At 36.7% G+C, this 63,884-nt stretch overlaps 3 protein-coding genes across 7 annotated transcripts; 1 reads left to right on the top strand and 2 right to left on the bottom strand.

Annotated features, from left to right (window-relative positions):
• Positions 1-5,602: 5,602 nt before the first annotated feature.
• mob1ba (MOB kinase activator 1Ba) lies at positions 5,603-19,635 on the bottom strand. The gene is made up of 6 exons (XM_084413510.1): positions 19,452-19,635; positions 12,845-13,011; positions 9,683-9,776; positions 9,122-9,255; positions 7,191-7,354; positions 5,603-7,049 (listed from the first exon to the last, which is right to left on the bottom strand). Exons 1-6 carry the CDS (start codon positions 19,463-19,465, stop codon positions 6,972-6,974), a joined length of 651 nt encoding a protein of 216 aa, XP_084269636.1. The 5' UTR covers positions 19,466-19,635; the 3' UTR covers positions 5,603-6,971.
• Positions 19,636-20,335: 700 nt separating this feature from the next.
• Positions 20,336-25,886, top strand: grsf1 (G-rich RNA sequence binding factor 1). The gene is made up of 9 exons (XM_084413516.1): positions 20,336-20,685; positions 20,775-20,916; positions 21,617-21,772; positions 21,877-22,011; positions 22,096-22,234; positions 22,946-23,064; positions 25,065-25,150; positions 25,333-25,468; positions 25,585-25,886. The coding sequence occupies exons 1-9, from the start codon at positions 20,476-20,478 to the stop codon at positions 25,638-25,640; spliced, it is 1,179 nt and encodes a 392-aa protein (XP_084269642.1). The 5' UTR covers positions 20,336-20,475; the 3' UTR covers positions 25,641-25,886.
• Positions 25,887-26,040: 154 nt separating this feature from the next.
• rufy3 (RUN and FYVE domain containing 3) lies at positions 26,041-44,366 on the bottom strand. Of its 5 annotated transcripts, XM_084413515.1 has the most exons (20): positions 40,453-42,098; positions 38,052-38,111; positions 36,418-36,591; positions 35,958-36,075; positions 35,781-35,882; positions 35,559-35,682; positions 35,355-35,419; positions 35,191-35,256; positions 35,012-35,081; positions 33,635-33,727; positions 33,322-33,405; positions 33,020-33,187; positions 32,425-32,522; positions 29,349-29,468; positions 28,640-28,763; positions 28,467-28,543; positions 28,349-28,373; positions 28,167-28,244; positions 27,176-27,547; positions 26,042-26,490 (listed from the first exon to the last, which is right to left on the bottom strand). In XM_084413515.1, the coding sequence occupies exons 1-19, from the start codon at positions 40,628-40,630 to the stop codon at positions 27,404-27,406; spliced, it is 1,968 nt and encodes a 655-aa protein (XP_084269641.1). In that variant the 5' UTR covers positions 40,631-42,098; the 3' UTR covers positions 26,042-26,490; positions 27,176-27,403. The 5 variants fall into 5 exon arrangements, with proteins under 5 accessions (XP_084269637.1, XP_084269641.1, XP_084269638.1 ...); XM_084413511.1 differs by lacking the exons at positions 38,052-38,111; positions 40,453-42,098 and adding an exon at positions 43,904-44,366 and having other exon boundaries at positions 26,041-26,490; XM_084413512.1 differs by lacking the exons at positions 26,042-26,490; positions 27,176-27,547; positions 28,167-28,244; ... (3 more) ...; positions 38,052-38,111; positions 40,453-42,098 and adding an exon at positions 43,904-44,314 and having other exon boundaries at positions 29,205-29,468.
• Positions 44,367-63,884: the final 19,518 nt, after the last annotated feature.

Consider the following 63,884-nt stretch of genomic DNA (forward strand, 5'->3'; position numbering starts at 1 on the left):
ATGAGCTATTTGCCTGGTGTATCTCCTTTTGACAGAAAAGTTTGAAAGATTATATGTTCAGATTTAACCAATTTCCATATAATCTAACAGAAACCAGTGCTTAAAGGTGCTTTATGTAACTTTTTCACTCTACTAAAGCATACAAATACCATAATATGTTTGCAGATATTTAGGAAACATGCTAAGTTCACATAGGCCTACTCGTTTCTCTCAAAAAAACCTCTACAGCCAGTTATTTTACTTTGAAATGTGCGTTCCGTGCTGGAATTTCTGGTTTTTGTTTTGGTCTGTGTGATCTCGCCCACTGCCAGTTCACCCAATAGTATTTCGACACCTCGGGATGCCAGTTGGCAGGAAACACAGTGTATTACAGCCATGCAGCAAACAAACTGGGTCAGAGATGGCAGATTCTACACAACCTAAAAATCCTTGATATCCATATAAAAATCTCTATGAACGAGAGCATATTAAAATGCGGATAAATCAACTCATCAACTTACTCCTCAGCTGTCATTGTCAATTGCGCTTGTTCCTGTTGCGTGCCCTCAAACTGGCAACATTTTGTTCAACAGTTTATTACCACTTTCAATGCCCAGAAAGGTGGTAAAGACATCATTAAAATAGTCCATGTGACTACAATGGTTCAACCTTAATGTTATGTAGCGATTAGAATACTTTTTGTGCGAAAAAAATAAATATAAATAAAAATAAATAATATATAGCCTATCTTCCCTGTCAGTCTCTGACGCTGTTCACGTTGTAAACACAGTGCAGCGCTTCCAGGTTCTACGTCAGAACGCCGGCTCAGTATCGGCCGGATCCTGCGTCAGCATCACACGCATGTGTCGTGGTGCTCACGTTAACAGTGTCGGAGACTGACATGGAAGAGAAGAAAGGGTTAAATAAAGTCGTTTTTATTGCGATTAAGCGATGAAGAGTATCACATAACAAAAGTTGAACCACTGTAGTCACATGGACTTTTTTGACGATGCATTTACTACCTTTCTGGGCCTTGAAAGTTGCAATGACATTGCAGTCTATGGCTGGTCAGAAAGCTCTCGGATTTCATCAAAAATATCTTCATTTGTGTTCCGAAGATGAACTTTCTTACGAGTTTGGAACGACATGAGGGTGAGTAATTAATGACAGAATTTCAAGACATTACAGATTATGACACTGTGTGAGACAGAATGTTTAAAGGACAAGTTCGGTATTTTACACTTAAAGCCCTGTTTTCAGATCGTTTCTGATGAAATAGAACGGTTAAGATTGAAATTTGGACACATGCTGCTGGCCCGAGAATTTTCGGTTTCTGTGGCAGCACCCCCCCACCTCCACAATGGCTGCATAGGTGCACTGGAACAATCCTTCCTAAAACGCATTAAACTTTCGTTTACAAAGACGTGAAACTCACCGAGTGGTCAGTGGTGTTCACTGATATGCTCACACAAAAATCGCTGCAAAAGATGCTTTCCAACAGGTTTTATTGTAGTTTTTGTCCAACTCCATTGACTTGTATTGGATGTGCTGTGAGGTACGGTATTACTCCGCCGCCGGAAACGGAAATGGGGTTGTTTGTATTCTTTCTGTAGTCTTATGCAGTCGCGGTATCGTAGGCTACGCTATCCAAACATTTTTAAGACAGCGATCTTCTGCTTCTTCTGTGTATTCAATGAAATGCCAGTGGTTTGCTTGCAATTGGTAAAGGTGCATTATCGCCACCAACTGGGCTGGAGTGTCTATTATTCAAGCTCTCAACGGAAGAATGTACGGGTGTGAGGCGTTTGGAAAAATAGGTCCACAGTTTTACAACGAATGGTAAAACACCTGTATGTAATCATTTCAGAGTGACGACACTGGTTTTACATGCTTAATGTCACTCACTGTGACAATGAATTGCCAGGCATGTTAAGACAAAGGGTTTGACCCTTAGTTCTCAGAAACTAAATGTATGTACTTAATCATGAAGTCAAATCTCAACAGACATTTCTAACCGCAATGACTAGGCCTACATACATTCAGAATGATTGCCACACATAAACAGTCAACTCCGGAAATTCTTATGTTAAACTGATTTATGTGTCCACTTTAGTTGACAGAAGCATTTAAAGCTTTACGTGATATAGTCATGGTCTAGTCGTTTGAATGTGTCTAGTCATTCAGATGCATTGTCAATCTGTTGTCACACCGCTGCATATCACCTCATAGTGTTTGTTGATTACTTTCCAGCTTTTGGTTGCTGAAAGTTTACTTTAAATATGAATTATTAATGTTTAGAATATATCAGATGAATTATAAATGAGAATATTTTTTAAAAGAGGAGGGCAAAAAATAATTAGTATGAGTGTATTTACAAATAACTCCAATCTTTTGGTAGAAATAGCCTTATTTGCCACTCAAAGAACATCACTTCAGCTTTCTTCCATCCCATAATAACCCCTATCATGCTTTCATTATCACAGAGAGAACAAAAATGGGCCGTCTTTGCTCAGCAGAGAGGATGACACATTTTTATCATGATTTGCACTTGAACAGATCCGTTCCAGTCAAGCGTGACTCCTGAGAAAACACCAGAGGTATTAAGTTCTGTCTGTGTGAAAGTCAGCAATCCCAGCTCAAGTACTTACAGTGGGTGGAAGACCTAGCTGTCACATTCAAGGATGTGGCAATAGTGGTATCATTTCTCATCACTCACTGAGAACAAGAAAATGCTAACCAGTACTTCTCAGAGCGAGGCCTAATAGGGACTAATGAACTTCTTTACTCATGACAGCCATTGTGCTGCTGGCAAAAAGGAGGATCCATGTCTTGTTTTGTGCATTTATTTTCAAACAGTATGACTGATCCAAATCTAAGTGTTTTATGTCTTGTGTGTGCTAAACTAAAACAACTATCGACACACTTTGACTAAGAAAGAATATACACTACCACTCAAAAGCGAGGATGCATTACATTTATCAAACGTGACAATAAAGACATTTATAATGTTACAAAATATTTCCATTTTAAATAAATTGTTATTTTGAAAGTTCTATCCAAAGAATCCTGATTTTTTTTTAAGTATCATAGTGTCTACATCGCTTAAAGCATATCAGAATTATTATGAGTATCATGTGACACTGACGACTGGAGTAATGATGCTGAAAATTCAGCTTTAACATCACATGAATAAATTACACAAATTGCATTTTTAAATTATTTTAAGTAATATTTTACTTTTGAAAAAGTACTTTTGATCAAATCAACGCAACCTTCTTTCAAAAAACATAACCAACTGCAAAATGACTGTAGTAATCATTCCCAGATAAAATAAATGTAGGTTTGTTGTTGTATTCACTTGTTCTTGATAACTGGTTAGAGACAGACATACAGGAGTCATGTGATATTCAATGAAGATATGTAGAACAACCAAAATATTTTAGTTGTCATTATAGTAAACTGAATGCATTAAACTGCTGCGAACACACTGTAAAAAATGTCTAACCTCCCTAACTCAAAATTTTCGCAAAAAGTGAAATTCTGTAAATTTAATTTTATAATTAAAGGTTAGAGGTTAGATTTTTTTTACAGTGCAATGGGAGCCCTGGGGATTAAATAATGGCATCCTTACGCAAGCTGCACATCAGTTTGGCATAAAAAAGATTACAAATTATTATTATTATTATTATTATAAGGCTCTGCAATATCCCTTTTTAAATAAGGCAGCAAGTTGGCATGGAATTAAACCTTCAGGGAATAAATGAAAGGAACTGAATATAAGAACGCTGAGAAGATGAAGTCGCTCAGAGGTGAATAATAAATCAAAAAGCTCAGCAGACAAGTGTAAGCTATTTTAATCAACGCAGAGCATATGAGATATGGATGACAAACACCTACTTCCAGTAATACTGCAGACATATGACATTTGAGAAGTCACAGTATTTAGCAATGGGGACATTTGCACAATACAATTACCAAGCGAGGAGGGCTAAATGAAAATGGAAATCCAGTCTTGATTTTCAACTGCAAACAAGACAAGCTCTGGGCTAGGCCTATAATTGGTTCCACCTAATACAACTCACATGTCAGAACACCAGATGATTGCAGTAATTCTTGATGATATTACAGAGCTTGTCATATAGATCAGGTGATACTAAGACTAACCCATTCTTTTCGAACAAAACTTTAAGAAAGTGAAAGAATCAGATTATTCTTATTAATAAATCCAACCTTTAACAATCAGGTCCATTGAAATCTCTGACCTTTATAAACAAAAGCAACTCTGGGAAAGATATTAGATCGTTTTTTTGTTCTCGTAGCTACTTCTGTCTTTTTACTGAACCTTGCGTGAATTCATCGTCAGCGTGAGGCCAGTCAGGAGATGCAGTTCAACGATTCAGCTTTCAGTCACAGATGTTTTGTCTCCCTCTTCTGTGAGCTTTTATGTCTGCAGCTGTAGGTTTGCGTCCAAAATCTAGAATACAATGCTTTACTTTCATGGATGATCAAAAATTGTCTGGTGTTATGGCTTTCTGAGATGATACCCATGGTGTGCGTTTGCTGTCGCTGATCGTTCAAAAGGTCATGTGCTCAAGCTACAGTCGTTCCGTTTTAAAACAGAAGGCTGGATAACATAAAGTGCCCATAGAGAGTGAGGCTCAAGAGGATTTAAATGGAGGAAGAACATGATCAGGAGATCCCTAATACTCATTTCAAATGCCAAGAACTACTGTCTGGACATCTTTAAAGCAGGTTCCGCTTTAAAACAACCTTGACTTTCCTGAATCTGAGTGCCGATGCCCCCTCGTTTTAGAAATGAAGTAGGCCTACTGACACAATCTTAAAAATAAAGTTTCAAAAGAGGGTTTTCACAGCGATGCCACAGAATAACTATTTTGTGTTCCTCAAAGAACCTTTCAGTGTACAGTTCTTGCAGTTCTTTTTACCCAGTTAAATGTTTTTCATTGAACTATAGATGGATGCAATGTAGAACCTCTACTTTTGAGTGCAGGGAGCTCACAGTCCTCTCAAAAAGTGCTCAAAAGCTGAAAGGACTCAATAGAAACTGAGGAAAAATGTCTTTAAATCCTCAGATACACACCTGAAGTAACTCTCTAATTGTAATTGGTTGATATTGGCTCATAGGGTTTGTGATTTATGATTGTGTTTGTCTCATTTCAACAAACACCATTCAGGACAAGAAAATTAATACCAACACCACAGACCTGAGGCATGAACCAAATCATGATCACATATGACTAAGTCGACTGACAAGTTAAAATTGATATCTCTAGACAGCAGATTATGTCACACCCAAACACATTGTGCAATGTGCTCCTTCCTTTTTAAAATATTTATTTGATTAAAGGAGGGGTTATGGGAAAGGCCAGAATTAAGTAACGAGTACACTTTATGTGAAGAATTTTGATTTGAGTCCCTGTATATATGTATGAAGAAAAAAAAAAAAAAAAGTGTATTATGTATATGCATAGCCTATATTGTTGTAAAGGTAATTCTAAATAACTTGATGTGTTTAGTAATAGTAATAGCAAGTATAATTCATTAATGAAAAAACAAATACATACTGATGCTCAAACTATTAACAAAACCAAAAACACAAATCCAAATTTTGTTCAAACAGGTTTATTTTCCTATAAACAGTATTCAGCATTGTACCACAAAAGTTCAGCAAGTGACATCTCATGTTATCCCAATTGCATACCTTTTCTGTTTACAGTATATTTACAACTTGCCATCAAAATGTTTCTCACATTTGTCTATAATCAATCTCATACTGTTCTAAAATGAAGTGATGTGAAAATCTCTGAGAAACATTTTAGCTGTGTGTTATTCAGAGCAACACATTTTCTGTAACATTCAGAAAAATAAACATTCATGGGGTGAAACTTCATTAAGACCAAACGTATGCACTGCTTAAATTATAGTAAGGACCACCAACTATCTTGTCAGCACTATTATTGTTGTGCGTTATGAAACTAGCATCGAGTTTGAATCAATCTTTCATAGATTTTATTCAAATTTTGCAAACCACCTCATAATTTATCTTGTTTTAATTCTTTGAAACACTAATACAGACTGGGAGGAGTTAAAATTAAGATTGAAAAATGTATCCTTCACATTAAAAAGATACTTTTTTTTTTTTAAAGGTGTCCATAGTGTCCACATCTGTGAACAGAATCTGTAAAAGAATGTAAAAGGTGTATTTCATAGGGTATGAGAAAATTATATTAAATAGTACATACTGATCTTGCATAGTCAGCTCATTCATCCCAGCTTCCAACAGACAAACCCCTGACCTCTGGGAGTGAATCTGTAAAACTGGCTCAACAACAAGTACTTGTAGTGGTATAAAAGCATTGGCAGGCCAACTGAGGGCCCAGTGTTCTTCGTTAATGAGTGAAATGTGTAACATTAAGGAAAGATTCATTGAGGGCTGGATTAAAATCTCAATTCAACTACTACGGAAACTGCTAACGGAAATCCCAAATACGTCATGAGACACGGGGAGCAGTTAAAATGAGCACTTAAGAGAAGCTAAGACTTAAATATTTATCTTCATCTCCGTGAAAAATCTATGAATGCTTCATTCAGTATTTTTAAATCTATGAACTTCTAAATAAATCCATTAAGAGGAAAAAAACAACAACTAACAAACCTAATTATGATGTACTCCTAAAATAAAGTCGAAAGCAAGTTTTATAGCAATGGTAGTGCTTTTTATACAAACAATTTTGAAAGTGGACGTATCAGGCACTTAGATCGTGTTTGAGACAACGTCAAAAGGACTGCAGTATAATTCCACTATAACCTTGACCTATAGTTGAGCTGTGGCTTATCAAGGGCTTTTTTGGAGTCCGCCTTTTCCTAACTCTCAAAGGAAAACATTCCCACACACCTGTCAAACACAGAGAGAACAAAGCCAGGCTGCCTGTACACAGAAACTAGAGAAGATGCTGATAGGAAGAGCAGATTTATCTGTCCTTGGATGTGAGCTTCTCGATCAGCTCCTGAAGGGGTGCTAGTTCTTTACGATCAATCAAATTAAACTCCTGAAAAAAAAAAAAAGTAGTAGAGAGAGAGAGAGATGTTTTCATTAAGTTGGCCCAGTAAAACATCATATTCATCTGCTTATGGTAAGCCAAACCCCCCCGACAAACACTAACTCGCACACCTCATGGACAAGTACACACCTGAACAAAGAAGATAAAGTGCTTGAAAGAGGTGTTGAGGTGCGCCTCCTCCTGCAGCTGGATAACAGAGTCAAAGTGCTGGTGGTAGATGTGAGCGTAAACACGGAAGAGTCTCTTCAAAATGGTCTTGGCCACCGACATGAAGTTCTTTGGGAAGGGGACCCCTATAAATGTAAAACAACTTTAAAATGACACTATTATGCATTTTTTTCTGATATTACCTTACATGTAGTGTGTAAAATAGTTGTTACTTGGTAGTAATAGTTGGTAGTAATGTTGGTAAATACTTGGTAGTAATAGTTGGTAAAAGTCCTTACTTTCTGCACAAACCTACGTAGGTTTGTAACAAATTTGCATAATGCCAGCGGCAGCCTATGGTCTTCATTGGCTGCCTGCGAACAACGTTTACTTTGACCTGCCCTGTAGTTGTAGCTGAGGCATGGAAAAGTTTGGTTTGTGTTGTCACTTGTCAAGAAGACGCCATTTTCTGTGCTGCGAAAGCAAGACCATCTTGCACGCACTTCCAAAGGATGAGGACTCGGGCTCGAATTAATACGGTAAAACTGACGCCATCATTACTGTTCGTATCACTACAAGCCTCCAGAGCTGAAATTCAAATATGGAAGTGGTCGTTTCATTTTATCTAACTGTCTCAGACACTGTGAGAAAAGAGGTGATGCTGTAATGTACAGTACCAGTCAAAAGTTTGGAAACATTACTATTTTTAATGTTTTTGAAAGAAGTCTCTTATGCTCATCAAGCCTGCAGTTAAAAAAAAAACAAAAAAAAAACAGTAATATTATGAAATATTATTACAATTTAAAATAATGGTTCTCTTTTTTAATATATTTTAAAATGTAATTTATTTTTGTGATACAAAGGTGAATTTTCATCAGCAAGTACTCCAGTCTTTGGTGTCTTATGATCCTTCAGAAATCATTCTAATATGATGATTTGATACTCAGTTGTGCTGTTTAATATATTTTTTTGGAATACTTTTTTCAGGATTCATTGATGAGTAAAACGTTAACAGCATTTATTCATAAAAACAGCATTTATTCAAAATAAAAACATTTCTAACAATATAAATCGTTACCATCACCTTTTATCAATTTAACGCATCCTTGTTGAATTAAAGTACTAATTTCTTTAAAAAAAAAATAGTTATTGTTCCCAAACTTTTGAACGGTAGTGTATATTGTTACAAAAGATTTCTATTCTAAATAAATACAGTTCTTTTAAACTTTTTATTCATCAAATAATCCTGAAAAAAGTATCTCAGGTTATAAAAAAAATATTAAGCAGCACAACTGTTTCCAACATTGATCATAAATCAGCATATTAGAATGATTTCTGAAGGATCATAAGACACCAAAGACTGGAGTACTTGCTGATCAAAATTCAGCTTTGCATCACAAAAATAAATTACATTTTAAAGTATATTAAAAAAAGAGAACCATTATTTTAAATTGTAATAATATTTCATAATATTACTGTTTTTTTTTTTTTTTTAACTGCAGGCTTGATGAGAATAAGAGACTTCTTTCAAAAACATTAAAAATAGTAATGTTTCCAAACTTTTGACTGGTACTGTATATTACGAGAGAATTAAAGCGCTTTTTGACCTTCGATGCAAGTAAACCTATTGTAGGAGACCTTACAATAAAAACTAAATTAGGAACCTTTAAAAGAGCATAATGGGGCAATTTAGAATCCAAGCAAAAGGAAATGGTCGAAAAACGACCAGCAGAATATAATTATGTTGTGGATGTGGTAACTAGGTTCCTTGAGAAGACTGAATTGTTTTGATGATGTTTTAAAAGCGCCACCGTGTGGACAGTTCCCTCCATGATCATGAGGAGCTATACAAAGAAAAAAAAAAGCATGCTAAATTTCTATATCATGCACAATAAATTAAAGGAGTAGCAAACCTATTTTTGAAGGGAAAAGTGTCTCATCATCAAGTTGATCTTGGACCCAAGTCATCAGGTAATCAATGTACTTTGGAGCTGAACATTTTATTGGTTTTTTTATGTTGGTTCCATCAGCCCAGTGATATTCATACCTGCAGACAACACACACAAAAAATAAATAAATCAATCAATCAATATGGATACACTTTATTTTAAGGTGACGTAGTTACATTGTAATTACTCCAATAAGTACTGAGTGATTTTAGTTAACTACATGTACTTATTATAGAGTTATGATTAGGGTTTGGTTTAGGGTTAGTTACTGTTATTACTATAGTAAGTACATGTAGTAACGTGTAAATACGTTACCAAAAACATATCTTTTTTTAATGCAACACTTCTGTACTTTAATCTGTAATTACCATTCAAAAGTGAATTATCTTATGCTCACAACCTTGGTGAGCACAAGAGACTTCGTTCAAAAACGTAAACACAAAAATAAAGATAAAAAACAACAACTTTTGAACAGTAGTGTAATGCTCAAAATATTTCACATGATAAATCCCTGTTAATACTTACTTAGGCCCAGCAGACATTAGTGGGCAGCTTTCCTCAGTGCAGAAGTCTGTGATGGTCCCATACAACATGTTGATCTGGTTAAAGAAGTCCACAGCTACAAGCACATGAAACAGCATTATAGTACAAACTCATGCCAGCATCTTAAAACATTAAAAAACCTACGGTCTGAGATGAATCATATTTTGTTCTAAACAATAACAAAATAAATATCTACCCTATACAGTTCCATCACAAACCTCTAGTGGTTTTGGAAACCCTGCTGTAATTATATAACAGAAGTTCAGTACACCCAATATTTCATGAGCTGCAGTAATTAGATGAAACCTTAAACCAGGCAACATCAGCGCTGCCAGAGTCTGTATTCAGCCCTCTGTCCCTGAGGCTGACAAGAAAACTCCACTGCCTTTATTGCTAAAAATAGAAGAAGGCCAGAGGCTATGAACGAATCCAAGAAACTGCCTCTGAAATGTTGCAAAACTGACCTACAAACAGGCCTTATAAAATTGATGATAACTGGGAAGATCCATTTAAACAAACGAGTGTCAGCATGAATATACAGCACTGATTTTGACTGTACCTATTTTAAAGGGTTTTGAAATTGAGATTTTAGCATATGTACACATAGAATATTTGTGAAAACATCAATATTAAGGCGAGACACTACAGGTGAATAGGGTAACATTTTTAACTAGCAGATATCACCATGAAACTTTCCCAGTTGATTACCTACATTAAGATGAGAAAAAAATGTATTACAAGTTTAATACAAAAATTAGAGGGATTTATGGATATCTACTTTTGTTATCCTGTAAATCAGAATATACTGTCAATAGCCTTAAAAAAAATGATTTTCGCCATGTTTTTTAGAATAAAATGTTATATAAATCAGGCAAGGAATAATATATTTACAAATCCCTCAGTAAATGTCTTCATAATATAACTATGTACGAGACTGGAAAGTTTGGTGTATACAGGTGCTACTAAAGTGGAGATTTCGGACTTGGAGTATGAGAGAAAAGTCATTTTAGAGAAAACAGGCTTTAAAGATTTATCATCAGCCAATGAGATTGCGCATTCAGCCCTTTTACATTCATGATTGGTTGCTGATAAAAAGGAAATGACCATATTTGGATCCGACAGGATTGTACAGGAGAGAGAGAGCTTTCCAGCTGTGCATGTGATGACAGGGAGCAGACAGCGATCGCGGAGCAGCACGTTGATAAAGAACGCAAACTTTTGTTGTATTTATGAGAAATCTACAGACGCAAACAGACAAAGTGTAGTCAAATAAAGCCCTAAATGTGTATTTCTGACTTTTTTTTCACCACAAGTCTGAAAGAAGACATGTTATTGAAGACAAATATCCAAAAATCTCAAAATTGACCAGTAAAAAAAAACCCAGATGTTTTTGCCTGCCGTGTCTCGCCTTAAACAACATTTTTAATATTAGAGGATTAGAAATGAAAATGATCCCATATTTACTCAACTTCAAGCCATCCTAGGTGTATATGACTTTCTTCTTTCAGCCAAACACAATCGGAATTATATATATATATATATATATCCTGGCTCTTCCAAGCTTTGTAATAGGAGTGAATGGGAGCCCAAACAGAGCATCCATCCATCATAAATGTAATCCATATGGCTCCAGAGGGTTAATAAAGGCCTTCTGAAGTAAAGCGACGCGTTTTTGTAAAAAAGAAAATCCATATTTATAACTTTATAAACTATAATCACTGGCTTCCGGTAACGAGTTCTGGCCGAAGAGTGAACTCTGACCCGACGCATGACGTATTGACAAACAGCAGAGTAACAATTTATAAAGTTACAATTATGGGATCATTTTCATTTTTGGGTGAACTAAAAAAAAAAAAAATAATAATAATAATAATATATATATATATATATTATATATATATATATATATATATATTTATATTTAGGAGCCACTTCTTTGAAGCCACAATACTGAATGTGACAGACACATTAGTCTGAGATGCTATTAGAAGGAATGATGCAAGATGACATGTCTACATCACTAGGCTATTCACATTATTCATTACAGAGAAGAACAATAATAATGACATATATACATACAATTAGGGGTGTCGCAATATACCGGTATTGACGATAATCGTGATATTCAAAGCATGAAATATCGACATCGTGTTAATTTAGAGCAATACAACATACCGGTATTGGCGATATTGGCGTTTTCCAGACGCAGCGCTCGTCCGCGCCCGCGCAGCTAGAGTGAAACACTATGTCCACACCCGAAAAAAGTAAGCTGAGCTCGCCAGTATCAGAGCCCGTCTACATCTCTGCCAGTATTAACAACAGAGTTCTTCGGCTTCAAAGAAAACAGCACCTTAGAGGTGGTCGCACACCGGACGAGAAGCGCAGCGCCACGTCTTAAAATTCGAACACATTCTGTATGAGTGTACACACACCGGACGAGAAGCGCAGCGCCACGTCTTAAAATTCGAACACATTCTGTATGAGTGTACACACACCGGACGAGAAGCACAGCGCGTGTCCGGTGTGCAATACGTCGAGTTGTCATAGTCGCGACGCGGCTATTATTTTACTAGTCATCATGGAATGGGAAACGTGACATTAACTGTTAACAGGGGGTTTCTGTGTTCATATATTTAATAAAGGGTGATTATTAAAATTAAGAACCCCGTTTTCTTTACTCATCTTATTTTTGTATTTGTATTTGCACTTGATTTTTTTATTCAAATCTGCTATCTGCATGACTTTATTGGCGCCAGTGCAACAACAGGTTTAAGAGCTTTTCAGTTCTTCAGGAAACCTTCAGACAGTGTTTGGCTTCAGTTTGAAACCAGATAAACTTCACATGCTTGTCTTCCTTCACAAAAATGCCCCCCCCCCCCCCCCCCATCCCATAGATTCTATAGATATCGCGATATATCGATATCGTGAATTCTTTTGGTCACAATAACCGTGGTGTGAAAAATCTAACATCGTGACAGCCCTACATACAATACTTTTATAGTTATGTAGTTCTACAGACCTACTTACAATTAAGAACTACATGGGACAAACATAAAAAACTTTTATAATTACAGCAGTTTTTTTTACACACACTGAGGATCCAAAAAAAAGGGAGAAATCCCTAGATTAAAGTCACATGCTTACTGTTGACTGCCACCCATTCATTGAGATCTTCTCCATCAGGCAGCATGACGGCCATGCGCAGGTTCCCGCTGCCCAGAGTGGCCTCTGCATGCTTCAGGAGCTCGTACTGGTGCGAGCCCTCGGGAATGTTCTTCTTCGGTTTAAACGTCTTTGACGAGCGGCTTCCACTGTGGAATAACAGAAGAGTAAGAATGCAGGATGTGTTTACACTTTAATGATTTGCTGCACACTTGCACTGAATCAAAAAATACTTCGTCAAGCAAAATTATATCACTGAACATGACATACTGGTTTTTATTTTTAGTTACGAAACCTGTTTGTGTGGGATTAAACAGTAAAGTAATGAGGTAAGAAAGAACAGAAGCAGGTGTTGGTTAGGAAAAGTCACATTTATATAGCCTAGTAGAGTACCATAATAGTCTGGCAGCACCATTATAAGCAAAGATGAGGGGTAATATTCTTCAAAACGTTTCCTAGCTGCTGGGATAAATTAATCCCGGTATACTGCCATGAATAATATTCTTTAAAGTAGAGCTGCACGATTATTTGTTAAAATGCCCCTATTATGCTATTTTAAAGTTTCCTAATGTTGTTTTAGAGTCTCCTACAACAGGTTTACATGCATCAAAGGTAAAAAAACTGTTTAATTTTATCATAATATACATTTGAACATCACCACATTTTTATTTACTCTCAAACGACTCGTCAGATGAATCAGTCTCTCTAAATCCCTCCTTTCCGCGAGCTACTCTGCTCTGATTGGCCAGACAGCTCAGTCTGTTGTAAATTGGTCTACCGTGTACAGCGCTCGTGTCGAAAACAAAAACCCCCATTGCCATAACAACGTCAGCTCTGCGTGTCATGAGGCTTCCTACACCGTGAACTAAACACAGTAACGAACAATGACGGCGATTTTCCCATATCAATCCGAGCACGAGTCCGATGATGAAACACTGGAAGAACTAGTTATTCAACCCGAACCTCCATCGCAAGGACGACTCGAGCAGGACGTTTCTCAGTGATACGCTACTCAGTTTGAGGTACATTATGAGATGTTGCAACTGTAATTCCTCACCATCAGCATTAACAAGTGCATGTCCATCAACAAACCGATTATTTTACTTGTACTAATATATTTACAGAGTATTTTTCTAATTTATTGCGGTGAACACGTGGAAACTGTATCAATAACAGTGCGTACATTTGCCGAGCTCTAGCGTAAATGACTGATGTAACATAAACGTTAGTAAAACAAATCTTGCTCCATGCTTAATCTTTACTCAAAGTAGTGAGAACGACAGACAATCTGCATTAATAGACAAGGTTTTAGGTAATAGTGGCCCACAACTGATCAGCAGAAGTATTTCAGTAAGACACAATGTACACTTTATACCCATGATGCTTTTGTGTCACGTTTTTTTTTTCGTAACTTCACGAAATATTAGTAAACCATACTATGGACTTCCAGGATCCGATCGCATCGCGATCATGACGCAATGTTTTCTAACGTAATTTTAAAGTTCAACCAATCAGTCTCGGGTGTGGTGGGCTGGGTCTGGTTTAGTGGCTAGGGACGATAAATAGAGACCAAATGGACACTGTTTTACAGCTGAGGTGTGCATAGATTGGTTTGATCGCTCAGATTGACAAGTCTCGATTTACCATGCACCCTATAATAGGAGCACACAGCTGAAACAGCACTGGAAGATCATCACTCATCAATCAGGATCTTATATTACTTGTTTATTCTATGTACTTTTATTGTGGTGATTACACAAGTATGTAGTTCTTATGTTCTGTAAAATCCCTTGTTTGGAGGGTTTTTCAGTCCCTTGGTAAATTATGTTTTTTTTTTTTTTACGGTTATCCTACCTAATCCATTGCATAGCTCGAAGACATGAATACACTTAGAATACCGTAAGCACGGCGCGCTCGCTTCATTTTTCCTCATGTGTCTGCTGCACGTATTTTGCACATGAGCCGCACACACCTCAAAACTACAAACTCTAATGATGACCTTGCTTAATAAACCATCGATTGATTTTTAAGAGAAGTTTTATCGTTTAACTTATCAACAATTAATCATTTATTGATTGATTAATCGCTTGCATCTCTAATTACAGTTATTCAAATTATCAAAGAAGTACTGGGATAAAAGTTTAAAGTTTGGATATAAACACTGCTGTCTACAGTAGCATTATCAAAATAGAGCAAATCACCACGCTTCAAATAAAGATTGTATCAATTGCATTGTTACACCAGTAGGTGGCTACAAGTGACTGTCAAACAATGTATTTGTCATTGAATCATTCATTCAAGAGATTTGTTCAAAAACCCGTGTAGAGAGAGTAGGGGTGTAATGGTTCAAATTACTCACGGTTCGTTTTTTTATCATGGTTTTAGGGTCACGGTTTCTGTATGGTTCGGTATGTGCTATGTTCAGGGAAACGAGAGTTCTCCTGAATGTTTAAATTGGCAAGGCTTAAAGGATAATTCCGGTATTTAGCACTTTGAGTCTCTTTTCTGGTTTGTTTTGGATGAACTAGAGTGGTGGACACAGAAATTTTTACGATGGGTCCTGTCTCGACTTTTTGACTCGTTTAGAATCGCCTTTGACCGCTTCAGAGTGGCTGGCTACGGGCATGCACAAACATGTCCTTAAAACAACCCTTAACGTTCGTTATCAAAACTGTGCAACTCACCGAGTGGTCAGTGATGTTCGTTGATGATTAAAAACATATATCGGTGCAATGTATGATTTCAATCCGTGTTATTTGCTATAGTGGAACTATTTTTTCAGATACCTCACAACCGCGTATAAACTTCCGCTTGATATTTGAGTCTGAAGCGCAGTAATATCAACGAGCAATGAGTCCTCCAACAGAAATCAATGGGATTTTACAAAATGCCAAATAAAACATGACAGAAACTGTATTTCGCTACGCTGCTTGTTTTGGAACATCAACGAACACCACTAACCACTCGGTGAGTTGCACAGTTTTGAAAACGAACGTTAAGGGTTGTTTTAAGGACATGTTTGTGCATGCCCGTAGCCAGCCACTCTGAAGCGGTCAAAGGCGATTCTAAACGAGTCAAAAAGTCGAGACAGGACCCATCGTCAAAATTTCTGTGTCCACCACTCTAGTTCATCCAAAACTAACCAGAAAAGAGACTCAAAGTGCTAAATACCAGAATTATCCTTTAAATGAGTAAAGTTTAAACACAGATAGTAACGCGCACTGTTTAGGCTAGGTCTCACCTGCGCTCACACGCTATTCAACACCCAGGTGATGACGGCATATTGAACAAAGTTTATGCAAAGCCAGAAAGCGCATCCATCGACAAAGAGATACATTAGCCTAACTGTCTGTTTTACGAGTTATTTTCAAAAAACCGCATTATAGATGCGTATGGGTCATCGGATTTGAGATGAACCGCGATGCGAGTGCATGCTGAACTGTGAGTGGAGAACAGCACGGTTAGATTTTTTATTTTACAGAGAACCGTTACACCCCTAGCAGAGAGCTATATGGAGATGATCAACACATCCTAAAGACTTCATATACAGGTAAAACTGCCCAAGCCTGACATCTAAGCTGGGCCACTCCTCCTCTGAGTTAAACATTCATGCATACAGTATGTGCCTTTACTGGTCCATGATCCATCAACACCTCAAAGCCAGCCTGTCTTCACCAATTCAACAGTTGCTCTGTTTAGACACAAACAGGACAGGGTTTGACTTTGCACAGAAAAGAACAAAAGGAAACTGGAAGTGATCAACAAATACAGACAAACCTTCTGAAAAACTCACTTGAATGACCAGCATGTGTCAAGCCAACAATAAAGAGGATCAGAACAGACCTGCGACCCATTTTCAGGCCGTGGCACTCCCAAATGACATTATCTTTTACCCCTAATGACATTTCCCCGAGTCAGGCGACAGCATCAGAGCATCAAGCAGAAGTCAGATGGGAAATTCCTGTCTTCACAAAGCAAAAAACATGTGGCCAAGAGCACAAACTGTTTGAGGGCATAATTATGCTGTTTTAGCAACAAAACAATGGTGAAAGACACTCTTTGCAGATCAGTTTAAAGTCATGTGAGAGACAGGTTGTTTTAACAGGAAGACAGGAAGTTCGCTTATTTTGATTAAGATAATGAGGGCAGTGGACACATGAATTTTCATCTCTCATATTAATTTAATTTCTAGTCGTAAGTTGGTGGAAGGTTTAATGCAAGGCTTTTCTTTTCTTCATACTCAACTGAATCGTACAGCCTAAGTTGCAGCACAAGTACTTCCCATTTTCAAAGGAAAGCAGAAGAAGAGAGAAATACACTACTCTACATTGTTGACGCATTATATTTGTTCTTCTAGAGATACTCAAGCAAAACATAATACTTGTTTCTATGATTTAGCTCTTACAACACAATTAAATCCATTGTAAGGTAGTGTCTCCAAGGAAAGAGATCTCCCACATCTAGGGAGAAACTAGGGCTGGGCACGGGCAGTATATCGAGTTTGTAGTACAATATCTTTTTTTATATCAATATCTTTTTAGAAATTATATATGATGATCATGCAATACAGTTTATATCGACATACAGTAGTTTGGTATTATGATATTATTTTAGCACATCTGAAAAATAGCAAGGGAAAGTGCATAATCCAATTTGTCCTAAACATGAGAAATTATTTATATTAAGGGTTTTCAAAATAACTCGTAAGATATCGTTAACACGTATAGTGTTAGCAGGGTTCCTCAAACTCGGTCCTGGAGGGCCACTGTCCTGCACAGTTTAGCTCCAACCCTGATCAAACACACCTAGCTGTGAGTTTCTAGTGATCCTGAAGACATTGATTAGCTTGCTCAGGTGTGTTTGATCAGGGTTGGAGCTAAACTGTGCAGGACAGGACCGAGTTTGAGGAACCCTGGTTTAAAGGAAAACACCACATTTCACTGTTATATTCTCCATCAGTAAATGTTAGAAGGTCATGCAAATATTTCCATTTTGCTGTCAGGTAGATCTGCACGATTCTGGATAAAACTGAGAATCACGATTTATAACACAGATTTTTTTCAGTGTTATATCCAAACTATAAGCTTTAATCCCAGTTTTTCTGTGATAATATAAATATTTGTAACACAGAAATAACTATATTGTGTGGCTGAAAGACTGTCTGTGAAGCTGTTTCTTACATCACATCTGCTCTCTCTGGCTCAGCTGCAGCGCAAACACAGATTTGAATGTTCCAGTGTGATTCTGTCAGATGTATAATAGACAGGCGAATAGTGAGGGTGTTTGAATCGAGATCATGATCTTTTAACGATTAATAGTGCAGCTCTACTGTCTGTAGTGCACAAGCCTTATGCAATCGAGTCTATGCTAAACTTCACAGACTTCAGTGAACGAGTGCTGCCAGGCACATAAGCGCCAAACTGTTAACATTTAGTCTGTGCTTTTGTTTGTTTACTTTTAGTTTTAGTTTAGTGAAATTAACTTCTACTTCTCTATTATTTTAGTTTTTAGACTGTAATGTTGTTGCTACAATGGTAGAGTGTAATGTCATTTTTAACCCCCTTTTTGCAAATAATATATACTGTAGCATAGCCTACGTTGGTTACATTCCCTATTTTTGCTTTCACAGCCAATTTTGCCAGTTTTATAAAGCTATTTATGAACATTGTTTGTAAGACAACATTGGGCAGGATGTGAAATAAAATTATAAAATAAAATTATAAAACAAATGCAGAATTTTTTTTTTAATCCAAATAGAAAAAAGTAGAAAATAGTGAGATGTATGCATATCGCGATTCAGCAACAAAAAAAACAAAAAACAAAAAAAAATATATATATATTTTTTTTAATGATCGCCCAGCCCTAGGAGAAACTGAAAAATAAAATTAAAAAACATAAATGTGAAAATCAACACAGCTTGCACATGAGCACAAATAAACATTTAAAAACAAAATGAACTGCACTGGGACTTACTACACTGAGTTACTGTACAGTATACAGTATACTGGGATTATAGTGGGATAATCCAGACTGATCATGTCTGGATTTCAGGTTGTACTCTGATGTCAAATCATTAAGGTACGTATCGTGAAAGCGACAGAACACTTATTAGGTAACGTTAACAATTATTGGTGACTTTTTGCGTTTTCCTGGAGGGACACATTTGAGGAAAAATCTACTTGTGTCAATCCACAAAACACGACTATATCCCTTTTACATAAATTACATTATGTTGGAAAATAAGGCTCTGTTCACGATTACTGTAGTATAAACCCAAGTATAGTAATAAAGGACGAGTATTCAAATCCAATGTAATGCTGATGACCTCATGTACTGGCTAAGTATTCTTCATTAGCCAGACTAACAGTTACAGTTTTGTGTTATGATGGTCGCGCACTAAACTGCTGAGATACGATCAAACTGCGCTTCTATCAGCTTTTTTATGTCATAACTGTTCACTTCTAATAAGTGTCGGGTCGGCTGTGAGTCAGGATTGCTCATGTACAGGCAGCTTCGGGACAAAAGCAGTATTTCTACGCTTGCTAACTAGCCATCAGTGTTCCCATTTAAAGAACCCACGCATACTTACAATAAAAAGCTCATCGCTCCTTGAGGAAAATGCGCTGTAGATGAGAAAAAGACACTACTCCGTTATTTTGACTGTTGAAGGGTGGATAAGCAAGTTATTTGAGCCTTAATGTCCTTAACACTCCACCAACACTGATCCTGCCCGTGCAAAAGTTCTCCTTCCCATCCAAAGTCTCTCCAGAGCCGAAAAATCCCGCGAGATCACGACAGTATATTCACTACGCCTCCTTTCTTCTCCAATAAGAGTCACGTTAGCTATTATATTATATTATATTATATTATATTATATTATATTATATTATATTATATTATATTATATTATATTATAGTAACGTTAGCATATGCACACGTTAGACAGAACTTCATGGACAACATCATCACTGACTCCTAAGAGAGAGAAAGATAAGTGAATTAAATAAGGAACATATGCCATTATATATTCTCAACAAACTCAACATATGGATAACTGTAATTGATAAATTCTACATAAAATTTGGGAGAAAAAAAAATGTGGGTTTAAATTGTGGTTGTTTGGAAAATGAATGCAATTAATGAATTAACATAATTAGAAATTATAACTTTTTACAATTGTTTCATTGTTCGGTCTATGTATTCGTTATTCATGATTATTTATTGTGAAAAGGTCTGTACAAATAATTTCGAGTTTTGAATGAAAACTCTTCTGTTCAGGTTAGGCCACAGACTTTTCTGTTTAGACAAAGATAAACTGCATCTTAATAAAAAGTATATAATTTCCATAAAATGTTGTAATAATTTGTTTTAGCTTTATCACAATAATAATTAAATCTAAATCCAACCCGTATTTTGCGGTTTTGAACTACAATCACAGAGAACTATTATTTTGAAAGGACTATCAAGTACAGTGGCGCGTGTTAATTGCGTCATGTTGTCCTCTGACGCAGTAGGTCAACGTGATTTGTGGGGCAAATGAGCTGTGTGTTTAACCGAGTCTGTTTACTTTAGGTTTCATGCATGCTTTAAGTTGAAGTTTTGTACAGTACAAGATGTCTGCATTCAGTAGGAGCGCACTGTTGTTCTCTCTTGTTCGCTCTATCAGGAGACAGCCGCAGTTTCCATGCCTGGAGACTCGTATCAAAACTGCGCAGTCTACAGCAGCACGAGGTCGGTATGTTCATTCATGTTCAGCGAGACATTTAGCTGACCGCGAATTCAAGCATCCATGGACACTATATCAAAGAAGCCTGTCCATTGAGGTACCTGATTGATTTATGTACAAATATTTCAATACTGTCCCAGACACAATTTACTGTTTTCTCGTGACACTATTCCTTTAATGTTTTAGGCACCATCTAAAGACGATGAGTACCCACCTCTACCCGAATACACCCCTAAGCCAGAGATCCAAACAAAGGAAGTGTTCATCGTCCAGGTCAGGGGGCTTCCCTGGTCATGTACTGCAGAGGACTTAATAAACTTCTTTTCTGGTAACTTACTTGTTTTGATATTTTACAGTCTCAGAAATTATTTTGGAGACATGCTGTTTTTCCTCTAGGCTAGGCTATTTGATTTGGTCAATTGAAGGTGTGTTAACCTTGAAAAGCCTTACATGAAATAAGTCAGAAATATAATTTTAAATGAAACCGTTTATTGAACATTTAGACAAAATATATAAACGAAATCTTTTAAAAATGTTGCATGATATGTGTTTTATGTTTTGGCCCATGATACAGTGCGAGGTGTACAAAGAAACTTTACTCAGAAATCTGTTATAACATATTTCAAACTTTTATTTTTCACATTATTTGTATGTATGGACCATAGTATGGACAATCACATTGCTTCAGTCCAGTAAATGTTCTACTTGAAATATTAATAGCAATATAAAAGTTTTTCTTAGGTTTAATTGATAAAAATCATTAGATTTCACAGGAAAAAGCAAAAAGACATGAATGCAAGCTGAATGTGGACGTCGTCAAAATTATGCTAAAAGGCCTTTTACCTGCTTAAAAAGTATGAACTATCATTATTATAATTCAGAGGCCTTAGAAATTCAAGTAATTCAGAAATGAAGTCAACATATACCCTCACTGTATGGATGTCGCTGTCCTGAAGATGTTCTGATATAATCTGCTCATGATGTAAAGTACACTTTCCACTTGATTTATTTATTGTTTGATTTTTCAGATTGTAGGATTCGAGCTGGAGTTCAGGGAATCCATATAATTCACAACAGGAACGGCAAGCCGACAGGACAGGCGTTCATTGAGCTGGAGCACGAAGAGGACGTTTGCAAAGCATTGGATCAGCACAAGCATTACCTGGGACAGCGCTATGTTGAGGGTAAGCTGATTTTGAATAAATACCCTATGCTATGTTTTTTTTGTGTGTGTGCGTTTATTATGTTTTTAATTGTACATAGTGAACACTGGTGTCATGTGTTTCAGTGTATGAGATAACAAACAAAGATGCTGAAGCCATATTAAAGGCTACTCAGCCCATCACGGAGTCAGATGGAGTGGTGCGACTCAGAGGGCTTCCCTTCAGCTGTACCGAGAAAGACATCGTTCAGTTTTTCTCTGGTGAGAGATAATGTGACATTTGCACATCATTGCACTGATAAAAGCCTTATGCTTCATTTGTCTGTTTTGATGTTCTCAAAACAGGGTTGGATATTGTCGAAGATGGAGTTACAATAGTCCTGAACAGGAAAGGAAGAAACTCAGGCGATGCTTTTGTGCAGTTTGTCACAAAGGAAATGGCTGAACAGGCATTAAAGAGAGACAGAGATGTCATTGGAAACAGGTTGGTATATCAAGTAATACTTGATGCAAAAGAATGCAAATTGTTTTTCAGGAATATGTATGTGTTTTTCCTTTGAAACTGTTAAATATGTTTGCACAGCTGTCTTTGAATGAGTCTTTTAAGGGTACGTTTACACGACAACGATCCTACTTAAAAGTGAAAAGTTTTCGTGTACACCATAGTCAAAACGATCCCCGTTCACACCGATCCGTGGAAACGACTAAAAATGCTGTATTTTGCATGCCATGTTGATGTCACTTTGTAAAGAGAAACTACACACCCATAGACTGAACATGTAATACGCATGTACATGATGTCACAGTTTTCACAAATTTGTGTTTTTTTAGTCTACACAGAAGACAATGGTATCGGTTAAAAAAAAGTGTACTTTGAAACCCGTTTTCAAAAGTTTATGTGTTAAGTGTAAATGGCCAAAACGCATAAAAAGTTTTCCGTTTTTAGTTAAAAAACGGTGTCGTGTAAACAGCCCCTAAGTCCTTTATGACCCTGAGTAAAGACATTTTCCCACTCAAGGCTATATGTATAATTTCACAGTGAAGTATGATGTTTTTTTGAGTATGTTATCATCTTCAGGTGACACTTTTGGTAATAAACAACCAATTTTTAGCTATTTGATGCCAAAAATATTTAAGATGTACTAAAATGTTTCGGATCTGCGTTTATAAAGTTTATTTTTTTCCTCGTATGCAGGTATGTTGAGATTTTTCCCAGCAGGAAAACTGAGATCCAAGTCCAGTATGGAAGTAGGCGAAATGAGACTTCAGCTTCCACACCAGGAGCTGAGGACACGCCCCGCAGAATAAAAACAGGTAAGATGTTATTACAGAGTCCCTTAACATCCAGACTTTAAAAATGATTACATATCTTGTATACTGTGTGCACTCCCATGCATCTTTCAGGGACCCTGTGTGTCCTTAAAAAGTCTTAAATTCAGTTTTATCAAAAAGTTTGAATACATTTTATTAATCAATTTGCATTATCATTCAGCCCGTCCGCTGTTTTAATTTAGTCTGGACCAGTGGTATTCAAATGGCGGACCATGGCTTGGTTTTGCTTGCAGACTGCGGGACATAATTTATTACTTCTACAGTTTAAAGTCAGCAGCGTGTCAAAACAACGAAGTGGTTCACACCACAAGTGCTCAGGGTTATAGTAATGATCTTTCAGCGCTACATCCTCTAATATTTGTATCTAGAGCCAAATGCACTTCATTCAAGCCCTTTGCCACATTAAGAGCTGCAGATGATGCGGTTATTTTAACCACAGTAGCAGAAACACGGTAAGCAGCAAAATAGATACTTTTGCTAAAACGCTGCAGAAAACGAGAATGCAGCCAGCAAATACAATTATTTGTATCTGTCATACAGATGACCATGACCGTTCGACTAAACCAGGTTTTTGACACGTTAACTTGTGGCAACTTTAAACGTTTTGTTGTTTTCCCCATACAATTTACCATTATTAATCAGCATATTAAAGGTTGTATCAGTGATTGCAGGCCCAAAAAAAAAAAAGATCACATTCATCTAATCTTTCCTAACGATCCGCTAGCTGCCCGCCCCATAAGCATGCCGTCAAAAAACGCGTCTCTGTAGGCAGCCTAGGCTCTGAGATCTGCAAACAAAAACAATTGGTTTCACCAACCACTCAAAACCAAAACAAATAGTGTTCCAACCAATCACCGACAGGGGGTGGGTGTTGTGAGGTTTTGTGCTCGTGTACGGCTGCACGCGAAGTCGGAGCTGAGGAAGAAGCTGGCTCAAAACCTCACAACACCCTCCCCCTGTCGGTGATTGGTTGGAACACTATTTATTTTGTTTTGACGGCATCCTTATGTGGCGGGCAGCTAGCGGATCGTTAGGAAAGATCAGATGAATGTGATAAAAAAAATTTGGGCCTGAAATCACTGATACAACCTTTAAAAGTATTTAATAATAAACAATGCTTTAATTTAGGAAATTATTTAGAGATGGCAAGGAAATACAAAACGATTAGTAGTTAACTTTGTTTTTGTTCATGAGAGTTTTGATGATTATGTTATGCAAGTTGTTTGTTTTTAGTAGTTCATTACTTTGAGCAAAATATAAAAATGGTCCATACTGTTCTTGAGAGGTAAACCCTACACCAGTATGTTTTATAAGTCCCATGACCTTCTATGTGCCATAATACACATAAGTGTCTAAATGTAAAACAACAATAAAAATAGTCTGATAAAACATCTGATCTAACCTTTTTATATATTCATATCCAGTTGGGATATGACTTCTTTTTGGTAAATATTAGTAAAATACATCGGTGCTTTAGCTCTCAGGGCACAAGATTCTCATCTTTGATGACTATTTTGAGTGTTTTGGATTTTTTCTTTTACATAGTACTACGGCTGCCCCGATGGAAATGTATAACTGTGCCAAAATAGTATTGTCCGGACCTCCGTGAACTTTAATTGAATAACCCTGGTCTAGACCAATACGAAAATCAAAATTTTACTCAGCAGACAGTGTCCTAAATGCTAAAAGGAAGCTAATGTGGATTCTAAAAATATAAACAATTACGAATATATTATATATTAAAAATGTAATGACCTATTCTTAAAAAATGGTTTAAAAGTGAGGTTTATCATTTTATAAAACATCATAAAAGTGTGTTTGAGTTGTAAAGTTGTTTAAATCATGGTTTTTACAGTCATTTTCCGGTTTAGTATGTTACCATAGACATTGCCCTACCCTGCACATACAGTATCAATTTTATCTTAAGTTTAAATTTGATTGTAAAAACCCAGCAGATACCCTGACTTTATTTTTGTTCACAGCAAATAGTAGCCCTACATCAGCAACAGTGAACCTTGTTCAAATGAGAGGTCTGCCATATGAAGCCACAGCAGAGGACATTGTAAAGGTAAAGTGTTATATTGAATATATTACCATGAATTTTTATTTTTTTTGGCTTTTCATATGCTTAGTCAGTAAGGTGGTCAAGAGGAGTGTAATATTAATTACAGATTTTAATAGTTTTTGTAATTATTAACACCTTGTGCAGTATCTCAGTACTGAAGGACTGAGGTGTAATTTGTGTTCCAGTTTTTCGCTCCCATCAGACTGGTGAAGGTTCTTGTAGAGTACAGTCCTAACGGACGACCCACCGGTGAGGCAGAAGCCCACTTCAAAACACATCAGGATGCTGTGTCAGCCATGTCCAAAGACAGAGAGTATATAAGTAAGCAATGAATATGTGTGATCTTCTGAAATAACCCAAATATGGCCCAAAATGTTTAATATAAACATGAAGTGATTAACATGTTTTTTGTTTGTGTATGTTTTTCTGTCATCCAGATGAGCGATATATTGAGTTGTTCCTCAATTCATCAGCATCAAGGGAGGAACAATAGGACGAAAGTAAACTGTATTTAAATGCATCCCAATGTATTTAAGTTATTCAATGTACGAGTATATTACAAGAATACATAGAACCAACATTAAAAGAGAACTTTACAGGTATTTCCTGTTCTGTTATTTCTTTTCAGACATTCATTTCCAATTCAGATCGAAACAATGTTAACAGAATAATCATGTGTAGTGGAAGTGTCCAATGTTTAAAAATAAAAAAATAAACTGTTCCGTTGTTGTACTTGTAACTTTGTGAAATCTTTCATGCACTTCAAATATAGATATAAATATGTTGTTTATCCCAGGCTTACCAAGCCAGTCCACCAACATTTAATTCTCTAATAAATGTTTGTTCATGCATTTATATATTGGTCATGTATAAAATTGGCTTAGACTGAAGAATCCACATTATAATAACATTTTATTGCATAGCTAGTAAGAATAAAATACATTACATGTCAGGCATAAAACTACCTTTTATCTCATTTCATAACATTTTAATGTAGTGTTCCATAATATGCTGTTTTGTCTGAACTGTATCTTTTCTCACAATTTATGAACGTTGGACTCGAAGAGTTTAAAATGTTAATGTATGTGCCTTCTTCAGTGCATAGTTTTCAAAAAGCTGAAAATACTATCCTGTCTACAATCGATCATCTTAATTCATGTTTTTTTTTATTAAGACATCCAAATTATGTTATTGTATCATCTTACTTGCAATATTAATTGATGGAAACAATTCAAGTACAAGAACTGCATAAATCCACTTGGTGGACAGCTTCACTCATCCGCAAGAATTATACGTTCTTAAAGGGTTAGTTCACCCAAAAATGAAAATGATGTCATTAATGACTCACCCTCATGTCGTTCCAAGCCCGTAAGACCTCGGTTCATCTTCGGAACACAGTTTAAGATATTTTAGATTTAGTCCGAGAGCTTTCTGTCCCTCCATTGAAAATGTATGTACGGTATACTGTCCATGTCCAGAAAGGTAATAAAGACATCATCAAAGTAGTCCATGTGACATCAGTGGGTTAGTTAGAATTTTTTGAAGCATCGAAAATACATTTTGGTCCAAAACTAACAAAAACTAAGACTTTATTCAGCATTGTATTCTCTTCCGGGTCTGTTGTCAATCCGCGTTCACGACTCCGCAGTGACGCTGCTGACGTGTTATCTGGTGCGCCCGAGCTTCGTTTACAGTCTGAGGGAGACGCACGCTGTATTCAAGCTATTCTACGTTGTTTATATGTTGGTATTGCTATATTTTTTTAAATGGTGTGCATGTCGTGGATGTCCTAATCGCCAAAAACAACCACAGCGTCTTACGTCAGCAGCGTCACTGCGGAGTCGTGAACGCGGATTGACAACAGACCCGGACCTTTACCTTTCTGGACATGGACAGTATACCGTACATACATTTTCAATGGAGGGACAGAAAGCTCTCGGACTAAATCTAAAATATCTTAAACTGTGATCCGAAGATGAACGGAGGTCTTACGGGCTTGGAACGACATGAGGGTGAGTCATTAATGACATAATTTTCATTTTTGGGTGAACTAACCAAAGCATTTCCAACAAAGAGCTGGTAAAAAATCATCCCTTTTTGGCAAATGTGTGCAAAAAAAAAAAATTTACTGATATGTTGTATAGTTGACATGCCCGAAACTGATAGATGATCCAGAATGTGATGTGCAATTTATGTACAGCACCATTTACGTTGATAAACCGTTAAAGCTACTGACAGGACAGTCTGTGCTCGACCTCAGGATGGGGAGGACCCGTACTGCTGCAATAGCTGCGAGTAGCAGACGTCACACACGTGCTCAGGGTTGATGGAGGAGGGCAGGGGGAGTTCATTAGCCATGCAGTTCTCACAGAACACACCACTGCAGTTCTTGCATTGCCTCTGAAATAGTTCAAAAGATACACCACTTGTAAAACAGTTCAATTCCATAGTTTTAATACTGACGATAACAGTCCTGTAATCGCAAAATCAGTGCTCAACATGTATTATGTTGTGCTTTAGTCATTGAGGGGGAAAAAAACGGGAATATGGATAGATAGAACAAAAGTATGTGTAATTTAATTTATGAGTATTTATTTGAATAAAAATACAGTTAAAAATAATACTGTGAATTACTATTAAAACAACTTTTCTATTTTAAAATGTGATTTATTCATGTGATGGTAAAGCTGAATTTTTTGAAGCCATTACTACAATCTTCAGTGTCACATGATCCTTCAGAAATCATTCTAATAATCTATATTAAAAACAGTTGTGCGTCTTAATATTTTTGTGAAAACTGATAATTTTTTCAGGAGTCTTTGATTAATTAGTTCAAAAGAACAGCATTTATTTTAAACACAACGTCTTTTCTGTCACTTTTGATCAATTTAATGTGTCCTTGCTGAATAAAAGTATTAATTTCTTTAAAACAAAATGTACTGACCCCAAACATTTGAATGGAAGTGTAGTTCAATAATGACGTGCTATTAAAATTTAGTGTTGGATTGCTTTGGTTTACCTTGGGTGTAGTCAGAGAGTCTTGATTTTCACATATCGGGCAGATGGAAGGGTCATCATCTTTATAAAGAGACTGGTCCTATCAAATAAGAGAAATTCGTGAATATTAAAATAAGAAATTATTGCAGGGAACTTAAAAAAAAAAAAAAAGATAATAATAGAAGAATTACTGATCAAATGTACCTGTTCATCTTCATGTGACAGTGTCCTGAGAGAAAGACGGTTTTAGTTTAACTTTGATAACATTGAAGTAAATAATTTCAGTTTTATGCAACTGGTTCTGCATTTAAGATAGACTTACAAACTGGAACTTAGACTTGACTTGTCCTCAAGTGCAGTACGCAATGTATAATTTTCTTTTTTGACAGACTCTAACTCCTATACAAAAACAAAAAGACTCTGAATTTCAGGGAACAGCACACAACGTATAGTGAAAGCAACTGAATGGCGTGATAGGTGGAAAGCAGGTCTCGCCTTTCTGATGTCATCCACGTGCTGCCTCATGTCTCTCTGCGGAGGCGTTTTTCCTAACAGAGCTTCAGAAGTTTGGCCTCCAGGAAGCTCTCTGCATTTCTTGAGCTCTTGTTCCAAAATCCATCTATCACCCCAAGAAAGACAAGGTAATGTTAACATAACGCTTTCGTGAGACGATTATAATTTCCACAACATTAGCCGTATCTGATACAATCATAACGACAACTAACTTATGTACTTAAGTCAGTATATAACAATAATGATAATAAAATGTATATTTATAATTACATTTATATTTGGTTTAACAATAAATTCAAAATACAGTAAAAAGTGTAATATTGTAAAAGATTATTACATACTTTTCTATTTGAATATATTGTAAAATGTAATGTATTCCTGTGATGGCAAAGCTGAATATTCAGCATGATTACTCCAGTCTTCAGTGTCACATGATCCTTCAGAAATCATACTTATATGCTGATTTGCTGCTCAAGAAACATTTATTATTATTATCATCAATGTTGAAAACAGTTGTGCTGCTTAATATTTTTGAATCTGACTAACACAAAGCTCTTGAGCAGTACTGTAAATGTAGAAATTACCATTCTTATTCAATATTAGTTCATGATGCGTAATGAATCAATTAACAATGAACCAGATCTTTTGCTTTCTAGATATCAGCCACTGAAACAAAACATATTCTCAGTACCTCTGCCGTCGTAACTGCTCAACCTCTTGCTGCAGACTCGCAATCTTGTCCCCAAACTCCTGCTTGAACAGTCGATTGGCCTCATCCGCCAGGTCCCGCTCTCTTTCTGCCTTCTTACATCTGAAGTTGGGCCACATTAACTTAATGAGGTGAAATGAAAACTTAACTAAAACTAAAAAAGCCATGGAAAAACGAAGATGATAAAAGCATAAAAAAAGAACCGAGGGAGGAACTTAAAAGACAGCTAGAGAGGAAACATGTGACTAGAGCAGAAACTGTAAATACTCAAGAAGACAAAGCAGTCTGACAAGTGTCTGATTTTTTTTTATTAAGCTATATTTGTACTACAGTTCACATCTATATTATGTCTACATACACTTCAGTCCGTTCACAAATTAGTGGATTTCATCATCCAGACCTTTTGCAGAATGTGTAAAGCTTGGTGTCACAAATATCTTTCCAAAGCTTCGACATTTGGCATCAACTACCACTGCATCAAATTCAGATTTCAATTAAGTTTACAATAAGCTGTAAAATAATTCAGGCACGCAATCTTGCACTCAACATCATTTCTTGCAAAAAAAAGCTAACGTAACCTCCTGAATATGCCTGAAAGAAACATTCAGTTCATTTGTTTAGCTTGGGCATCCAAAGCACTCACCATCATCAAACTTAAGCAAGTAGGGTCAAATATTCAAGATTTTTGAGAGATCAACCAAAATGAACCGAATAATATGGTGTTGCATACTATCACATAGACTAGAGTATAAAACAATTGTACGTTTTTGTTAGGAATGTTTCCCCCGTGCTGGACTGAAGTGTTTTATGGTTTTTATAATGCACCAACTTTGAGAAGTGTCCTGCTATCCTCTTTTTTTTTCAGTATTGAGAAGTAGAGATATAAGAGAGATGCATTTCCATTGCTTAAACTTAACGTCTGCCATCTTTGTTCTAAGATTGGCCAAAACAGCTGCATTTTACTTCGGTTAAAACATACAGAGGGAGACTAAAGACAGGAGCACTGGATCAGGCATACAATATTGAAAAATGAGGGTTGACGCAGAAGCAAGATCTGTAGTTTTCAGTCCGGTTCCAAGACAAAATAACGGCAATGGATCTGACACCCAGTAATAAAATAAATACCCTAGTCATCTATGTTATGCGAAATCAAACTGAAGATCAGATGTATTTTTTTATTTTTTTAAATTTAGGCTTTTTTGGAAACTATCCGGTGTTTGCGATCGTTTTATTGCTGCCTCTGAAGGAGTTTTCCAGCAGCTGTGTTCAAGCTTCGTGCCTGTTTAGCCATGTCGTTCTCACTGCTCAGGAAAAATGAGTAGAAACACAAGAGAATGAGCATGCGACAAATGTCAAATGAACAGGTAAAAGCGAAGAAGGGATTAAGAGAAGACAGAGACAGAGAGCAGAAAATATTTTAGAAACAGACTGTTGACGACCTGTGGGAGGCAGCAATGTTTCTCTAAAAATTGAAACAATTCTTGATCACCGATCTGAAATCTGCCCACCCTGAACAATCCCTGCTTGGAAAATTGTTATAATAAACAGTGGGATTCAAAAATCCACATTGAAAAGATTCAAAATCTAATTTCTCATTTGCTATAAAAAACTGTAACACTTTACAATAAGGTTCAATGTGTTAACTTTAGATTCATATTGTCACCCTGTAGTGAAAATCAAGATTTTAAATGTTGTTTATATGTCTATGAAGTGTTTTTAATATGCTTTAAGACAAACCAAGTGCAAATTCATAAGTCATTGTCAACACCATTGCTGAGTATTTTCTCCTTAAAACTGCAGCGAACCAAAGACGGTCTCATAAACGCAGTTTGAAATCTCTGGTGTTTCTTACGTCACAAACTACCTTGCAACCAATCACGTCAACGAGTGGATCTCTGAGCTGGTGCAAGTGAATGGAGGCGTATACTAAATGAAGCAAGGGTGTAGAGTTACATTCAAGCTATTTTAAGGCATGAAGAGATTTTTTTCAGAGTTTTAAGGGATAAAATTATAGATTACAGGGGGACTTTAACTCCAAATCATTTTAAAGCATACTTTAGATTAAAGGTGCCGCATATGTAATTTTGTTTTACTGCACTATAGCATAAAAATACCATATGTTTGCAGATATTTAGGAAACATGCCAAGTTCACATTCTAGTGTCTAAGAAAAACAATGCTACGGCCAATTATTCCACTTTGAAATGTAGGAATGTCTGTTTTTGTTTTGGTCTGTGTGATTCCGCCCACTGCCAATTACCCAATAGTATTTCGACACCCCAGGTTGCCAGTACTGTAGCCATGGAAGCCAGCAAACTAACTGGGTCAGAGATGGCAGATTATACTAGACTAAAAAGCCTCACCATCCATCTAAAAAGCTCTATGAAAAAGGGCATATTAAAACGCGGATAAATCAACTCATAAACTGACAGTGTTAGTGTTATTGCCTGCCATTGTCAATTGCACTCGTTCCTGTTGCATGTCCTTAAACTGGCAACCCGCGTGAGCGTCAAGTCTGAGGAGGAGCGGGCGGGAGAAATAACCCTCTCCAATATTTTGAATTTGGACTGTAGTACCCATTTCAACCGCTAGCTGTCAATATTACATACGGCACCTTTAATGTTAATTTATAAATATATACAGTACATAAATATTAAATATATAAATTGTTCTTTAGTTAATGTTCAGTCATAATATATTAACAATAAATCAAATGTAAAAGCAATTAAGCATTATCACTGAATCATATTATTCTGCATTCTATCTGCATAACATCTGGGATTCAAAATCTAATTTATTTTAAATCAAGACTATTTTTAGGCCATAGATCAAATTATAAAAATTGTGGCATTGATCATTTGACTTTGGACAGACAGTCAGATGTTCTTCCTTTGCATTTACTTAGAACTACAATTATGATACTAATAATATAATTTGTAATGAAAAAGGGTGTATTAAATCAGATTTTAGAAACAAGCGGCCTTTTCACTAGTGCTCTTAGACTTTGTTTTTACAGTATCCATGTCATGTGCAAATGCTGTACTGATGTACTCTCTCACCTGCTCTCCAGCTGTTTAATAATGCTCCCCATCTGGTTTGTTTTCTCCTCCAAGCGGCTGATGATGTCACTCTTCTGTTTTGCACCGGTCTCTGAGCTCTACAGGCCAGACACACACCAATAACATGCTACATCAAAAATAAATGCAGTTTTGCCACACTAGATTTAAGCAGTACTAATGCAGTTGTAATGTTCTTAATCTTATTAACAATTCCTCACATAAAAGCCACGTGAAGCAGCAGAAGGATTTCAGACAAATGAATGGAAAGTCCAGCATTTTTAAACAATGGATGGTTAGTTACCCCATTATTTTATGTTGCTTCATAAAAAGTATATATCGCAAAAAAATATTTAGATTACACTAGTACATTTTTAAAAGTTTTCCGCCAAGTTCGACACACTATGTGATTTGGCACCATACATCTACTTTCTTCTTTAAATTGGCAGTGTCAAATCAAATCACTTCGTTGTCACTCCTCCACAGGTTAACCTGTTAATATGGGTGCTTACACAATGCTTTTGTGTGTCTATATAAATAAATAATTAAGAGTGTGCTCCCATGATAAACCTGTAAATAGTTTTTTTTTCTCTCATACCTGTGACTTAACGGAGAGCTCATGGTTGAGTGTACGCAGTTCATCTAACTGCTGTCTGAGCTCTACCAAAGCGTCATGTTTTTCACAGATGTCCTTCTCTAGCATCTTCATGGACAACTCCATCTCCTGCTTCATCCCTATTTGCACCTCAAGCTCCTTCTCCACATCCTACACACACACACACACACACACAGGCTCTTAAGACTTCTCGAAAGAACTCTGACTCGATTCTTTGAAGAACCCACATCAGAGATGAATGTGAAGATGAGCAATTCACACACAGGCATTAATGTTTTACTCACCAGTCTGAGCTGAGTTTCCTCTTTGAGCTGTTTGCGAGTTTCTCCGAGCACTTGACCGTTTGCAGTACCATCTGCCCTTGGTGCCTTCAGGAGGAACACAGGGCAAATATCAGACAACAGAGCAAAGCAAAGCGAAACCAAAACAGTGTGTTATGACTGCAGACTGTGAACTCTGTATGTGCTTACAAAAGTAAGCTTGTGGTTTCCTTTTAAATAGTGAGTAACATGCAGTCAATCATTGTTGTTTGATTAAATGATTGTTAAAGTCAGTCCTTCAGTGATATTAATGTGGGTTCAACACAATGCTGTTCACCTTGCGACTAGACTCCACTAAGTAAGAACTTTCCTCCTTCACTCTTTCCAGGTCCTCCTGCAGAGTGATGATCCTGTTGTTTGCGACAGCAAGCTAAGTAACAAGAACATTCTATTTTATTTATTTATTTATTTTTAAAGAAAGTAATACATTTATTCAGCAAGGACACATTAAATTGATCAAAAGTGACAGTAAAACATTTATAATTTCACAAAAGATGTCAAACAAATACAGTTCTTTTGAACTTTCTTTTCATCAAAGAATCCTGAACGATATACCAAAGTTTCCACAAAGCTATTAAGTAGCACAAGTGTTTTCAACATTGATAATAATGAGAAATTGTTTTAAAGAAAAATTCTTGAGCAGCAAATCAGCGTATTAGAATGATTTCTGAAGGATCATGGTACACTGAAGACAGGAGGAATAACTGAATTCAGCCTTGCCATCACAAGAATAAAATACATTTAAAAAAAGTTATTTTAAATTGTAATAATATTTCACAATTTAACTGTTTTTACTATTTACTGCTTTGATCAAATAAATGCAACCTTGGTGAGCATAAGAAACTGTTGAACGGTAGTGTGAATTCAGTTCTATTTCTTTTAAATCATTTATCGGTCATGTATTTCCCATAAACTTCAGTAATCCATTAAAGGAACACTCCACCGTTTTTTGAAATAGGGCTTATTCACCTTCTTTCCTACATTTAGATAGGTGGGCAAATGCATTTTTGTCTCAGTGCATGCATTGTTTTAGTTTGACAGGGTCAGCGCTAGCTCAGCTTAGCATAATGAATGGAATCCTTTGTTGCCAGCTAGCATGTCCTGAGTAAAAGTGATATAAAAAAAAAAAAAACTAATTACTTCTTGTGGCCTGCGTATTCACAACGAGTACAAATAGTGATGCAGATTAACACTAGGCGATTTCCTAGGCAGATATTGACTTATATATTAAGGACTATATTAGGGGGAAGCACAGGCGAAGCACTGCTACTTGGGCGTGATATCTCTGCACCCAAGTAGCAGTGCTTCGCCTGTGCTTCCCCCTAATATAGTCCCAAGTCAATATCTGCTCGGAAATCGCCTAGTGTTAATCTGCATCACTATTTGTACTTGTTGTGAAAACGCAGGCCACAAGAAATAATTAGGTGTTTTTTTTTTATTTTATATATTACTTTTACTCATGACATGCTAGCTGGCAACAAAGGATTCCAATCATTATGCTAAGATAAGCTAGGGCCGACCCTGTCAAACTAAAACAATGCATGCACTGAGACAAAAATGCATTTGCCCACCTATCTAAATGTAGGAAAGAAGGTGAATAAGCCCTATTTCAAAAAACGGTGGAGTGTTCCTTTAAGTTATAATTATAACCCACCTCCTCTGTAAGTTTTGTGTTGGACTTTTCCAGCGCATCCACTTTAGCTTGCAGATTATTCACTGACGCACTAGGAAAGGGGAATTAAAAGTGACAATGTGAGATTGCTAATGGTTTCCAAATGAGCAGCTACTTACAATCACAACCCACAAGGCTGATGTTGTGTAAAGCAACCGCACCTTAAATGTCTGTTCAGTTCCTCCACGTAATTCTTCTGGTCAAGAATAGCTGTAATCTGTCCATCGCTGCAAGCAAAGAGCAGCTTTAGACTTTTCACAACGAGTCCAAAAGCTGTCAGACTAAAACAACTAGCTTCCATTGAGGAAGTTGAACTTAGACTTACCCCTCTGTGCTTTTGCTACTGTGCGCACCATCTTTCAGATACATGGAAAAGTCTATGACTCCAACCTATAAACAGAGTAAAAGAGATCTTATTACCCTGAAAAAACAAATAAATTTACTTTTTGGCAAGCACACTTTAGAAAATAACATTGACAGCAAACATCTGTTGTCCTCCATTGCTTGTGTTCAGTAAAAAGTAACTAACCTGTGAGTCTAAATCTTCCCCCTTCATACACAAGTTAGCATCAATGACATTCAGGCCCACCAACAGCCCAGCGATCACGGCTCCTTCCTCCTCCATCATAAGAGCGTTGGGCTCATAGAATTCACTGAGGAAAGCAACAACAGCAAATAGACGTTGAAAAAAACTGGATTGCAAGACCACAATTACAGCTTTTATATTAAAGACCAAAGGCAGGAACTGTACCTAAGCAGGTCTTTTCGGTTGATGATGGTCTTCATGTAATCTGAGAGCTTCTTCTGCATCAAGGCCAGGCGAAGCCATGCTCTGCCTCTTCCTAGCGGGGTTCTGAGATAAAAGAACAACTTCAGATTTCGAAACACAAAATAAAATACCACGTTCAGGTTGAAGACGTTTTCTTACTTGAGCCCAGGAAGGTCTTTGACACTGGCTGTGATCTCACCAGCTTCTGGAGTCAACTTTTCTACAAGCTCCAGCGGACCCCAAAAAGACTTATTTTGACCAAGGAACGTCTTCTTACCTAAAAAACAGGAGACCTTTAGAAAAAGAAAACCTGGAGACAGACTGAGACAAAGAAATAAACCTGTTAAAGACTTGTAAAAGACTGTACATTAAATGTCCCAACCATGGTGTAGTTGCACAATAACTGTCAAGGTTAAGCATTACAAAACAAAACCCACTTGTACACTGTACTTACGGGATTATAAATGGTATACACAACACACCAAAGTACTGTGCAATCAGTAACTGTCAAAATGAATGAACAAATGATCATGTTATCATTACGTAAAGGACATAAATGATGACCAGAGATTACTCTGCTGCGGACAGTGGAAGTATGGTTGGGATTTTTTCTACTTACTTTTAAGTCCATGTTTCAGGCAGTGCTCCATGACGACAAAAAACTGCTGCAACGGGGCATAGTCCGAGTCAAGCGTGCGGCCCAGGTTCAGTGCGGACTCGATCAAGCCCTTGATGCTCAGCTTGGCCATGTTCATCAGGTTAAGCCTCTCGATGGCAATGGGGTCTTTGGGATCTGGAGGAAAACAGAAATTCAAACATTATGTTAGATATGATACAGTTCTCTCACTGTGACTTCTCTTACACACAGTATTTAACATGATATGAGAGCAGTTTATGAGAGTTTGGACTAGAGAACTGTCCATTGACTACGACTACATGGTTTCCTCTAAACCTGGCAACAACAACAAAAAAAAGAAATTCTGGTTGATGCCATTTGAAATGCATCAGATGCGGACTGATTGCATTCCAACATGCAATAAAATTTTCCGATTAAAGAGCGTCTTGATACAACAAATTATCGTTTTGTTTGCAGTTGTTTTCAAAATAATATCCATCCAACCTTACAATGCATCACAACTTACATAAACTATAGTTAACCAATTTTCAGTTCTCAAGCCTCACCCTGTCTGATCCAAAACACACCCAAAGTAATGCAATCATTTCATCACCAAGACTCTCAATCTATGTCTGTTAGCAAATAGCAGTGACCTTTTTATGAGCACAGCAATGGGAAAGAGAAAGACTGATAAAACGAATGAGTTTTCCTTTAAGATTGCTTGGGTTGACTTTATAAATGGGCCAATATGAGCTAATTTGGCATTTAGTCAAATTTCTCATTATCTCAGTGCATTTACATAACTCAAAACAATAAAAGAAATCTCTTTACTTTTCATTGGGTCATTTTTCACAGCACATTGACTCCCTAATGCACAGTTAAAAATGAAGACGTTCAAAGACCTTGATATTATTGTATAAAATCGCTAATGCAAAGACAAAAACGAAGACATTCAAAGGCGATGAAATTAACAGGAAAGCCAACAGATAGCTTTCAACAGGTACGAATGAAAGACCTTCTTGGTGTAGTTTCACACAGTCACACAGGAAAGAGTCTAGCCATCGCTTCTCAAGCCAAAGGTTATACAAACTACAAAAAAAAAAACAAAGTCTGTCTGTAAAGACAGAGATTTTCTTATCGATATATAAGGAGTCTCTGAATCATAAACATTTAATGTCTTTTAGAAGCTTTGAAGAGCTTTTGAAGAGCCAGAAATTTAGCATGAATGCTGGCAAAACCATGCGATAAAAAAGTCAAATCAGCCAGAGAATGGGGTGGGGCAGTGAGACAGCCAAAAAAAACAGGCCAGACGAGAGTATTCCAGCCAAATGGGTAGCCAGATATTCTGCTAGCTACAAAGATAGCTAGCAATAAAAAAAGTCACAGACACAAAGCTATTGACGGACACATCAAACCAAAAAACAGGAAGGGAGATAAGACATTGAAAAAGATACAGACAAAGAAAACAACAAAAGAACATGAAGAAGGTAAAGCTTCGGAAGCTGTGGTGCGAATGTGCTGTTCAGGGAGGCTGGTTCGGTAAAGACAGGGCGGCGCGGCCACGCCTGCTGTGGTTTTAGGATGGTGCCCGAGGCAGGGATGAGGTGGACTGGGGAGAGTGATGCCACCATACGCACCTTTAAACTCATCAAGCATTTGCATTTGCTCCACCAAATCTGTGAAATCCTCCCATGAGTCTTTGCAAAAGGCAATGGAAAACAGAAAAAAAGCAGAAAAGGATTGGGTCATGCACATCATGGGAGTAAAACAAAGCAACAACAAGAGACACATCATGTTGTAGGATGTTTGGTTGTAGAGTCTTATCTACAGAGCCAAGCTCTCTCTCTCTATTCTCACTGTCATACATTAGAGCAAATATATTCCTAGTGAATAACTTCAGAAACACTATAACAGAGACTAATAATAGCAAGCAGAGTGTTGATGGTCATTAAGAGCCACTATAATATGTCAGCAATTCTGGACTGGAAGACAGTTACTATGAAGTAATTTGACTACACTAGACAAAGGGGCTCAAATAATGCTCTTCTTGCCCTGGAAGACTCATTTCATCTTATCTAAATCCATTTGTTTGTCAGAAGGCCTCAGAGGAAATAATGTAATATTTCATCTTTATCCACAGCACTAGAAATCATATCCTTAAGGTTTCATTATAGCTTTAAATGGATAGGTCATAAAAAAAGGAAAAAAATTATCATTCATTTATTCACCTTCATGTCACTCCCAACCTGTGTGACTTTCTTTCTTTTTTTGGAACATAATACAAGATATTTGGAGAAATAGTCTTTTTTTTTAATAAAATCTAAGTTAATGGTAAGCAAAACTATCTCGTTACTAACATTTTTTTTACTTTTATGTTCCACAGAAAAAAGTAAGTCATACAGATTAGGAACAACATGAGGGTGAGTAAATGATGACAGAAATTTCATTTTGGATGAACTATCCCTTTAAGATCTTTTTTGTCACTTAGCTATAGAAAAAAAAATTAAATAAAAAATAGACAAAAATCAAATGACACTTAATGAGGAAGAGCAGTGCATTACAAAGAATGTCTGCAAGCAGGGAAACAGACCAAGGGGAAAATGGCAACTAACTAATGTTTACTGATTTGCATAATGGATTAATTGAAGAGAACATTTGTTATAAAACATCTATGAAGAAAAGTTACTGTCTTGACTTCATCTGGCTCTGGAAACTGACCTAAAGTCAAAGTCAAAATCAATAATTATGTTTATTACAATGTGATAGTGAGGAGACAAATAAGTCACACAGTGCAAAGGTGATGCAATTCTTGGAACTGTATGACCAATAAACAACTACTAGACAAATCTATAAACAGACTTATCCTTGTCTTGCTACATGCCTGCTTCCTCCTCACTCAATGCACAGAAAACACATTAGACTGAGATAACTGTTGCTATTAACATGTAGATTCTGGTCTCTACTGCCCTAATCCCTGTAACACATTTGATTGAGTAGGAATCTCGGGCACGTTTCCAAGGCAACAAAATTATGTCCACATGACTGTGTTTCCTGATGTCCTCTTTTAACCTTTGGCACAGTAAGCCGTGACTTTCCAGCAATGCACTGGATTAGCAAAACAATTGTGAGCTCTGACTACAAGTCAACACTATTCAAAAAAAAAAAAAAAAAAAAAAACACCTATATAGTGCATTATATTTGTTTCTTTACAAAAGTGAATAAATAAATAACCAAATTGTAAGCAATTTTGTAAAATGCCTTTTATTTATATAGAAAACAACAAAAATGGTGGTGGTGGGGGGGGGGGGGGGGGGGGGTGGTCATCATCACACTATATTAAGTCATTTGTTAAGCCCATTCACACCAAGGACGATAACTATAACATTTTAATAATCGTTCTAATTCTGAGAACAGGGAAGTCCATAGCACAGCTTTATTGATAACCACAACATCATTAGAATCACTTTCAGAACTATTTTTCCAGCTGATGAACAATAAAAAACATGGACAGCCAATCAGAATCCTGAATTTAAAGAGCTCGAGAAGCTCTAAGACCTCTAAGAACAGAATGTTACAGTTCATATGCATGTATGCTAATATAATTAGCCTTAAAGTTATCTTTATAGTCATAATTTTTGGTGTGAACAGGCCTTTATAGTCGTTTAAAAATATATGATCAAGAATCCAAATATCTTAATAATAGTCTAAATGGAGTTACAGTCTGTCAAAAACGGATTTATTTTTATTATTTCATTGGAGGGACTTTCATTCTGGTGGATTTTCCCAACAGTGTGATGCACATGCTTCATTTGTTCGACGTGACAATTTAATTGGACAACTTAACTACAAAACAGCATATGAATAGCATCATTCAAATCATTCAGTGGGAAACAAACCTTCACAACCACTTGTGCTCCATAAAAACTACATTTCCAGGCAGGCCTGCGGGAACGCTGAGAGCATGATGGTGGAAGGTTGGGCCAGCACCGCCCAGTACGATAAGAGCAACGGAGGCCTAGTGATGCTGTGCGCGCCTACCTTCATGAGCAGGCTCGGGATCAGGCGTGAGCGAGATGTCGTTGAGCTCACGCAGGCACAGCCATTCCCCATCCACCGACACGCGGAAGTTGCATAGGTAGATGGTCTCTCGGGCAGCCTGTGTGATCTTGTCAGTAGTGGGGGTGGGGGCATCGCTCTGGGGAGTCAGATCAGACATGGTGACTCAGCTGATCGCTGCTGCGACGACAACAACACTTACGATGGCGGCCGTCAGCAAAGAGTCAGGTGTGGGGGAATAGAAATAATGACTTCTTTTTAAAAATCCAGTCCAAGTAAGAGTCTTCTCCAGGACAAAGGAGGATGGAAAAAAGAGACAAGGAAAACAAAGAAGGGGGAAGAAAAGAAAAAAAAATCAACCAGCAGTCCACGCCAAACCTGACCGAAAGGATGCTATTCTTCTGGGGCTCAACGGCCTCGTCTTGCGAATGAGCGGCGACTGCTAAAATCCTCCGTGTGAATAAAGGCTTCAGTGCTCTCTGGCTCAGCACAGCCAGGGGATTGAGATGCTGTATGAGCCTCAGTGGAGCTACAATCAGAGATATCTCTCTCTCTCTCTCTCTCTCTCCCTTACAGCCCAGCTGCTTGCATTCACCGGATTGGCTGCACGTGCTGCAAATGGGAGGGTGTTAACCAATATGGCCGCCGTGATGCTGAGGAGAATTGTGGGAGTCACGTGAGCAGATGGTGGAGGGGGCACAGTTCCCGAGAGGCCTGTCAGATGGGGGGGGAGGAGCTGTTGCCAATGATCCAAATGCTGAACAAGAGAAGTATGGAAGCCCTACTGATTGAGAACCAGAACACTGCTGCTAAAGCTGCTGTTTACTGAACAACATCTTTAGGAGGAGCAAGATGGCACTTAGTGTAAAATTAAACTGTGTATGAAACAAACAAGTAGCTAAAATTCTACAGACACAATGCGTGATATGTGTGACTATTTTTGCTGACCATTTGGGATGGTGATGTAGAAATATAGAAATTAACATGACACGGTAGGCCTTAAAAAAAAAAAAAGCCTTTGAAAAAAAGAAACTCATTTGCAAAGTCATGTAAAATGGGGTTTGAATATTAGAAGTAATCTATTAACCTCATTAATTATTTACAAAAGAAAAGCACTCATGCAGGAAACCGATCCATTTATAACACATATTGTGTAACATATTGGGTACGGAAATACACTACCGTTCAATGTGAACTATTTTAATTATTTTAAAGAAATGAATACATTTATTTAGCAAGGACGCAAAAATGAATCAGAAGTAACAGTGTTACAGAAGTACTGACTGAACTTTCTAATCTATATATGAAAAGACTATCTATACATGATGCAGAAAAACTCTATCATGGTTTCCACAAAAATATTAAGCAGCAGAACAATTTTCAACATTGATAATAATAAGAAATGTTTCTTGAGCAACAAATCAGCATATTAGAATGATTTCTGAAGGATCATGTGACACTGAAGACTGGATTAGTGATGCTGAAAATTCTACTTTTGCCATCACAGGAGTAAAAAGGACTTTATCAAAATATATTCACAAATCAGTTACTTAAAAGTGTAATGATATTACACAATATGACTTTATAATATGATTTTATCAATGCAGCCTCGGTGAGCATAAGAGAATTCTTACAAAAAACATTAAAAAAAAAAAAAATTCTTACCGGCCCCAAACATGTGTATCGTAGTGTTGTATCTCTAAAACTAGGCATGTAAATGAAAATACCAAAGTAATTTTCACCTGAGAGTAATGTCATCATTCAGTGATGCAATACTGAATCAGTTTATCTCAATCTTAGTGAGAAGAGACAATGGAAAGAGACAATGGACTACATCGGTCTGATTTAAGAAATATAATATATATATTTAGTTTTCATTTCCACTTCTTCCACAAAACATGAATATACTGTATTTCCAATCTTTACTTTCTTCAAGTGTATGCATTTCTAGAAAGCTGCACTCCAAAATAGCACATTTGCATAGCACAACCCTGACACATGCTAGCCTACATTCTCCAGTGCTGTAATTCTGCTTCACATGTTCTTTGATCTGTGATGTACTAATAAAAACTGTGAAAATTATTTACTCAGTAATTGTTTAACAAGTACATTTTAACCATAAAACCAACAACAACTTTTTGGCTCACAATACCCTAGCATTTACTATTTATCAGCTTATCAAATATGTCAGCTATAGTAGATTTATAGGACAGCGAACTGTTAACTAGTTGAACACAAAATCTCAGCAGATGCATTATGTCCTCCAAGAATTGTTTGCATATGGTTTCATGAATTCTATGTATTCAGATACCCTAATCTGTTGACATACTCATGTTGCTTTTTGCAGCATGCATATTTGGATGTGGGCAATGATATAAAAAGAACAGAATTATTGGTGATTGGATGTGACATCACACACCATTAATTATTAAAAATGGCATTTAAAAGACCGGTCCAGTGTAATGGCCACTATACCACAGAGGATTAAAAAAAAATCAATGTTTTACTGCAAAAGCAAAGCCTAATTTAAAAACACAGAAAACCAAATGACGAATTACGCAGACAACAGTTTTGAGCATCAAATGCACATTCCAACCGTTTCCAGCATGAAACCCCAAAATGCTGATCACTAGCAATTGATAAACAACTATCTGACAATTACAACCGCCAGACTAAACCTAAAAATGCAGTTCTCATCATGAACATGACTTCAAAGATTAAGAGTTTATCTGAACTGTGCATTATTTGTGGACAATAAAGGGAGAGTTCACCCAAAAATGAAAATTCTCTCATCATTAACTCACCCACAAGTTGCTCCAAACCTGGATGAATTTCTTTCTTCTGCTGAACACAAAAGAAGATATTTTGAAGAATGTCAGTAAACCAAACAGTTGATGGACCCCATTGACTTCCATAGTATAAAAAAAATAAAAACACTATGGAAGTCAAAGTGGTCTAATCAACTTTTTGGTTAACAGCATTCTTCAAAATATCTTCTTTTGTGTTCAGCAGAAGAAAGAAATTCATCCAGGTTTGGAATAACTTGAGAGTGGGTAACGTTAGGCTACATGACATTTTTGTGTGAACTATCCCTTTAAGACTGTAGTGCAGATGATATTCATCTACATCCATAAAACAGCTGTTGTTTCCATGCGAGCTGATGACAGTTTGTGCCATCGGTGTATTATTTATTGCTGATGAATTAGAAGTCAGAAATTCAAGAAAAACGACCCTTCTAAGAAAGACACAGTCTGAAACTGAACAGCAAAATCCAAGCTTGCATAAACGCTGCAGTGGCTGTCATTGTACGGTGTTGTTGACATTGAAACATAAGGCTTAGGCTGTCAAATATTGCTGGATGTTCAAGTGAAGCAGATACCATCACATTCTATTAAATGAACCCATAATGCAGACGATCATATCATATACTCACTTCTTGTTTTCTTGTTAGTCTTCTCAATCTGGAATTCATATCGCACTGGTGAAGGAAGAGAAGTGCTCGTCTGTGTAAACTGTATACTTGAGTTATAAGTTAGCGCTTCCTTAAAGTAAATCACCGACGCCGGAGAAAGCGACTCCTCTGGACTGTTGACTGCATGTCCATCGGTGTCCTTCATGTGGGGTTTGAGAAATTCATTAGATGACACTAAAGTTTCGGAAACTTCCGCGCTGTGCTGCTCCGATGCTCCTGAGCTCTGGTCCGCCATCTTCAGTTCAAAATTCATGTGACCACTATGCGTCATCCCATTCAGCTCTCGTGTGAAGCAAACTCATGTTTTCCCAAGACTGTTTTAGGATAGTTATATATTACGACTCTGCATCTTTTAAGCCGTATTGTTTCAAAATTTTCAGCCAAACAAAAAATAAATAAAAAAATGTTGGTCATATGGCATGACGTGGAAGATCAGCTGGGCGAGAGCATTTAAAGGAACAGCAGCAGCATCAGTACACTTTGACCTCAATATAGCGGGACGATAAATAACTTCACAACCACTTCACAACAGTATACTGTAGGCCTATGAGCATGTGTGGAGTGCTGGGTAGTAACTGGTTACACCATGTAATCTGGATTACATAACCTGATTCCAAAAATACATGTAATTAGATTACATTTTAAAATACTCGTAATCAGACTAGTTAGGCTACTTTTTTATTGATTACATGTAATCTTCACATGTACATCATTTATAATACATTTATTCTCCCTTCTACTTCTTTTAAATTTTTTTTTCCTTATCTTATAAGCAAAAATAACAATGCTAGGCTATACGATGTTTGTATATTATTCCAGGTTTGTGGAATTGCACACACAGACCAGCCACTAGTCATGAGTAGGTCTACTGAAAACTGACACCCACGCAGCATTTGATCACTGGTTTTATAAAAATCATTTCACTTTTAAGAAAAGTTTTCTCAACATTGCAACATTGCATATCTAATCAACTCCTGACAAACACATTAATTAGTATTATTTAATTATCATTCAGTGAGTCATTTAACCATGTATTACTTTTTGTCTTTTTACACATTAAAATGTACAAATTCACATCATTTAATATTTACATGCAATGCAGGGATTAACTTTTTTTGTATGAACCTCTTTGACCTAATATATTTACTTGAAGGAGCCTATTCCTTGAGATTTTAAGTTAATAAGTTAGGTCAATAATAAAATGAAGTAAATAATAATAATAACTACTAAAAAACATGATGAAAACATACAGAAAAGTAGTAGGGAATAAATGGGAGGAAAATACTTCCCATTAACGTTAAAATAATGCTTACAAGGGCAAAACTATAACTTTATAGTTAGAGTTTTTTCCAATTGCTAACACACTAAAATGACATGCACAGCACAATTATTAAAACTGACACACAGAGAGCAAAACCTCTTCTCAAGTCTCCAAAAGTCTAAACAAATTTTCTGCTTTACACACATTTTGCAATTCAAAATGGCCCTTTTTAAATGCACTGAACACGGTTCTCTGCATAAGACACAACAATCTGACATAAAGTCACATGTTTGCCTTTTCAAAACACTGCCATTCAAAATAACACTACATGAGCTAATTGGCCGATACATGTGCACCTGACCAAACACCTCAATGGTTCATTGTTAACACTTCAATCTTTTTCAGTTTACTGTTTTTTGTGAGCATATTTTTGTTCAGTCCAATGTAAATATATCTGCTGTGCATATGTTGCACTGACTTGTTTGGTGAAAAAAAAATCTGCAAATATTTCTGTGCATGTGAACAATCTGAAGAATTTTCTACAATTTGAACTATGTTAGTAGTATGGCAAAGCATACTAAAGATGAGAGTGCTTTTCATTATGCCCAACAGTGTGTAGTTGGTTAGACAAAAATCTGGTAATATGAATGAAGTGTGTGCCATTTCGTGCAAAAGTTTGATTTTGATAATGCTATTTGTAGTTTTGGTTGCAGTGCTTCATTTTGCAGGATATATTAGGTATGTTTGCAGTTTGGGTGTGTGTTTTTGTGAATTGTGTTAAGTATTTTGATAAAACCAGCCTAGTTTGCAAAATTGTGTGTTAGCAATTGGAAAAAAAACTGTAACGTTTACAAATGTGTAAATGCACCACTAGAGAGCGCCATCAGCAGTGTTTTGGTTTCTTATCCTGTCAGGTTCGTTAGCTAAAGTCTTCTATAGTAACTTCTAAATAGATCTCAATATTTGCTACATCTTTCGTGTTATAGAACATGGCTTCTTTTGTTATGAGGCTATACATATATTTTCAAGGAATGCATTGTACATCTGCCCATGTAGTAAAGAAAAAATAGAACAAATGGATGAAAAAATTAAATTTTGATTATTATATTTTCTCCCTGTTTGTTCATTTGGGGGAGTTATTTTTCTCCATAATCTTTGGATTTGCATTTTGTTAAATTTGTTGCATTTGCATTATGCAGGTAGTCCGTGCTTAAACGTTGCCTGGTCAGTTTAGAGAAAACTTTATTTTATAATTATAATAATAAAGAAATACATTATTACATAAGTTTAAATAGGCTTCAGTAAAACTCTGCTGCTCGTGTGCTCACCCTTACCTCTCCACGTGAACACATTGCCCTCACATGAAGTTGCACTAGAATTAATGCTAGAATTTATTTTAAAATTCTCATTTTAACATACAAAGAATTATATGGGACCATCTTTGTGATCTCTTTAGTCTAATCCATCACGTTTTCTCTGTTCTGCTAACACTCTTTCGCTTCCTCAGTCTTCATGTAAACTTAAAGGGTTAGTTCACCCAAAAATGAAAATTCTGTCAGTAATTACTCACTCTCATGCCGTTCCAAATCTGTAAGACCTTAATTCATCTTCAGAACACAAATTCAAATATTTGTGATGAAATCCGAGGGCTCTCGGATTCACCTCAGAAGAGCTCTGACCAATGCAAGTTCAGTTCAGTTTTTAGCCTCTCAATGACCTTGGCACAGGGAGGACTGAGCTGATTTGCTCTTATCTTCTCCATGAAGTCAGAAACAGAAACGAAAACAAGGAGGCCACATTGAAATCAGCAGCATATCTTGACTGCGGCGTTCTTTTGAGAAACCTTTGACTTCCTCAAATCTCTGAAATTAGGATTTGTTTTGTTTCTGTTTATTGTTCTTTACGATTTGTTTCGCATTGATCAGATTTTGCTATTCCATTAGCTTTCAGAGATTTAATGAATACAGAAAATAAAGTATCATTTTACTGTACAAATGTATTCTGTTATTGGTTACCAATAATTCCTCTGGTCCAAACACAGGACCTTGGTATACTAAACTAGACATCACATTTTTACAGAGACTTAGACAGGAGGATGTTAGTGAACAAGATGTTATTTGGATGAACAGCACAGCATTGAGAACAACAGGCAACAGGTAAGTATTACGGATGGTAAACACATGAGTAGATGTACGTGGTATGAGTCTTTTTCAGAGAAGTTATGGCAAGCTGTGCAGGTGATCAGTAGCCTGGGGAGAGCACGAGTGTGAATGGAGGGAGAGCCTGGTCTGTCTGTGACGCACTTAAAGTATGTAATATCTCTGGATGTAATAACAGTCTGGCTGAAGTAGTATTAGATACACAGTCACACTGTTTAAACTAATTTAATAATGATGATGATAATAATCGGATGAAAAGAAAGGACACCTTTTACATTCCATTTATAGTCATTTCAGCTGCAAAATTGCCTGTTTTATTATCTATCTGGTGATGACTGATGAAGGTTGTGACACCGAAATGTTGCTAATAACATTTTGTTACTCATTTGCAAGTACTGATAGTGTGTGGGTGTTCATTGTTTTTTATAGCATCTACCTGGTGAAAAGTCTTATTGCTTAGACAAATAATATCAAATCTTTCCATACACTCTCAGAAAATAAAGTATAATTGTACCTTTAGGGGTACAATGGCTTGTCACTGGGGCTGTACAATATTGTACCTTAACTTTTAACCTTACGTTAGTGTAGATTGTACCTTGGGGGACAGAAATGGGCTCCTACTGTACACCTATTTCTGACAGTGTAACATGCCACATGATTTGATCATTTTGCCTGTAAACACCATTAATAATATCACATCTTACTAAAAACAATGTCAATCAAAACAGAGAAAAATCACTGTCATCTTAAATCCTCAGTGTATTTGATCCAATCTTAAACATTACATATTTCCTCCATATTCATGTTTAATTCCACATAGTTTTTTATTTCCTGTATTGAAAGAAAGGAAATACAGCCTCTTCCCAAAAGGCAAACATTACAAAATATGTGACCAAACATATGCTAAGTTCAAATTTTTGTCATTCATTTGAGGGCTGTGAACATTAATGTTTGACTAGTACTAAGAAGACCTTGTTAACACAAATAGAATGATTTTTTTTTTTTTTTAAGAAATGAAAAGGAAAAATTCCTTATTCTTAAGCAAGAAGAGATAAAAAATTATAATAATAATATTTGAGTCTTCAGAGACTCAAAAATGCAGAAACCACAGATTTTCAAATGTCAAAACAAGGGGCTTTTCTTCTCTATCCAGGCAACTTTATCCCTAAGCATGAAGGTTGTGTTGTTGAGAGCATTTCATTGGAAGATTGGAAAATGAAAGTAAGTCTGTGCTTTACAAGGGAAGGTCCGTGCAAGAAAGAGACATTCCTCTGCAGCTGCGTGTGAAGTGAATCATGAATCAGGTTGTTCTCACACTGCTGTGCGCTCTGCTGTTTGGAGTGAGTCTTACACACTCCGCAGGTAAGCTGATTTCTGTCTTTTATTCCACTTGCATCACATACACAGATCAATTAGTAAAGCCGTTTACCCTTTAACCCTTTATATCGTTAACAAGTGTAAAAAATTATTATTTCTAATAAAAATGCCTTTAGAGTTTTCCATTATATTTAAGAATCTTTTTTTTTTTTAAAGCTAATAATTGTTCCAAAAACAAAAATTTCAGTTTGAGGTCAATCTGACACACAGTTAAAACCCAAATTATTAATATTATAAAATATCAAAAATTAAAAGATCAGGAGTTCGTGTTTCATTATTGAAAGTATGTATGAATCAAAGTATGAAATTTCTAAGCATTAAATGTACTGTAATGGATAATCTACTGTCTGTCCTTATTGAAAAAATAAACCCTGCAGTGTGATCAGTTTATCAGTCATTATACAAAAATATTTTGCGGAGTGCAGTGATTTTGCAATCAGAATGAAGTATTAAAGCAATGGAAATAAAAACATAATCATATTTGCTGATGTTATTGATGAAAGTAAGTTATTGTAAAAAGTTTCTGTCAAGCATGCAATATGCATCATAAGTGTCTCTTAATCTGCGTGCGTGTGTGCGTGCGTACGTGTGTGTGTGTGTGTGTGTGTGTGTGTTTGGCATGAGGTTGATTTTTCTAATTACTACAGTGAGAACCATTGTCTTCTGCATCAATGTGTTCATTAACCCTTAAACTTAGCATTAATGTTGTTAAATATATAGGAAATGCAGTGGGGCTTTCACAGCGATGTTTATGCAGAGGCAGACTGCTGAAATCAGTGAAGCCTGGATACATTCATGAAGTTGCATTGTTCCTACCAAGTCCCTCCTGCTCAAAGACTGAGATTATGTAAGTATGCTTTGACTCCTGTAATGTTTATAAATCATTATTTCTCCTAGATTCATTTTTGCAATATAATTAATGAACATTGCAATGCATTGCAATCCTTTAAAATGATTTGCTTCTGATTTTTCCTCCTGCTGCTTAACTTAGACTGACTCTCACTGGAAAAGGAAAAGGAAAAGGAAAAGGAAAAGGGAAAGGGAAAGATAGATTAAAGGTGTGTTTGAATCCATATGAGAAGCAAGGACGGAGATTACTGGAGGGCAAAGGGTAAGAGATACACCACTGTTATGCTGCCACTTTCTGCATAACAACCAAGTATAATTGTGTTTTGTATTATGTACTAGAATTAAATTCTGTGTCATTGTGCCATCATTCCCAGGATACAAAACAAAAAGCAAAAGAACAGAGGAAGAAAGGGGAAGGATTAGAATTCTGATGACAAGGATGACTACTTTTCTTTATGTTTTGTGATTTACAATATTTCTGTGATGAAACTATAATGATACAGGCTCATTTTGATTGATGGCAGTAAATGTTTTGATCTCTAAGGAATTATGACCACCAACACTGTTTTGGATGAAGTATTGGATAGCTTGTGTCCAAAATTATTACTCTATTCACTTTGTTTTATTAATACATTTTATACAAACAATTCTGATCCAGAGGTGTGATATAACCATGAAATAAAATAATTCCAATGTGTGTGATATAACCATGAAATAAAAATAATTCTAATGCTAATTTGATGTTATGTTTACTTAAGAGTATTACTATGAAACAATTAATATGTTTTGATGAAATAAGGATGAATCACAGTGGACTTTGATTACTCAGTCTCTCAGTAACTATATGAAATATTTGATATATATAATACTGTAAGTGTCGCTCACTATTAATACAGATTTCAATTAACTGACAATATTCATTACAACAATGCAGTGCAGATTTTGTCATGCTCGTGCTCTATAATGAATCACACTTCATAATGAAAAATAAAGAATTTGTGAATTGAACACTTTGACTGAGCCTGGTTTCTGGATTTCTGAACCAGTTTGGGTTCCTTGCCTTTGGTTTGTTTACTCTGGGACACTAAATATACAGCAAAATTACTGATTTTGAACTACTGAACTGCACTGGCACAATCGGATGAGAACGAAACTTGAACTGATTTAAGCTGCATAACAACACTTTTGTCTTCCGCAGAGCTGCTTAGCTGAATTGAACTCGTTTCATAATGAATGAATTTACACACTTATTTAACTGAGCTGAATTGAACTGAAAATGACTATTATCTTGCTGCTTTACAGCAAAACAAGAAACTGTTTCTATTGTATAAAGTGCTATAAAAATAAATGTGACTTGACTGCTGAATAGTATTTAATGGCTGAATATATAGTACATTCAACGCAGCCTCTGCAGAAAAGACCTCCGTAAATCTTGTCCATGCTGTACACACACACACACACACACACACACACACACACACACACACACACACACACAAATACAAGGACACTGAGTATGTCATTTTAGACTGGGGAGGAAGAAGTTGTAATGAATGAGGACCAAACAGATGACATAGTTAATATATAAATAAAATAATGTTAAACATAAACAATTTATGATTTACAATATATATCAGATGTAGCATGTAAAAATAGTAAAGAAGTAAGACAGTTATGTGATTTACGCTTAAAACAGAAGCAAATAAATATTCCACTTACACTGTAAAAAATGTCTAACCTCCCTAACTCAAACTTTTCTAGTGACTGATAACATCTACATTTTTCAATTGGCCCAAGTGAAATTCTGTAAATTATAAAATTAAATGTACAGAATTTCACTTGGGCCAATTGAAAAATTTTGATGTTATCAGTCACTAGAAAATTTTGAGTTAGGGAGGTTAGAATTTTTTTACAGTGTATAATAAGAGAAACAAAGTCAAATTGTAAAGACAAAGCAATAATGCACCATATGAGTTTATCAAACCGTTGATCACAAAACTGTTTAACTTCCTTTTCTGTTGTATATTTTGACATAGATAATATTGTAGGCTATATTTGTGAAATATGTAAACATGATGAACACTTAAACACTTTTAAAAAACAATGAAAACTTTCATATATTCAGATATCATCTACATTTTTGTTAATTTGCCAGACATGGGTAAGATATGGGAAGAGTAGCTGGAACTCAGTTAAATATACCATGCACTAAAGCATCAAATAGAGAAATTCCAGAATGTCTAAGAATAATATAAAATGAAGCAAGTCAACTAATTTACTCACATTTGGTCAGCTAAGTGGTTTAAGGTGAAGACCATCAAGAGATTGAACAATGAAGACTGTGGCCGCTCTACTTGTTTTTATCAGTTTGGCTATTGTTGCTATCGAAGGTAATATTATTTTTGCTTATTTTAATATTTTACTAGCTCAACACAATCTGTTGCTTTGTTGTTTCAGACTAATCATGTTCATCATTTATTTCTACCATCCTCTAGGGCAGCCTGGGCTTGGAATCCAAAGATGTTTATGTCGGGGTCCTGGTGTAAAAATGGTGATGCCAAAGCTGATAGAGAAGGTGGAAATTCACCCTGTTAGTCCATCCTGTGGACGTCTGGAAGTTGTGTAAGTATATTGATTATTTATCTAAGATATACATTAGGTGATTTTGGTTACACCTTATTTGGTTACACTTTATTTTAAGGTGTCATTACAGCGTAATTATATATTTCACTGAGTAATATTAAGCAATTACTTATTACTTATTATTGTTATTACTATGGTAAGTACATGTAACATCTGTAACAAGGACACTGTAAAATAAAGTGTTACCCTTTATTTTAAGATGACATTGTTACAGTGTAATTATACAAAGGAAGGCACAGGATGGTTCTGTCGGGAGAGACAGTCGTTTGCACCTCAATGACATGTCTGTACCATTTGATTCACAGGACATATGCTTTCAACTACATACTGTTTATTTACTAGTGTGTTCTAATATGTAACTATGTCATGTTTGGTCTCATCTGACAGCTTATAAACTGAAATGAATGGTGGTGAACTTAATAGAGATATTAAAGTATCCTAATGTACAATGGTTATTGGTAACTATTGGTTAAACATGCATTGAGGAGGATATGTTAATGTTCTTCTCTCCCTCTTGATCACCACACATTTGCCTCATCTTTTGGTTTCCTGTCGGTCGGTCGGTTTCGGTGTTGGTATTCCACTCAAGTTTAGCAATGCTTTGCTCAGGGTATAAGAAGAAAAGGTAACTGTTGATCTTGAAGAAAGGCTTTAACCCATTCCCGCACGCTGGTGCATAACCTCATACTATGAGAAAGGCACAACAGTGCATTATTTGTTGTTATTGTTACAAGTTTTCTATATAAATTTCTGTACAAATACATTGCAGATATGCTCACTAAATATAAACAGATAATCTAAACTTTTTAGAATTTAGAATTTTTAGAACTGAACTCAAATGGCACTGAGAATTGGGTAAGAGAGATGAAACCATGCTGATGGCCTGGGTCTGTGTTGGAGTAGTGAGTTTGATGTGTGTTGTGGCAAAAACAATAATTAAACAATCATCATCACTGCATGAGACACCAAGAATCAAATTGTCTTTTAAAAGTATTTATTCTCTTGCAAGAGAAGGTCAGCCAGTCATACAGACATTCAGAGCCTGCCTGCCTGCAGAGTGAAAGACAAGGAGGAGGAGCCGTGCGACACCCTTTATATTCTTTACCAAGGTCTCATTCAGCTGTTGCTTTTAGTAGTTTTCCACTAATTTGACACACTTTTGCACATGCTCCTATTCATCACTACTTCTGACACTGGGACCAAGAAATTTTAGATGCATCCTGACCTCTGAAGTCAGAAGGTCACTCTTCATATCCCCATCCTGTCTCACTCTGCACGGAGACAGATGTACAAACATACATATATTCTGTTCACATTCCACAATATAGACATGTGACACATTACTTTGCAATATATGTTGAAGATCAATGGAAATCAAATTTTTCCATTACAATGTGTGATTAAACTCGAGGTTCTGTGGGGTGCGGACCGGATTGATTCCATTCCTAGAGCTGCCAAACAAATGGGTTTTTGGGGTTTGGACTGATGAGGCAGTGAACCCGAGGTTATCTCATGAGTCAGTCCTAGAGCTCCTCCTGTCCGATTTTAGGGGAAAATCGGGTCCATCGGAGATGTCCAATAGATTTCTTAGACGCGCCGAAAGAACACCACAGACAGACACAGTTTAATCACCATGGGAAAATCTCAAAATTAAACTTAACTGTAAAACTGGGAGTTGTGAAAAATATGATACACCGGTGCTTTGCCAGATGAGAAGGTTATCTATGCATCATCTTTTTACTCTTTTAATTCATTTTATAACTGTATCATATATCTCTTTTAATTTATTTTATAACTGTTTTAAATTTCCTTGCTTTTATTTTGTGATTATTTTAATTCCTTTGTTTGGATTAGGGCTTGGTTTAGAGTTAGTTACTTTGAATTATGCATAATTTGCTGTTATAACTACTACAGTAAGCAACTTTCATTAAAGGCTAAGACTGATTCTTAAGTGCTGACTCAAGTGTCACTTAAGTGTTTTAAACTAAGGACTACAATGATGTCAATCCATAATGGCCGCCCTTAACCTCTGAATCAACTAATAGTGAGCCTGCAAGGGTGAAGTCACAGCAGCATGACACCAATTATGTAGTGTGTAATTATAATAAAATCATTTAATCAAGACACTGAAACATTTACTTAAAAAAAAAGAAGAAGAATTTGCATCGTGCAAAATTATTTCAAATTAGTGTTGATGCTACAGAATACTTTCTATTGATACACGTCTCCTCATTTATAGTTGGAGCAATGATGTGAACATCAATGGCTCCAACAACTCCAAAGCTTGTAATCCTCATAAAAGTGGCTTGCTTTTGCCGTATGGTTAACCAAATCATGCTAAATAAATTATGAACTCATGCACAAAAACATGAACCAGTGAAATATTAATAACTGATTATGTTGTCAATCTTTTCTTTTTCTTGTGAGCTTTTTTGTTTTTCTTAAAACCTTTAGCTGTAGGTTTTTTTTTACATTTTATCCCTATGAGAAAAACAGCTTGTAAATCATATTGATGTTTTTTGAAAATGTAAAAAAGTTTTCTGTGATGGGTATGGTTAGGGCTAGGGTTAAGGGATAGAATATGCAGTTTGTACAGTTTGTACAGTATGTGTTTGGACTGCAATGGCAAAATGTAAACAGGAGATCAGGAAAGCAGACAATTAATTTTTTCCACATCATTTAATACCTGGAAACAGGGCCATCCTTAGGATGGTGCAACTGGTGCGACTGTACCGAGCCCCGCGATTTAGGGGGCCTCTCGGCAAACAGACAGAAGAGGACCCTGCTTTCTCTAACTAGCACTTGGCCCCACCCCATGCTTGAGACGGCCCTGCTTGCAAATATTTGTTTACTTTAACATTTTGAAAAATTAAGTAATTTTCCACAAAATTTCTAATTTAGATTTATTAAAAAAGTAGTAATAATAAGTAAAAGTACACTAAAAAGTCGTATTTATACACAACCCCATTTACAGATAAGTTGGGACATTTAATAAAAGGCAATAAAATCAAGAAATTTGTGATTTAACCTTTTTTTAACCTTTATTTTGATTTTGATGGCTGCAGCACACTCCAAAAAAGTTGGGACAGAGGCATGTTTACCACTGTATCACATAACCTTTCCTTTTTTATATGATTTGGGAATTGGGGATACTAATTGTTGCAGATTTGCAAGTGGAATTTTTACTCAATCTCGCAGACTATCAACAAGACAGCTGCTCAACAGTCTGTGGTTGTCGTTGTCTGGTTCTCCTTTTCATGATGGCCCATACATTTTCAAAAGGAGACAGATCTGGACTGCAGGCAAGACAGTCAAGCGCATCCCCTCTACGGTGTAGAGAGCATCTAAGAAACGCCTCTGTTGTTGCATGTGCAGAATGAAGCCTGGCATTGACTTTGTTATTTTGATGGCAGAATGTCTCTGTACAATCCAAATATACGCCTCCACATCAATGTGAGTCACCCTTGCCTCGATGGTCACTTTCATGTGGGACTGAGAACTCATTGTCGGTTTTTCCCAAAAGCATGCTTAAACGTGGACTTATGACCACAGCACACATTTCCACTGTGTTCTGGAGCATCTGAGATGAGCTCGGGCCCAGAGAACTCGCCGGCATCTCTGCATTGAACAGATGTATAGCTTTCTCCTTGCGTATGTAAGGCCCGTGAAATTGGCCCAATCTGCCGGTCCGCCAATACACAGGGAAGGTTATCACGTGTTCTTGTCCTCACTCATACAAAGTATTGGTTGGTTAAATTTACAATACATTTAGTTATGTATTCTCTCATTAATTCATCCGACTCCATAAATGAAAGGTTTTAATAATATCTGTGCCTCACTAAAAGTGAGCGAATGTTTGACTATTCCGTTTAACTCTTCAATGAAAATAATGTCAAAGTCAGTTAGAATAATCAAATGTAACAATTTATTATGTCAGGTAAATGTATCTTGCCAATTTCATAATCAATTCAAAGATAATCGATACAAAACATCAAATGCTCTGGAATAGAGAGAAGATGCAAACCCAACTTTAAGAAATACGTGAGGCTGAGAGATTTCTTTCTCTCAGCCTCACGGGCCGATCTGAAGTACAGAAAAGGCCCCGATCTCCCTACTGCACTTCATTAAATAGCCAGACCTCTTTCACATGGAAACAAAAGGAATTTGCATTCAGAGGTCACACCTTCATGGGGGTGGGAGACCATTTGTCTTGAGAGACCACCTTCCTTTGTAAGTCAGCTATCCATAAACTCTTAAAACCTTATTACCTTGTGTTTTACTTATTCTGAAATGAGACATTTGTACCAGTCGCACTGTGACATTTTAAACGATACCAAACATGAAATACTCTGTGATAATCATTCAACATTAAACTATACATTTTCTTGGGAGAAACCAGGTGATCATCTGAGCCTGAGAGAGAGGGGGTGAAGGGAGAGGGAAGGAGATGTAGATTAGGATGACTCAGAGCTGAAACTTTCGTCTCAATGGTGTACGAGGGTCAGTTCAAATGTTAATCTCCAGAGAGGTCCTTTTGTCCTCTCAGGGCCTGGTCGCCCCCCGAAACAGACGGTCTGGAATTTCCTAATTTATCAGTTCTGGAATTTCCTAATTTATCAGTTCTTACACGTAATAGAGATTCAAGTTGCATTTCTTGATGCAAAGTACTCAAGCACATGTGGCTAACACAATAGCATGATGGTTTTTCAGGCAGTGTGGGGACTCGAAGGTCACGTACATTCAAAAGGGATTTCCTGTCATGCTATTGCCCTATATGTACTGAGATGGTTTCCCTCAATCTTTTAACAATATGTTTGGTAGATGGTGACTTAAATACTTTGCAATCTTGTATTGAGAAATGTAATTTCTGAATCATTTGAATCGAATTTGGCACAAATTGGTGAGCCATGACCCGTTTTCTTGCAAAGACTGAGCCTTTGCTGGATGCTCATTTTATACCCAAACACAAGACCCTCACCTATTACCAATTGACCCTTCACAGGGAGTTTGATTGACAGGCGATCTGACCAATCAAAATCCGCCATCCATCATTTTTGTCCGACAAATCAGTCAGGAGAGTTAGTAGATTGATGATGTTCATTCATATTTATTTGATGCTATAAATTAACTAGAAGGAAGAGATGATCAGTTCACGAGAAGCTTTAACTGAGGCTCTACAGCGATCTGTCACGACACATTAAAGAGCCACAAAACGTAATTTATGGTTTCAATTTCTTTAAAAAATGACCAAATTTGAAAGTTGAGACTTTGTTTCATATCAAAAGTAACCTGGTCTGTCCTTTCTATCAGCGCGTTGTCAGTGTCCTCTTTGCTCCGCAATGTATTTTCACTGCGTGAGAACATGGTCTGGCGTGAGAGCGGCATGGCTTGTCGGACATAGCAACAGTGACTAAAGGGACGGTCTTTGCGAATGGTCAATTCACCTGCAGTCTAACTTAGAATTTCTGTAATCTTTTCACTTTTATTTTGCCTCTGTTCCAACTTTTTTTGAGTGTGCCATCAAAATCAAAATTCATCAAATGCCAGTGAAAACAATGACATTTTTTATCTTTGTACTCTTGTCAGTTAAATAAGAATTAAGAAATCACAGATTCTTGATTTTATTGCATTCTACTAAATATCCCAACGTTTCTGGACTTGGGGTTGTAACATCATCCCAAAACTGAGGTTTGCTGTACCAAACAAAAACAAAAGAAACTAAATGAACAATAAAAAGGAACAAATTGAACTAAGTCCACATATCAATGTAAGGGAAATGTCAGAGCACAAAACAAGGTTGAACAGAAATGTCTAACTACTAAGATTACAATGGTACAACAAAAGCCATTGTAAGGAAGAGGACAATAACAGCACTGTGAATGAGTCTGTGGGAACTATGTGGGAATATTCAACAGTTGTGAGGAAACTGCAAAAACTGACCTATACCAATCAGAAGACAGTTCAAACACGGGTAATATTAAGCTCTACGGGAACTACAGGGCCGCTCACACAGAACCTATTCGACACCATTTGTTTCCAGTCCCACCATGGTAACACTGCTGCTGATATTTCTGTTTCAGTTATCACCCTCCTCCACTCTGGGTCAGCTGGCAATTTAATTTCCGAGGAACTCTGCTACTAACTCAAGGTTAAATTTGTGACCAGAAAGCCGCTCGGCAAAGGCTTGTTTGTTACTGTGTGGGAGAACATTTTCATGGCTGTCCAGAGTTCTGTCACTTAATTCCACCTCCATCGAAAGTCCCAGTGTATACACCATCCTGTTATGCCCCTCTTGGTGACATTTCTTACCCTAAACGAGCCTCATAACTACCACCTCACCAACCATGGGACTGTGCCATCAATCTGATTTCAGGTGAACCAGTGCCCGGTGGCAAAATTGATCCTCTCTCTATTCCTGAACAGAAGGCCATGGATGTGTATGTAGAAGAGGGTCTTCAACAAGGCTATTTCCAACCTTTGACTTCCCCTGCTGCTTCCAATTTTTTCTTTGTGGCCAAGAACGATAGAGGCTTGCAGCCTTGCATTGATTAGCCAGTTCTCAACAAGAGTGATAAAGTTCCGGTCTCCCCTTCCCCTCGACCCAGCTGCTTCAGAACATCTCCGAGGTGCTAACAGTCTTCACAAAGCTGGACCTCTGAAGCACCTTTAACCTCATCCGGACACGTGAGGGGGACGAGTGGAAGACCGCATACAAACCTTTTGTAGTGGAGGTGGATGCACTGTCACGGTGTCACCAGGCTCATCTATTACACACACCCAGTGCTCAATCTCACCAGAATTGTAATCATCTGCACCTGTCCCTCATCAGCTCACTCATCAACCACAAAGAGCACACACTTCTCAATCACTTATCATCTGGGGCCTGTTTCAGAAAGGAGGTTCAACCAACTCTGAGTTAAAACTTGAACTCTGAGTTGACTTACCCTGAGATGGGAAACTCTGAGTTTTCGGTTCCAGAACAGCTGAAATGAGTTAGTTCAATCAACTCCGAGTTGACTGACTCTGAGTTAAGCGCGTGCACCACAACTATAAAAAGCCATTATCAATGGATTATGGATTATGAGTCACCATGACAACAGCGCCAGACAAAAAGAGGTCTGCATATTTCTCACCAGCAGAACTGGATGAGCTTCTGCAAGCATATGGAGAGTACGAACACATATTATTATTATGACCGCCGCTAGCGTAGCTAGCGAAAGCGGTCATATAGGGATTGTCAAAGGTTTTTTTTTGTTTTTTTTTTGTCAATCTACTGAATTTTCCGTCAACGATACCAGGGACACCGAAACAACGGGGAACATGAAATTTGGTGGGCATGTAGCCCCAGACTTTTACGGAAAAATTTCGTTTGGTCCCCGGGGGCCACTCCCCCCCCCCCGCGCTGGGCCCCCCCAAACCCAAAAAATGCAGTTTTTCCTAAATAACTACTTGAACCGTGGAACCGAGGATGAAGAAATTTTTATGGTATGTTGGTCTTAAGGGCCCACATCAACCTAGCCCATAATCACTCATTTATGATTTGCGCCCCTCCCATAAAAAATGAAAATGCAATATTATTCTGCTTTAATCGCCCCTATCTTCAGTGGAGATGTTCAGAACTGCACCATATTTCATGTGTATGATTAACTTGACATCCTCTGGGGGTATGCTAAGTTTCGTAGAATTTCATCCATGGGGGGGGTATAAAATAAATTCATTTATGTGCACATTTAGTGACTGTACACTCATCGGCCTGTAGATGGTGCTGTTGAGCGAAGGGTTGCTGGTTTAGGATGATACTGTCACACACACACATGCAGGAATACAAACAAACGCAAGCATGCACACACACTGACATCCACACGCACAGACACACACCCATACACACACATACAAATCCACATGCACAGACACACACACACAAACACACATGCGCACACACAAACACACACACATACACACACACACACACACAGACAGACATGCACATACTACTACTTTTTTTAGGTACATAAACACGCAATACAGCCAAATTGCTCCACGTCATTTATTTTTGTGGAAAGCCAGTGCAGGCCTGAGCGGCGGTCATATTTTGTACCGCCATGCGGTACATCTAGTTATTTTTAAAATATCGACTCCAGCAGCGAAGGACAGAGAGTTAGCTAGGGAGAAAATAGTTGCTTGAGTCAATGCGCACGTTTACATTTTAATTACTATTATACAGTGATGGGTGTGATTAATTATCAAGTAGTCTAAATACTGTAATTTAATTAAAGGGATTACTCTTAATTCTTCTGTAATTTAAAGTAAAATCTGATGTAATTGCATTAGACTATAGAACAATTCTGTATATGTAACATACATTTTTTTAAAGGTATATTTTTAATGTAACCTTCTCCCTCTACACACTTTGGTCAATTCAAGAATAATTCATGCAATTGTATATTGTTTATTTGAAAGCATTAAAAGTGCAGTTTCTTGTCCCTCCTTGTATTGTTCAAGTGGTTGAGGTTGATATGGGATTTAGTAATAAGTAGACCAATACTTTCTAAAGATAGTCATTATTACATTAATCTAATTACACTGTTGAAGATGTCAGTTAGTAATACAAGTAACTTACCCAACTGTTATAATATCAGAGGTGAAACTGGAAGAACAGTATGTTATTCAACCTAATTTTAATTTTCATGTAGGTGCAATCCTGCAGGTATTAAAAGAACATGGCAGCAGCTGAAAATTAAATATAAAAACATAATTCAATCAAGTAAGGCTTGAGCATCATGGGTGTAGGCTACCTGACTTTACATTTGACATATTAAATAACTAAGAAGGACAGTGTCTGGCAGTGCAGCAGCATTTTTGGCTGAGGGAATTCCTGGAGGGACTTCAGAGCCAGTCACTCCCGAAGATCCAAGGGCCTTCATAAAATGTAAGAGGTTTACATATGTGTTATTTTTTATATAGTCTATTTTTGATATTTCCATTTATTTTACTTTGGGTTGGGTTTTTTGTGGTCCCAACATATTCTGATGGTAATATCTGTCTTTTGGAGCCTCCTGTCCCAACAGAACCCCAGGCAGTTATAAGTAGCCTATCAATACACCAGAAATTATGACAAATAGTGTTATAAAGTGTACTCGACCAAATGCTCATCTTCACAGGACGATGGGGATAAAGAAAAAGTTTCTGCTGCCACAGAGAGGCCTACAGAGGTAATGTTAATATTATGTGTCTACACATCAAACAATCTACACATTCAGATTTTTTCACATTTTTATGTGGAGTAGCCTATAGAATCTAAGTTTAAATCTAAGTATAAACGGGTATTCTTATCTCTCCCCCCGCCCCCAGAGTGTGGAAGAACAGCAGGAGGATGGTCCATCAACTTCTGTTGCACAGATGAACACGGTTCAGTGATTTTCAGTAAATGCCACAGTTTAATTCTGAAGAATTTGTTCAGAACTACATTATGTAACTCTAATCTAGTACTGTATTTTCAGTTGCCAGTTAAGGAGTTATATAGACTTCATCTTATTAAAAAAATTGAAAAAACCAGCAGTAAAAATAGCAATATTTTATTTATAAATAAAATATTTTATTAATAAAAATGTACTGAAAGAATGAATGAGATGTTTAAACACCACTTCCTCTTTAAAAAAGGGGAGGAGACCGAAAGAAACTCTGGGTTTACCGAAGAAAACCTGCTCCTGACCAGGTTAGGTTCACAGAGTAAGTTGCATGGTAACTGACTCTGAGTATAAGTTACCTCTCTTTCAGAAACGGGCTTGACTTACTCTGCTTTCTCAGGTTTGACATACCTCCCATTCTGAAACAGAAAACCCAGAGTTTCCCTCATTTCAGTCTTAACATACTCAGAGTTTTCAATCTCCAATAATGCCAGTGGTTCCTTAACCTGTAACCAAAAAGACTAACACATACACACACCGACACAGCTTTTTCAAGGTTGGATTTGGCCAGGCTCTAACTATAAGACATCAAACATTCTTTCTATCAAGGAGAGGACAGTTTAGTATAACACAGTAAAGTAAAGACTTTAGCTATACGCAATGGTCACTCAAACTATTGGTTCCAATGACTATATTATATGTTTTAACACATGTTGGAGACCTTTCTCAAACAAAACAAGTTCATATTTCATTTCTGGAAGCCGGGCTAAATAGATAGATATTCAGATATCAAATACAGACATTAGACAATGCATGAAAACAACATTTCAGTATTCACACTGGTAACTTCTATAACAAAGTAAAATCTCATAAGCCGAGAAGTCATTCAACTCATTTGATATTTAGAAGGAAAAATATTGATTAATACATTGACTATCATCACTCATTAGATGTACATTGAAGCAGAACTGGATTCCAGAATCCACTCCCTTCAAAACAATATATGCAAAAGAAATGGATTCACACTTCCTACTTCCCTTAAACTGAGTTTTTACAAATAAAATTCACACAATATAAATGAAGGCCAAAGTAATTAAAAACAGCAAACTAATAATTATAAATCGAATGAACAAAAACTAGTTTTACAAAGTGCACACAATCACAGAGGAAACCAAGACATATCAAAACAAATGGCACGCATTCAGCCTCCAGAGTGTTTGGGGTGGTCCTTTTCTCCAGAACCAAGACCAGACCAATCAGGAATAGACCAATCAGGATCTTTGCTGGCTTGAATGCAGGCCACACCTTCTCCTGCAACAGACCCCCCTTTTTTTACAGTCTATGCCACAGACACAGTCAGAAACACAACACACACACTTCTAAAAGACATAAGAGTAAACACTATTCATTACCAGTAATCAAAAATGACTTCACTATTACTCACCTGTTTCATCTATGCATTCCATCTGTTCAATAAATAACTGTTACATAAAAATGTATATTGGTCTAATTTGACTCCAAAAAGTGAGGCTGATTACCACTTGGCTAACTGCTAACTTATAATATGGATTTGCAATCACAATTTTCGTTTCATGCCGACTTTGAGATGCAGTCTTAACATGATTTCTATGTTTATGTTTATATTCTTATGTATACATTCAAATTGATAAATATGAAAATATCTGACTTATGAGAAAATATTAGTAAGCATGAAGATGCACCCCTAAACCCATAAACCTAAAGCAGATCTACAAATGAGATCAAGTACAAATGAGATACAAATTCACACCAAATTAAACATAAAATAGGTACAAACTGCCATGATAATTGCAGTGCATGTTTAGAAAACCCATTAAAAAGCAGAGCAGCAGTGAGCAAAAAAGACTATTTATGTGATAAGTGTCTAGTAACCAACGAGGCTTAAATATATGGACCAGAATGGGTCTTAATTATGTATTCAGCATTCAACTTGTGTTTTGACATGTTCACAAAACATCTTTATTTGTGTGTAAGCTTCTCATTAAGACTCTATTTCAGATACAGATGCAGTGAGTATAGAGGTCCTCTAAAAAAAATAAGTTTGGTCCTTGTCCTAGTTTGATGTGATGTAACTTATTTTCATCATCACAACATTGTTCCTTTGTTTATAATTGCACTTTAAACATTTTAATAATGTATGCTCATGGAGTGGCACATGTGATTGTTGACATTTGTTTGAACAAATAGTAGTATAATTTTGGATGAAT

The sequence above is a fragment of the Rutilus rutilus genome, assembly GCF_951802725.1.
Source record: "Rutilus rutilus genome assembly, chromosome: 7".
In the NCBI taxonomy this organism is placed as follows: Eukaryota; Metazoa; Chordata; class Actinopteri; order Cypriniformes; family Leuciscidae; genus Rutilus; species Rutilus rutilus.

Bases quoted from the DNA above. Each gene is read 5' to 3' on its own strand.
- mob1ba (XM_084413510.1), bottom strand. The intron at 9,777-12,844 runs GTAAGCATGTGA...ATGTGCTTGTAG, and splicing joins TGAATGGGTGGCAGTCAACA to CTGTGGACTTCTTTAACCAG. The intron at 7,050-7,190 runs GTGTGTACTTGT...TTTTTTTTTCAG, and splicing joins ACTTTATCTTCTTTGTTCAG to GAGTTTAATTTGATTGATCG.
- grsf1 (XM_084413516.1), top strand. From the start codon at position 20,476: ATGTCTGCATTCAGTAGGAGCGCACTGTTGTTCTCTCTTGTTCGCTCT. The intron at 20,686-20,774 runs GTACCTGATTGA...TTAATGTTTTAG, and splicing joins AAAGAAGCCTGTCCATTGAG to GCACCATCTAAAGACGATGA. The intron at 20,917-21,616 runs GTAACTTACTTG...TTGATTTTTCAG, and splicing joins CTTAATAAACTTCTTTTCTG to ATTGTAGGATTCGAGCTGGA.
- rufy3 (XM_084413511.1), bottom strand. From the start codon at position 44,213: ATGACGCATAGTGGTCACATGAATTTTGAACTGAAGATGGCGGACCAG. The intron at 35,683-35,780 runs GTACAGTTCCTG...TGCTTTCCTCAG, and splicing joins AACCGAAAAGACCTGCTTAG to TGAATTCTATGAGCCCAACG. The intron at 32,523-33,019 runs GTATGAGAGAAA...TCTGGCCTGTAG, and splicing joins AGCTCTCCGTTAAGTCACAG to AGCTCAGAGACCGGTGCAAA.